At 41.9% G+C, this 54,362-nt stretch overlaps 3 protein-coding genes, 1 long non-coding RNA gene and 1 pseudogene across 4 annotated transcripts; 3 read left to right on the top strand and 2 right to left on the bottom strand.

Moving 5' to 3' along the window:
• Positions 1-17,465: 17,465 nt before the first annotated feature.
• LOC133737742 (putative glucose-6-phosphate 1-epimerase) lies at positions 17,466-27,480 on the top strand (annotated as a pseudogene).
• A 2,096-nt stretch (positions 27,481-29,576) lies between these two features.
• LOC133724947 (uncharacterized) lies at positions 29,577-32,670 on the bottom strand. The gene is made up of 2 exons (XR_009854133.1): positions 32,097-32,670; positions 29,577-30,122 (listed from the first exon to the last, which is right to left on the bottom strand). It is a non-coding gene; the product is annotated as an uncharacterized LOC133724947 (long non-coding RNA).
• A 2,941-nt stretch (positions 32,671-35,611) lies between these two features.
• Positions 35,612-35,989, bottom strand: LOC133728326 (uncharacterized). Its single transcript, XM_062155741.1, has one exon. It carries the CDS (start codon positions 35,987-35,989, stop codon positions 35,612-35,614), a length of 378 nt encoding a protein of 125 aa, XP_062011725.1.
• Positions 35,990-49,713: 13,724 nt separating this feature from the next.
• LOC133728318 (uncharacterized) lies at positions 49,714-50,313 on the top strand. The gene has a single exon (XM_062155733.1). It carries the CDS (start codon positions 49,714-49,716, stop codon positions 50,311-50,313), a length of 600 nt encoding a protein of 199 aa, XP_062011717.1.
• A 120-nt stretch (positions 50,314-50,433) lies between these two features.
• On the top strand, positions 50,434-51,051 carry LOC133728311 (uncharacterized). The gene has a single exon (XM_062155722.1). The coding sequence runs from the start codon at positions 50,434-50,436 to the stop codon at positions 51,049-51,051; it is 618 nt and encodes a 205-aa protein (XP_062011706.1).
• The last annotated feature ends 3,311 nt before the right edge of the window (positions 51,052-54,362 follow it).

Raw genomic sequence — 54,362 nt, 5'->3', positions numbered from 1 at the left:
CACATTTACATTGAGTACGCCTACTTTGAAGAAAGACTAAACCATAGGCATCTACTACAAAAATAATATGGCAATTGCCTACATCTCTTGGAAAATAAAAACTTAAACAGAATTGGCGATCTATTGATCCCAGCCAGATTCGTAGTCTTCAACCCTTCACTCTAGATCATCTTCTTGATCTTCTTGTTCTACATAGTGAGCTTCTCTTGCTTCACAATATGTTTTGTAGGCGGTGACAATTTCTTCACGAGCTCTACAAATGTGTGCCCAATGATCAGACACTCAACATTGAGAACATACATCTCTTTGCTCAAACTCCATTGATTGAGGCGCTTTGAAAGCGTCATTAGGATGGCTCTTAGTGTTGGTGGAGCCACCAACATGGCCAGAGGCGTTGCCTCCCTCTCTCTTTCCACGTTGACCTCTTCGGTTCCGCGTTCGCCTATTTTGGCGATTACCTTCCCAAGTAGAGCGATTATATGGACCAGAAAGTCCAGAAGTATCCCTAATGTTAGGGTTTTGCTCTTGACGCCTTCTCTTAGGGGCACGACTATAATTGGATTCCGAAATATTCTCTATTTCCACTGATCTCGAATTATAGTTCTTCACAAGGATGTTGTCATGCTTTTCAGCGACATTCATAGCTCCAATGAGCTCATGAAACCTTGTGATTCGTCTTGCATTAACATCGATTCGATAGTTCTTAGCAACCATCAATGCAGAGACGGGGAAAGTGGAGAGAGTCTTCTCAATCAACATCGCATGTGTGATCTCTTTACCACAGAATTCCATTAAGAATTTAATGCGAAGTACTTCCGAGTTGTAGTCAAGAATTGACTTGAAATCACAGAGGTGGAGGCTATGCCATCTCACTTCTAGGTCAGGAAGCAGGGAGTCACGGACGTTGCCAAATCTATCTTCGAGTGAGGCCCACAGCTTTCTGGGGTCTTCTTCATTCATACACTCGTACTGGAGCGAATCATCCATATGACGAGTCATTAGGATGATGGCTTTCGCCTTATTTGCCTCTAAGGCTGCTCTATTTGCTTCCAAAGCTTGAGCTTGCTCAACAGTTAGCACGTCCTGGCTAGGCTCGAGAATCGTATCCAGGATTCCATCGGCCTTGAGATGCTGGCGGACATCACGAACCCACCTGTGATATTCAGAGCCAGTTGTTCCCAATGGATCAAAGTCCAATTTGTTCAGGTTACTCATCCTGAAAGAGAACAAGGAATTAGGGTTAGTTTCGGAGCGTGTACCACGAAAACATATAAAATTTCTGAGCGGAGTCGCTTCCAAGAAATTAGGGATTTCCGAGCGTAGTCGCTTCCAAGAAATTCGATTCCAAGAGGGATTGGATTAGATCGAAACAATGATGCAAGTGGTCGATCATAAATTCTCTACAAACTCTAAGTTTGGAGGACTCTACAAGCTCCAAGCTTGGAGTGAGCACGAACCCCCACAGTTCGGCTTAATTCGGTCTCCCCTATGAAGAAGAAAAGGGGGGGGGGGGGGGGTAGAAGAGGGGAGGTTGCAAGTCCCCGAGAAAAGAAGAAAAGAATGAAAAACTTCAAAAACAGGAACTTTTAGAAAAGTTTACCTCTTAGGATTGCAGAACACATATGGTCCTTGTCGTAGGATTGGAGACGAGCTTCAGTCCTAGTTCAAGTAAGCAGACTTGTAGGATTGCAGCGTGGTAGCGAAGACGCGAGGGTCGCGGAATCGCGGAGTCGCGAGGGCACGAGGTCGCGGTGTCGCGGGGGTCGCGGTATAATGGGCGTGTCGCGGGGTTGCGAATGTGGACTGTGTCGCAGGGTCGCGGTGTTGCGAGAATGCAGGGTCGCGAGGATGCTGCAGGGATGCCGCGAGGTCGCTGCAGGGATGCCGCGATGCCGCGAGGATGTTGCGGGGATGCCGCGAGGTCGCTGCAGGGATGCCGCGATGCCGCTGCGGAGATGTCGCGGGGCAGCGAGGATGCTGCGGGGCTGTAGCGGGGCCGCGAGGAAACTTCAGAGATGCAGCGGGGCTGCGAGGACGCTGCGGAGATGCCGCGGGGTAGCGAGGAAGCTGCGGGGTCGCTGGTGAGTCGCGGTCGCATGGGCAGGCGAGTGCGCGCGAGGTGGAAGGCAAGCAGGGCTTGCGGGTGCTACAGGGGCAGCGAGGCTAACCTGGTAGGGTTAGCGTTGAGTTACGACGCGGGGGCAGTAGTAGCGCAGGCAAGGCTAATCCGGTGGAGCTTGATCAATTTCTGGGGTTTTGGTTTCTAAAGCTAGGGTTAGGGCTCGTGCTGATAACGTGTTGTAGAGAAACTGAAATTGAGAGTAATTTGCTGTGCATTCTCATTGATAATAGGGGCCTCTTTATATAGAGGATTACAATGCATAGAATCTCAATCATACAAGGAAAGGAATTCTACATTGATTAGGATTCTAGATCCTTCTAATTAAATCCTATTACCACTAGGTCAAGTAACCTAGAGTTTGGGCCAAACACATAAAAGAGAGATTTCCTTAAACAGGTACGTCTTTCTTTCCTTTTTTTTTTTTTTCTTATAATCATGCTTCTATTCGTACCTCCACAATTGGTATGTGGACCTCCTTGAATTTTAAACAAATTTATATCCAATTCTACCCCTTTAAAATATTGAAAAGAAAATATACATTCTCCCTCAATTTTTCTCTTTCTTTTTTTCTTTTCCTATTTCTTTCTTTTGCTCATGAGGAGATCACAAATTCTATCCTGACATTTTACAAGCGGATCTGAGGAACAGGAAAGAGAGCAGGCAAAAGTTTTTCTGTATCCTTTGCTTCAAATGATATGAATAAGGGTATTTAAAACACATTAGATATGGTGTAGCCATGGAATGAAAAAGGGTATTCTCTATAGCAGGTTTCACTAACCAAAAGCCACGCTTATGACTTAAGTATCTCTCTTTTTTTCTATTTTAATATTTTGCATAAATTTCTTTTTCTCACTCCTAATTTGTATTTTTTTAAGAATGTTTTTATTCTTTATTTGTATATTTATCAAAATATAAAATATTTTTTATTATCTATATATTTTCATTTATAGAGTATTGTTTAAGGAAATCGATATTTAGGAGAGAATTTGCTGTGCTTTCATTGATAATAGGGGCCTCCATATATAGAGGATTACAAGTATAGAATCAGAGTTGTACATGAAAACATAATCGTACAATGATTGGATATCTACGAATATCTCTGAGAATATCTCTAACGTAAACCATATTACAACTATAGCAAGTAACCTAGAGTTTGGGTCAAACACATATTCTGGATTTACTTGAACACTCCCCCTTGTGTCGCCCAAATGTGGTACTCCTCTCATTGCCTCATCAAAAACTTGTCGAGTAACAAAAACCCAGTGGGACAAAAATAACCTCGGTCGAAGGAGAAAAAGAGTACAACACACCCTTCACGTTTCGAGACCATACATGTAGATATCTCCCCCTGATGTCTGCATCTCCCCCTAATGACAACGGTCATGGGAGTTTGGAACTTCCGCAAATGATGCTACCAACATGTTTCTCGAAAGTGGAATTTAGGCAATGACTTAGTGAACAAGTCTACCACAATGTCCTCAGATCGAATCTAGTTCACTTTGATCTTGAGGAAAGTCTGTGATTGTTGATGATGGTGTTGTTGCCGATGTAGCCATGCTTCGTTTGTTCAATACAAGTAGCATTATCCTCATAAATGCTCGTAGGCTCATTTGTGGTAGACTTCAAACCACAATTGCTTCGAACATGCGTAATTATGGATCCAATCCACATACATTCACGAACCGCTTCGTGAAGAGCAATAATCTCTGCATGGTTCGAAGATATAGCGACTAGGGTCTGTTCTGTAGACCTCCAAGATATCGCGGTCTTACCCATGGTGAACACTTAACCATCTTGGGATTGACCTTTGTGTGGGTCAGAGAGATACCCAGCATTAGCAAAACCTTCCAAAACGCCAATGTTGTTTTGTGATGGGGATAGAGGACGCAGGCCAGTGTTGGCGGCGTTCCTGGTGTGTGATGGGTCCGAATCCTTCATCTTTTTGTAGAGATAGAACAAGCCTATATCACCAGTCCAATGGCGTCGCATTGGCGTAGATCTATGTATAGCTAACAAGTTCACTACAAATGAGATGTCTGGTCTTGTGCATTGAGCTAAGTACAATAATGCGCCTATTGTACTCAAGTAGGGCACCTTCGCCTCTAGCACATCTTCGTCATCATCCTTCAAACGAAGAGGATCCTTTTCAGGATCAAGACTACGGACGATCATGGGGTGTTTGAAGGCTTGACCTTGTCAAAACGCCTAAACATCTATCAACACGATGCTCAAGTTCCAAACCGAGACATAATCATGTTCTCCCAAGATCCTTCATCTCATACTCGGATTTCAAGTGTTCAACGGTTTCCCTTAACTCTTTAAGGGCTTCCAATGAAGATCATGTCCAACATGAATCGCGATAGAATCCGAAACTTGTCTTAGAGACGCGAGGGCATTCACATATCCCTTCCCAATCAAGTAGTCACTTTAGTGAGCGTTTCAACCTCATTGCAAACGCGCTCTGTGGTCTAGCGTGACTTGACTTGGGTAAATGAAGTTCACCATGAACCTTCATGTATATTCCATATCTAGATCCCCATAGAGATACGTAGTGACCACATTCGTAAGCTGCATGTTCAGTTATTCAGAAACTACCAAACTGACAGGGTAGTGGAGTGCAATGACATCCATTACGAGAGAATATGTCTCATCGTAGTCGATTCCAGGGCGTTTTATGAAAAGCCTTGAGCCATAAAGCGAGATTACCATCTCCTTTTCTCATCACGCTTTCTAACGAAGACCCATTAGTCAACAAGTTTTATGTAGGAGGTGTTGGCATCAGTGGCTCGAAAAACCTTCATCTTCGTTAGAGGATCCAACTTAACCTGGATCGCATCTTTCCATTTAGGCTAAATTTATCTACGTTAGAATCCATTCATCAACGGAGCGCGGTTCGATATCATCGGACTCAAAAAACTCATGCGCAACGAAATACGCAACTACATCATCAATTATGATGGAGTTTCTTTCCCACATCTCATGTACACTACTGTAATTTTCATAGACCTCTATATTCTCAGGAATAGGTTCTGACGTTGAGGCATCCCCCAACGATAACCATAATCCGGAAGATTCTCATGAGACATATTTTGAGTGTCGATGATCCAAGGATTGAGTTGTGCCAAAGTATCCTTCGAACTCATGGGCCTCCCACGCATCCTAGCTGGGGCCATGGCCTGTAACTCCAGAGTGCCACTCTCTATGGCGTTGGCGCCATGCCTACCTCCGTGTAGGGTGGCACTACGTCCTCTCGTAGCGACGTCCATCCTTGCATGCATTTTTGCAGTAGATATGTTTGATCCCGACACTTTAGTGGGGATCGGGATGAGACATAGTGGGGACAGACCACGACAATTCCTGTCGTTTCTACTGAACATCTGTGTTCTTGTCTCCCCCTAACGACGGGAAGACTGTCTCATCAAAGTGACAATCCGCAAATCTAGCGGTAAGGAGATCGCCTAGCAAGGGCATTAAGTGGCGGACGATTGTTGGAGTCTCAAATCCAACTTAGTTGCCCATTCATCTGCAAGGACCCATCGTAGTGAGCTGTGGCAGCGCAATTGGCACATAAATGGCACACTCAAATATACGTAAGTACGAGATACTGGTACCCAGTCACTAGCTATAACTTTGAGGTAGATTGAGTGGCGGTGGGTCGTAGACGAATTAGCATAGTTGCATGCGATATTGCATCACCCCAAGCAAATATAAGGAGGTTGGTGTACATGGGAATATGATGTCCAACATCAATTCCATTGCAATAACCATCGAAAGTCTTCAATGTAAACTCTCTAGCATTGTCAAGTCCAATTGACTGAATAGGATGATCCGGGGAGTGAGCTTGTTGTCATATGATATGTGCTAGGAGTGTAGTATAAGCAGCATTTACAGGTGGACAATGGCACACCATGTCACCAGCATTTTTGTGTGTCAACCAACATCATGAAATATTTAAACGTCCGCAAGTTGGTTGAATCAGTCCACAGAATCCCCACGGATTCTATGTAAGAACAGAATGGGTATTTTTATATCCTCTGCATAGGACGGTCTCAGTCCTAATTTCCCTAAGAAACGGGTTTGGTAAAATGAGTGAGAGGCCTTAGAAGCAACCAATGAGGATTTTGGTTGGGCCTGAGCATCTAAAGCACTATTCAAAGCAAAATTTGTGACTACATCATCCATCATGGCGTTACCATGGGAAGTGGCATCCATGGCGCCATGGCCATGGGGATTGACATCCATGGCGTCATGACCATGGGTGACGCCTTCTATGGCGTTGTCAAGGGGGACAGTGGCGGCACCAGAGGCGGCGGCGGCCACACTTAGTCCGGGAATCAATCTTTGATTTTTACTTCATTTCGCTAGAAAGAATGGATTTCCGTGTGATGTCTTTAGTAGACGGATCATCATATCATGACTAAGATGACCTATCATGTCATGACAAAGCCAATATGTGTCTAAATCCAAGAGATCTTCTCTCATAACTTTATTGGATTTAATAGCTCGAATAGTGGTGACATAAATCCACTAGAGAGACACATACATTTCTCTAAGATGCGTCTTTATACATAATCATTAGAGGTAGTTCAAAGGAACTCTTTTCCATTCTCTACATGCATTTCTGCATGGAATCCGTTGGCTATTCATAGGGTGCGATTTGCCCTAGGAGCGTAGAGAGTTTCTGTGACAGTAATCAAGGGGCCATTTGGCAAGGGGAACTTGGGCTATTCCATGTCCTTGAACTAATACTGATGGCCCAACCATCGTAGTCACAAAGTAATACGCTCAGAATCAAAATGGAGTCATGAAAATATTTCAAAATTTTACTCATAAGCCAACGGAGTACATAATAGTTTCTTAACCATTAAGAGAATCTAATTCAAATTCTAGCTAATGCAAAATAATAGTAGTCGTTTGACTTCTTTCGGTAACTCCAAAATAAATATGACCAGGTGAGTAGAGAGATGTCGGTGGAGCAAAACTCACATAAGTACCACTTATCTCAAAACCTTCCTAGACATCATACTCACTTTGGATGAGCCTAGTGGAAGAAAAACTAAACCAGTGACATTTACTACAAAATATATATATGGCAATTGCCTATTACATCTCTTGGAAAAATAAAGACTTAAACAGAATTGGCGATCTATTGATCCCAGCCAGATTTGAAGTCTTCAACCCTTCACTCTAGATCACCTTCTTGATCTTCTTGTTCCACATAGTGAGCTTCTCTTGCTTCACAATGTGCTTTGTAGGCGGTGAAAATACCTTCACGAGCTCTACAAATGTGTGCCCAATGACCGGATACTCCACATCGGGAACATACATCTCTGTCCTCAGACTCCATTGATTGAGGCGCTTTGAAAGCATCATTTAGATGGCTCTTAATGTTGGTAGCGCCACCAACATGGCCAGAGGCGTTGCCTCGCTTTCTCTTCCCACGTTGACCTCTTCAGTTTCATGTTCGCCTATTTCTAGCGGTTACCTTCCTCATTAGAGCGAGAATCTGGACCTAAACATCCAGAAATGTCCCTAGATTTAGGGTTTCGCTCTTGGCACCCTCATTTAGGGGCGCGACTATAATTGGACTCCGGAATATGCTCTGTTCCCATGGGTCTTCAATTATAGTTCTTCACAAGGATGTTGTCATGTTTTTTAGCAACATTCATAGCTCCAATGAGCTCATGAAACCTTGTGATCGATCATGCTGTTTGGACCCAAAATAAACATTTTGGCCTGACAAGGCGTGTCTTGGAGAAATTGAGCCAATGTCAGTGGCTCAAGCTATATATTGTCGACAAGTTCGAAATATATATTTAGAGGCTAAATAAAGCCTACTATGGAAGCATGGAAACATGAAAAGTCAACTTTAGCACATTTTCCTACTTCGGCTAGGAGAAACCGAGCTAAACAAGGAAGGAGGGGCGGCAGACTGACCAAATGAACTTGAAATGAGCTGAAACTCTGTAGATCCATTCTAGACAGCCCAAGTATCATTTCTTATGAAGAGTGACAGAGCTATTTTTGAGTGGAAGACCTTCAAACAATCAGTCCAATTTTCTACAGAAGCAAAACTGGAAAACTGGACCTGTAAGAGGTCCAGCAGCATTTCCAGCCCAACCGCATGGAATAAAGCTCTGAAAATTTGTCAGGATGATCTACACTCATAGTGGAACATTTTTTATGAAGAAGTCGAAGGCTCATTCTGAAGGCTTGTTGGAGAAATAATTGAAGGAATAAAGGGGCAGAAACTGACCTAAAACCAGCTCAATATTCACATGTTCATGTTTCCTACCCACATGAAGAAAGCTAGATGCTTTTCTCTTTTTCCTTGGATATATTTTTCTTCTACAATCTCTTTAATAGATCATCACCACTTCCATGTTGCTGCACCTTCATGCTTTGCTTTCATTTCATCTTTTCTCTATCTTTTCCATATTTTACAAGTGAACTTAGATCTACTTTCATTATTTTTCTTCCACTCATCATTTCACTCTTCTTTTTCTTCCCTATATAAACACATTCTCCTCTCATTCTAAGATACACATTCACAACACAACATCAAAACATCTCTAAGATGATCTAAGTTCTCTCTAGAGCAACCTCTCTAAGAGCAACTCCTCTCCTTCTCTTTCTCTTACCGGTGATCACACTCCTAGTCCTAGTCTTCTCAGAAGCCGACTTTCAGTGCCACCAAACCCTCTGTCAACGTGCTTCGGTCCTAGTCTCCTCGGGAGCCGACGGTAGTGTCGCGACCACAACGGTTACAGAACCAGCCAAGCAAGGGTAACGCCCTAGCAACCCAGCCAAGCTAAAGTCACGCTTTAGCAAGATCTCAATACTTCCTGGTGATTTCGCTCTGCTCAATCTGCAATATTGAGTATCGACTTGTGAACAAGAAGAAACTTCAGCAAAGTCCTCACCACGAGGCACAAAGAATCCCACGACGAGGTTGGTGCTCTCCTCGTCTACAACCGCTTGATAGAAGTCAGGTCAAGGGACACCCCCGACGACCGCACCCGAACGGTGCTGGCACACCCGCGCAAGAAAAGAGACTGTTGACCAGCTGCAGCAAAACTAGAGCCAAACATTTTGGCACGCCCAGTGGGACCACATCAGAGTCTTTTCTCTTGAAGCACATTCAACCACCGGGCTTCAAAACAAACATTTTGGCACGCCCAGTGGGACAAGGTTAGAAATTTTTTTTTTCTCTTGAAGACATTCAACCACCGGGCTTCAAAACAAACATTTTGGCACGCCCAGTGGGACTACACCAGAGTCTTTTTGTGTTCACCATCATTGGGATGCCAGAGGAAAATCTTTACCAAAAGAAATTCCTAAAGTAAATAGATGGTCAATGTTGCCACCACTGGCGATACTGCCATTAATGATGAGTTTATGCCTATTCCCATCCCAGAGGGGGCAAGCATTGAGGAACAGCTGGCGATCATCATGGCCAACGTCGAGAGGCATAAAGAAAAGCGAGCCAGGGACATGGCCAGTTTGATCGCAAAAACAAAGCAGAGGTTTCGCGATTGGGACCATGAAATTGAGCAGAACGCTCGAGAAACTAGAGAACAATTCTATAAGCCTTTCTTGAGCAGCGACAAACAGACCACTCAACATGCCGCGAACATCACATCTGAGTTCACAACCTTACGCGAGGAAGGTTCCAGCTTGGCTAATTCGCAGCAAGGCGAATTGGGACGTCAAAAACCTGCTCGCGAAGAGGTCATTTTTGAGACTAACTTGCCTATAGGTGGCAATCAACCTAAGGGTCTCACTGGTGAGTCACAGCCTTACACAGAGGCTGTGCATGGAAAAGGTCATCAACAAGATTGTTCTTCTGACAATACAATTGTCTCTGAACAAATATCTAATTTCTCCACTGATCAAGCCAAATACGTGGCTACTGATCAGATGCATGGGGGGCAAGATCTGACCCATGATCATCCCTTTGATCAAGAGAAGTTGGCGACAGTTGGCGACAAAGCCGATCTTGGGACACCGTCATCTCCCAAATTACAATTGAAGATCATGCCTCGTCAACCAACAAAGATACTTGGGGGGCAAGATGACTCCTCTCACGAGCCAAATTCCTCCAAATTCTTCAACGAGAAGTATCTTTGTTCTTTTCCTACAAGCTCTCACAGGAGGGATTTTTACCCTACCAATTTTGATATATCGGAGCTTGGAATGAAGCATAGATGGCCTCCCCCGTGGTCTTCTAGAGGTTAGCCAAACATGGTGCTGCTAGCTTCTTTCTTTCTTTGCTTTTAATTTTCTGTTAATTTTTTCGTTTCTAGTTTTCTTTTCATTAAAAAAAAAATCAGTTAAAAAAAAAAAAAAAAATTGAATTTGGTAAGGGGTTGTGAATCATAACGGAATAGGTGAAGTCTCTTTTGTTAATATTGACCTAAACTCCTTATTGGTGCCTAGTTCAGGTCCCTTAAGGTTAAGGGCGGCTTTTATTAACACTTGTTGAACTGTCTTCACACTTATGACCTTTCTCATCTTAGTAAGTATAGCCTATGTGAAATGGTGTCTAGAAAAGGGACAACGTTCATGACAGGTTCTTGAATCCAGAAGTGCGTGCAAATGGGCCTAAACCACTATGTAGGAGTAGCTCATGCCAAAATGGATTCTGCCTCTCTTGTTCGCCCTCCCCCACCTGGCCATTTCAGTAAGGTTGCCCAAAGGATTTGAAAGAAAATTTGTGTCTAGACGACTATACTTGGGCCGCATGTCTAAACCTTGATTCACAATGTCTTATTAAAATTTAAAAAAAAAAAAAAATACAAAAATACAAAAATACAAAAAGAGTTTCAAATTTGTGCGTCGCAGAGGATGCAAAAAATTGTGTTCTTGCCTAATAGTGGCTGGAACTTGCTAATATACTTAAGAGGCCATTGGTATTGGTCTGGGCACATATACAAGAGGCATTTAATATGCCTAGTATGGTATTAGCAGTGGAGGAGGTCAAATCAATATTTTTGCCAATAATTGTGGCGAAAGCTGGGTTGCGAATTGTTGGCAGTGAAGTGGTTTTAATTACATGGCCTCGCAAAGGATGGTTCGCGAAGGAAGACTGGCGATTAATATATGTATGCTCACTATGTATAATTAAGAGGGAGAGAGGCTACTGTTCAAGTAATTTTAGTCAAGCCAATACAAGTGGCTTTGGAGCAACGACATTATAAGAGGAGTGCTGATTCAAGACCTCTTCAGTCAAGACGAAGACCTTTGACTTCGAGGTCTGGGGGGCAATGTTTGGACCCAAAATAAACATTTTGGCCTGACAAGGCGTGTCTTGGAGAAATTGAGCCAATGTCAGTGGCTCAAGCTATATATTGTCGACAAGTTCGAAATATATATTTAGAGGCTAAATAAAGCCTACTATGGAAGCATGGAAACATGAAAAGTCAACTTTAGCACATTTTCCTACTTCGGCTAGGAGAAACCGAGCTAAACAAGGAAGGAGGGGCGGCAGACTGACCAAATGAACTTGAAATGAGCTGAAACTCTGTAGATCCATTCTAGACAGCCCAAGTATCATTTCTTATGAAGAGTGACAGAGCTATTTTTGAGTGGAAGGCCTTCAAACAATCAGTCCAATTTTCTACAGAAGCAAAACTGGAAAACTGGACCTGTAAGAGGTCCAGCAGCATTTCCAGCCCAACCGCATGGAATAAAGCTCTGAAAATTTGTCAGGATGATCTACACTCATAGTGGAACATTTTTTATGAAGAAGTCGAAGGCTCATTCTGAAGGCTTGTTGGAGAAATAATTGAAGGAATAAAGGGACAGAAACTGACCTAAAACCAGCTCAATATTCACATGTTCATGTTTCCTACCCACATGAAGAAAGCTAGATGCTTTTCTCTTTTTCCTTGGATATATTTTTCTTCTACAATCTCTTTAATAGATCATCACCACTTCCATGTTGCTGCACCTTCATGCTTTGCTTTCATTTCATCTTTTCTCTATCTTTTCCATATTTTACAAGTGAACTTAGATCTACTTTCATTATTTTTCTTCCACTCATCATTTCACTCTTCTTTTTCTTCCCTATATAAACACCTTCTCCTCTCATTCTAAGATACACATTCACAACACAACATCAAAACATCTCTAAGATGATCTAAGTTCTCTCTAGAGCAACCTCTCTAAGAGAAACTCCTCTCCTTCTCTTTCTCTTACCGGTGATCACACTCCTAGTCCTAGTCTTCTCAGAAGCCGACTTTCAGTGCCACCAAACCCTTTGTCAACGTGCTTCGGTCCTAGTCTCCTCAGGAGCCGACGGTAGTGCCGCGACCACAACGGTTACAGAACCAGCCAAGCAAGGGTAACGCCCTAGCAACCCAGCCAAGTTAAAGTCACGCTTTAGCAAGATCTCAATACTTCCTGGTGATTTCGCTCTGCTCAATCTGCAATATTGAGTATCGACTTGTGAACAAGAAGAAACTTCAGCAAAGTCCTCACCACGAGGCACAAAGAATCCCACGACGAGGTTGGTGCTCTCCTCGTCTACAACCGCTTGATAGAAGTCAGGTCAAGGGACACCCCCGACGACCGCACCCGAACGGTGCTGGCACGCCCGCGCAAGAAAAGAGACTGTTGACCAGCTGCAGCAAAATTGGAGCCAAACACATGCAGTAACATCGATTCGATAGTTCTTAGCAACTATGAAAGTAGAGATGGGGAAGGTAGAGAGAGTCCTCTGAATCAACATCGCATCTGTGACATCTTTTCCACAGAATTCCATTAAGGATTTAATGCGAAGTGTTTCCGAGTTGTAGTCAAGAACTCACTTGAAATCACAGAAGCGGAGGCAATGCCATCTCAGTTCTAGGTCAGGAAGCAGGGAGTCACGGACATTGCCAAATCTTTCTTCGAGTGAGACCCACAGCCTTATTCATATACTCGGACTGGAGCGAATCATCCATATGAAGAGTCATTCGGATGATGCCTTTCGCCTTATTTGCCACCAAGGCTGCCCTATTAGCTTCCAAAGCTTGAGCTTGCTCAACAGTTAGCACGTCCTGTCTAGGCTCAAGAATCATATCCAAGATTCCTTCGGCTTTGAGATGCTGGCGAAAATCACATGCCCACTTGTGATATCCAGAGCCAGTTGTTCCCAATAGAGCAAAGTTTAGTTTGTTCAAGTTACTCATCCTGAAAAGAGAACAAGAAAAAGGTTAGTTTCGGAGCGGAAAAAGCTATCACGAAAACAACAGAAATTTCTGAGCATAATCGCTCCCAAGTAATTCGATTCCAAGAGTTATTAGATTAGATCGGAACAATGATGTGTGTAGTCGATCGTATCTTCTCAACAAACCCTAAGTTCGGAGGTCTCAACAAGCTCCAAGCTTGGAGATAGCACGAACCCCCACAGTTCGGCTTAGGTCTCCCCATGAAAGAACAAATGTGGGTAGAAGAAGGGAGGTTGCAAGTCCCCAAGAAAAAGAAGGGAAAAAGAATAAAAACTTCAAAAACGTGAACTTTTAAAACATACCTCTAAAATTGCCGAAAAGTCACCAGAAAAATCATAAGAAAGTTGTCGGAGGGTCGTCGGAAAATTGGGATGGCCGGCGGTGGTTGCCGCTGGTTGGAGGGGGTCGGAACTAGTTGGTGGTGGCCGGAATTAAACGATGGTGGTCGAAATTACCCTAAAAAAGTTTCTGTCCCGTTTTCTGCCTGCGGACCAGTCAATCAGGCGCCTGGTTCAGCAAGTTTTAGACTGGTTCTCGGAATGACCTGACTGGTTCTGGAATCGTGAGATCGAGGCGCTGCTGCTGACAAAATTTGGTGGCAATCGGAGGTCCGAAAGGTGGTGAACCGGCAGAGGTTTTGCTATAGGCAGTTTGGAGCTTCCGGTGGTCAGTTAGGTAGGTTTCCGGCCGATTCTGGTGGTTCTGCTACAAGTTCTGGATTCCTGGGGTGTAGGGCTTCAAGGTGTGCGGCAGAGGCAGAAAAGGCTTCAAGGTTTTGCATTCGGATTTAGGGTTTTAGCTTCTTGAATCAGGGTTTGGCTATTTGTTTCAGGGTTAGGGCTTCGTGCTGATAACGTGTTTAAGGAAATCGATATTTGGGAGAGAATTTGCTGTGCTTTCATCGATAATATGGGCCTCTATATATAGAGGATTACAAGCATAGAATCAGAGTTGTACATGGAAACATAATCGTACAATAATTGGATATCTTCAAATATCTCAGAGAATATCTCTAACATAAACCCTATTACAACTAGAGTAAGTAACGTAGAGATTGGGTCAGACACATGTTCTGGATTTACTTGAACAAGTATTTATTTTTTATTTATATTTTCTTTTTTCCGAAGTCAATTATTTCTTTTTCACTTAATTATGGTCATATTCAACTGCCCGATTCGGCGACGAAGTGTCTTTCTCCATCTATCTTTGCATCTCTCTTTCTCTTTTTCTAGTCATTTTCTTGCTTAACTATCCACCCATCGTCATGGCCTATAGAAATAGATCAAAATGAGAAAGAAGTTAACCAACTCATAAGGTCACAGAGTACGAAATAGAAAAGGAAGTAGGAAATCATAATCACAAAGAAGCCAACGAACCATAGATGACCATGCATGCCGGTTTGATGCCGGTAAAGCTCAGTCTAATCTGTAGAAAATAATTCGATCCAGTTCAATTATGAGTATTGCTTATATCTCAAAAGAATCAAGATTGGATTTAAATGGTTCTACTACTTGGTGATGAAGAAGATTGCAGCAAATTAGACTTTCCAATTCAACTTGAAGAGTGATCGCAAATAGCTCCTTCAGTGCTTGAGAGAGAAGAACTTTAATTGTAGAGAGAAGAACTCGTGCAAAAGAAAGAGATTAAATAACCAACTATCCTTATCTAGAGTTAAGAAACCTAAAACTCACTATCCTTATCTAGAGTTAGGAAACCTAAAGCAATTCTACATCTTTTCTCTTCGTTTTTTTTCATTTATAGAGATATTCTATGTCTTTTCTCTTCTTTTTTTTTCATTTATAAAGAAAATATCTCTGATAAATATTTCTGATAAATATCTTTTGGGTTTAGATAAATTATATTTATCTATTTAAAGTAAATAACAACATATTAAATATGTTTCTATATAAAAAAAAAAGTATATTAGATAAAAATATTAATACGGATTTCAGTAGGAGAAATTGAAGGTTACGGTTATAATAATAGTGTGCAAACAAAACATACGGATAAGGGTGTGATCTATTAGTTTTATATATTTTTATTTTATTTACTATTATCTGTTCTTAGATATTTCTTAGATACATACTGATATTGGTATCTAATAAGTCCCAATATTTGGATTTGTTACGGTTACGTGTATCTATTAAACAAATGAAACAGAAAATAATAAAGGGTGTCATTTGCTCTATCAAACGATACTGTTACAAAAGTGTGTCTAATAAGGGGGTGGCTAGTTGCCAATTTTCTAGTAGTGCTTGTAGGCCCCGAACAATGGGATCCTTAAGCTCAATACTGATGGTGCTTGTCTGCCATCAGTTGATACTAGAGTTGCAGGAGGTGTTATCAGGGATGGACAGGGAGGTTTTGTTGCTGCAGTGGCGCATCAAGTTGCACATGTAGAATCAGCTTTACAAGTTGAGTTGCTAGCGTTAAGGGCTGGTATGGATTTATGTCAAGTTTTAAATATTGATAGTTAGTCATTGAAAGTGATTGTTTAGTTGCGGTTCAAGCAATGAATTCAACTTCACCGGATATGTCTAGGTATAGTGCTATAGTAGAAGATATACAGCTAGGTGCAAAAAACTTTAGAGGGGTCTTTTTTGTTCATGCTCCTCGTTTTGCAAACCATGTAGCTCATAGATTAGCTAGTCATACTTAAGCTCCAATTAGGCCTCATCATTTGGCCCGCGGATCAAGTAGGCTTATGGAGGCCCGCGGGCTCAAAGCCTGGCCCGACCCACATAAAAGCCCGCAATACCCACCGGGCTTGGTTTAGGCGTTTGAAACCCGGCCCGACCCATAGGCCCGGTCCGCCAAAAGCCCGTGAAAGCCTGCCAGGCCCGGCCCGGAAAAGCCCGTAAATTAATTTAATTAACTTAATTTTATTTACTTTACACTTTCATAAATTGTTAAAAATAGCTTGGGTGTCCAAAATAATCAAAGAAAAATTTCACGAACTCGTCATGTAGTGCATGTTATTATTGTATCTAAAGCCTCGTATCCGCGGTCGTCACGCCATCGGTCAACCAAGAAGACATATAAGTGACGACGGTTGACCAATTCGATCAAATTCAAAAATATGGTGAAATTGGCAAAAAATTTTACCACTCATAATTTATTGTAATAATCTCATCCAACGGTCGGTTTTCTCATTTTCTTTGAATTGATAGAGGTTGTCATTTGGAGTGTATGATATATAAATATAAATTTATAAAAGTAACCAAGTTTGACCTAATTGATCGAATTCGAAACGAGAACCAAACTAGCTGGATTTTTTACAACCACCATAAAACATTTCAATCTCTCCATTGAGCAGTTGGTTTCTCCAAATTCATTTTCCACATCATGGTTGCTTTGGAATGAACCTCAACAATTTAAATGCAATGTATAAGTCATACAACTTTAGGAGGCAAATTGGTATAGGGCAGCATCTTTGTAATTAAAATTGAAATTCTTATCTTATGTCCATGCACAACCATCAATGGAATATTTACAAACGTGATGTGAAAAAATAAGCACGTTTCGCGGTCGTTACGTCATCGGTCAACCAAGTAGACATACAAGTGACGACGGTTGACCAATTCGATCAAATTCAAAAATATGGTGAAATTGGCTAAATTTTTTACCACACTCATAATTTATTGTAATAATCTCATCCAACGGTCGGTTTTCTCATCTTCTTTGAATTGATAGAGGTTGCTCTTTGGAGTGTATGATATATAAATATAGATTTATAAAAAATTAGTATCTTTAAAGATTTATTTGTAAATAAAGCCCGCAAGGCCCGGCCCGAAAAAGCCCGCGAGACCCACTTTATATGGACGGGCTTGGATCTTGCGATTTACAATAAAGCCCGGCCCATTGACGAGGCCTAGCTCCAACTTTAGTCTTTAGATGCCATTATATACGATTGTGAATTTGTAATCATTGTAATTGATTAAATCTCGGATGTTTCCTTAAAAAAAAAAAGTCTTAGTTAATTTTATGTGTGATTACCATTGCCATATTATTATTTTTTTTTTTCTCGCTACATTTTGGGTCTCTGTTTACCGGGAAAATATAGAAGGTGACGTAAGAAAATTGGTGGTTCGAATTGAATCATCCCAAATGTGAAATCTGTCACATAAAATCATATGATAAAATTCGCCAATTCACCTTGAAAATGCCAAAACGTATATAAGAGAAGAGAAGAGGCATAGTGTAGGGATCGTGATGTGTTCTGGTGTTCAGGAGAAGGAGAAGGTGTTGGTGGAGTATCGTAAGGCCGCCAATGGCCTCGAGAAGGTCGTTCTCAAAGAGCTCCGTGGCTCTTCCGCTGAGGTTTCTCCGATCTTAATTCTCATTCTAATCCCTAAACCGCATTCTTGATTAATTGGCTTAGTCCCTCTCATGCATTGTGCCTTCTTTAGAGACTGGTATACATTCTAGAAACTAAATTGAATCTCAATCTAAATCGTTTACCATGTAAAGTTCTACTTGATCTATTAATTTTCTTGGATATTGAATAACCTTGGGCCTTGGTGTGTAATTATGGAATGACAATGTGAAAGGTTCTTAAGTGAACAGTAGTTATATACTGTTTTTGGGGACGCAATGTATGTGCAGAGTTTTAGTGCTTACGATTTTCGGTAGCTGCTTTCTTGTGACATGCCCTCAATGCTTGACATTGTTTTGCTTAGTACAGCTGTGTGCCATTTTAACGTTATGCTACTCTGCCAGGAGTAGATTGCTATATGTATTGCTTCACTGTGCAATTGTTCATCTGTGACAGTTACATGATTTTGTAGAATGTCGGCATTACTTGGAATACAGTGTTCGGTGTAAAATAGTATGAGTTTGAGTTGTGAATTACTTAATTTTCTAGTTATATCTCGTCTCATCTCATAGTAGTAACAGATCTTCACAAGTTAATACGCCTTTTTTCTATGCGAATTACATAACGTTTGTTGGGCATGCATGTCCATGTGACTGTATGTGTGGCATGTTCTGTGTTAACATTGATTAACTAATGTGTTGTAATACAGTCTGAGAGAAAGCATCAGTAATTTGTATGACAATGTTGGCTTCTCTAATTACATCCTCCTTTGTTTAAAAGAAACAATCTGTATTGTCTTCCCTTGGACTAGTTCTGCGTGAAACGATTGTGTTTTTGCTACTAACAAATTGTTTGTGCTTTTGTGCAGGTGTATTTATATGGGGCCCCAAGTTTCATCGTGGAAAAATGAACATGGGGAGGAATTGCTTTTCGTGAGCAGTAAGGTATCTGATCTGAATAGAGATGTTGCATAGCAGCTGTTTCATAGGTTCTATGTGGATTGAGAAATTTCCTTGAAGTTGCTTCAAGTTACTCATGCAGTGGGTAATGCAGATTTGCAATGCTAAATGCTGTATACTCAAGCACAACTTAGCTTTCAGTTATACTTAAGAAAGAAAAGATATATATGCCTGGGATAAGTGTAACGTCATTGGCCTTGTCATTCGTTAAATCATTTTCCAGAAGGCAACCCCATATTTGAGTAGCTTCTGCAGAAAAGGATACCTTTCGGAGAGTTAGATACCATATTATGGCCTCCCACAATTAGAAAGAAAATGGGTCTAATTTTTGTGTTTACAGACAGCTGTTGCACTTCTTTTGTACTGCTTGAAATCTGAACTTTTTGATGATTTTTTTTTGTTAGATTGGATGTTTTTTATGTGGAAGTCAACAGATTGCTTGAATGCAATCTTCCAGTTTACCAAGTAATTTTTAATGTGGCTTCTTCTTCTAACTGTTGATGTAAAATATAAAGTTTACCATCTGATCTGTTCATCGAAGTTTCCATCTGATTTGTTTACAGACTTCTGTTGCTGTCTTTCTGTACGGCTTGAAATCTGAACTTTTTGTTGATTTTTTTGTTGGATTAGATGATTTTTATGTGGAAGTCTGAACTTTGGGTGGCTTCAATGCAGTCTTTCAGTTTACCACCGAATTTTCAATGTGGCTTCTTTTTCTACCTGTTTATGTAAAAATATAAATTCCACCATCTGATTTGTTCATCAAAGTTTCAGTTTCTTGTTGCTTATCAAGGAAGTTAAGTACTCAAACTCTTTATCTCTTGCCCTTTCCTCTCTTTATGTCAAGCTCTAAATATTGGAAAAAGGGTATTTGAATTGGGACAGAGTTTGGAGAAAGAAGTGGACAAATGTAACAGAAAACTATTATGTGGGGAAGTTTGTATTGTTCTTCTTCTTCTTCTTTTTTTTTTTTTTTGGTTGAAAGAACATATGGAAACTTAGATAGCTACCCTTTTGCGGCCAAAGTACAGTGCTCCTGGATAATTATGAGAAGGGAGATCTTTAAATCTTATGGTGCAAAAAGGAATTCAGATTCTGTGAATTGGGAGACAGGTGTTGAGAAATTTATGAATGAGAGAGTTTGATCTTGTCTAATTAATTCTCCACTTCTTTTTGTAATGAATCTTTTGCATATGTGTACATACCTCCAACAATATGGAGTATTTACTATATCACCAAGCATAAGTAACACCCACTTTGGGACATCCACAAGACATGGCAAGGCCCAACCGAGACATGCATCGTGTAGCCCTATGTTCAGGCTACGCGGCGGTATCCGGAAGTCGCAAATCCGCCACCGGGAAGCCACCTTCCAGCCCTTGCCAAGATGCCTCCACAACATGGCTTTCTACATGCTTCTTGAACTAGCTAGAATTGTATGGTTGCTTGTCCCACATCGAAGAACAAGTAAATGAGATGGCTTCCTTGACTTATAAAATGAATGCCTCCTCCCACAACTCAAGACATCCCATTACATCTCTTGTAATCTTGTTAGGCCGCAAGGCTCAACACACTAGTACAACATTCAAGTGGACGTAGTCTCCCGCTCATGCGGAGGCGAACCACTATACATCTCGTGTCAACTCTCTCTCTCTCACTCTTTTACTTATCGTTAATTAGATCCCCACGGATCAAAGTATTAACATTGGCGACGTCTGTGGGAAGCCAACACAATGGCTTCGTCACCTACCGTGAGCTAAGTCTGCTTAGCGGAACTCAAAGAAAGTTTTCCCTCCTTCTTTGAGCTACTTCAAATCATTGGTTTAATCATCATTCTTGAGTCATCATTGGCTCCCAGTGAATGCATGTTTGAATTGATGTTTCCTGGCGGCAACTTTTGCCAAGGCATGATCAACATTACTCCAGCGGTACAACTATAGCAGGAATGTGCAGAAATTTGCACTTTGTGGGCCGGTCAACACTGGTCAACGCCGGTCAACACTGGTCAACGCCCATCGAGGGTCGGTCAGCGCCCATTAGGGCAAGTCAACGCTGACCATGGTTGGTCAACGCCAGCCACCAAAAAAAAAAAAAAAAACAAATCTCGGTGCCAATTTTCTCTGGACACCCAGAGATCTCCTCTGGACACCATCCTACCTTCACTTATCATCATCCGCTAGCAATCACAGCTTGTTGCCATCACAGCAAGGCTAACTAGCGCTGTCAGCATCAGCTCCGAGCATCAATCGGCGGCTCCGTCGAGCTCCATGAGCGGCATCGCTAAGTACCATCAACGGAATCTCCCTTCCGCTAGGCAAGCTTCTGAGCTTCAGTCGGCGGAGCACCATTCTTCCGCCTATCTCCATCAGCGGCACATTCTTCCGCCCACATCCGTCAGCGGCAAAGCTCCAGGTCAGCGGAAAAGCAAGCTCCGAGCATCCATCGGCGGCTCCGTCGAGCTCCATTAGCGGCATCACTAAGTAGCATCAGCGGCGAGCTTCGGCAGCCAATGCTAACTCCAGCGGCAATCACCAACAAACCTGCACTGATTAGCATCAGTCACCACCATCATCCGCTGACCGCTAGCCACTACCGCCGGACTGTACACCGCCAGCCACAGAATACCAAACCTGCAATTGATTTGGGCACCCAATCTTCTGTACAAACTATCACCAAGATGCACCGCCGGTGTGAGGCTGCTGCTACTCATCTCATCTCCGCCAGAGCCACCATTAGAACTTAGCGGAAGGCTAACCCATTGCCAGCGGTAACAATCAGCGAGCAGCTCCAGCGGCACCGCTCACCTGCATCAGCGGCAAAGGCTAGCGGACAACTTCCAACCGCCAGCTGCTAGCAAGCTAAACCTCCTCCGATACCGCTAAACAAACCCCGCTATCGCTAAGCAACTCTCTCCACCGCTAAGCACCAACAGCGACCACCCTCCGCTGATCTTCACCCCCTAGTTCACCGCTAGCCAAAGCTCCGCTCCGCCGAGCTTCACCGCTGGCCAAGGCTCCGCCGAGCTTCCACCGCTAGCATCCTCCGCTACCCGCCATCGACGGCCACAGCTCCGCTGAGTAGCACCCTCACCCTCCGCCAATCTGCAATCTGCAGTTGCAGCTGTCACCGGCGTAAAGCAACATCCAAATTTGATTTGGACCCCCAACTGACCGCACATCCTCCCGCCTCTGGTCACCTGTCGCACCCAACGCTCACTTCTTCTGGTCATTCTGTATTTATAAGAACAAGGAGAAATCACTTGCAGCTCTCGCTCTGAGTGCTGGGTTCTTCGTCGATTCCACTTGCAGCAGAAGCCAACGAAATAAGATAAGTCTTGTGTTATTCGATATGCACGACACGTGCCTACTACTTGCATATAATTGAAGTAGAAGCCAACAGAGACACCTAAAATTCAATCTCACGCATATCCTTGTCTGCTATGCACATCACTACACACTCTTTATACATTGATATGATGCGCCACAGAGTTTAAAATGACTCATGGTAATAATATATATATATATATATGCTGCTTTATCAAACAAAGTTATATATTATATTCAATACCATGTATATCTCCATACATAATCATCTTAGTCCATCTAATTATATGTCGGTAGCTACTTTGTGGCAAATTAATTAGCTCATTGACACACAAACATACATGGATGTCCTTAATGCATGTGTAGCTCGCTTGGCTTATCTTGAGGTGCCACCTAGGTGCTATGCAAACAATGATGTCCCAACTACAGTAACTTTGCTGCACATGCCTTTCTAGTACTTGTAACTATATTCATAGGCATCTGTACGTATGTCTACACAACGTCCCTTATCTCAAAAGCATGTTTAAAACTTCATGGTATATATGCTCTCATCATCCATTAATGCTGAGATAACATACTCTTTGACTAGCACATGTCATGCCGCAATACCTTCTGAATAGTGACGTTCTAAAACATATACATGTGTGCACTTTTAAAACTGCCTGGAACAAACCGGCCCATCCGGCTCGGTTAGCTAAATATGTTGCAAATTCGTACATATTTAACTGGGGCATGTGTACAAAGTAAGTGAACTCATTTTATACATGGTGTGACCACACTTGGCATCTTACAATATATATTAATTACTAATTATTTATTTCATCTTATGTTAAAGGGGCATAATCACCGATCACCACCTCAAGTGATGAAATCATCAACCCCCTATTAAGATGCTTTGCCGGAGCATTGGACCGTCATGCTCGGCCAACTCCGCTAGCCTCCAAATCGGCATAAGATAAGTCACTATATCTTATCTCTTACGCTCTTACAATTTGAGCTATTGTCGATGCCATGACTATACATGTCTCCATAACCCTTAAGCATGCCCACAACATGTTATTAGCAACTTTCCTACAAGTACATGCTATACACATATGCCATGCTTCTATTTTAATTGCCACTCAATTAGATAAACATGGGGCGCTCATACAAAATATTATTACTTGCTCTGTGTTTATCATTTTTCATTCAACCGCCAAGCGGTAAGGCAACGCCTCATAATGACAATGACCGCTACGCGGCATTGCAGTCAAGTTTCTCCTCTGAGAAATAGCAAAGGGACTAGTTAACACAGCCCACGGCAGCCATTGATCCGGCAGTTAACCCCGACGCTTGGGTACCAAAGATTGGGCTCGCTACCCAACACCCTCTGCTCCGCGCAGCTCCCCTCATCAAACAATTTTCTGACCATCCGGAGGTTTATAGCCAGGAGTGGGGGACTCCTCGCAGGGCCTAGCAGGGGCCCACCCGAAAGGGCAAAAGCGTTCGCTCCAACCTATTCTAGATGGACGACGCACTCGCACTAATTATGCTTGATATACGGCACAAAGCTACGCTTTGGTATCAGCCCGAACACCCTCCTTGACTGGGGACTTCGGGGACTTGTACATACAGCCCACGAGCTACCCGTTAAATGCCTCATGGCAACACCGAGCTCCGCGCTCATGCCTTCCCGGCACCCCGAGCTTCCCGCTCATGCCTTCCCGGCACCCCGAGCTTCCCGCTCATGCCTTCCCGGCACCCCGAGCTTCCGCTCATGCCTTCCCGGCAACCCTTGAGCTTCCCGCTCATGCCTTCCCGGCAATCCTCGAGCTTTACGCTCATGTCTACTCGACACACCACACGTTAATGGAACATTGAATTTTTCTACCATTTGTCGTTTACCGACCGCGACAAATCAAATTCTTTTCGCGTTCCATTAATACGAGCGAAAACCAAACAGACACAAACCGTACGCGCGGTCATCGTTCATGAGTCACACGCGCTTACCTTCGCACCGCTCATGCAACTTACATTTATCATATGCAATCCATACGCTCACACGACCATACGCGTTCTCGAGTTTGTACGCCATAATCGATCGTACTCGTTACCATTCGCGTATATGCATCAACATGTATCACGCACCTCATACGTTTATATATGCCAACGCATATCCATACAACTCACATTTGTTGCCCAATGCAACGAGCATTCTACGTATGCCTGTTTTTTGTCTTTGTTGTGCAGGTTAACGAGTCCCTTCTTGCTTACGGAGTTCGGGGACTTGTAGGGGCTCCGTACCGCCCGGTTACTTATGCTTGATGACTTCATGATTTGAACTCCCCAACCAAGAAGCTCCTCTTACTTGGGGACTTCGGGGACTTGTACATACCTCCAACAATATGGAGTATTTACTATATCACCAAGCATAAGTAACACCCACTTTGGGACATCCACAAGACATGGCAAGGCCCAACCGAGACATGCATCGTGTAGCCCTATGTTCAGGCTACGCGGCGGTATCCGGAAGTCGCAAATCCGCCACCGGGAAGCCACCTTCCCACCCTTGCCAAGATGCCTCCACAACATGGCTTTCTACATGCTTCTTGAACTAGCTAGAATTGTATGGTTGCTTGTCCCACATCGAAGAACAAGTAAAGGAGATGGCTTCCTTGACTTATAAAAGGAATGCCTCCTCCCACAACTCAAGACATCCCATTACATCTCTTGTAATCTTGTTAGGCCGCAAGGCTCAACACACTAGTACAACATTCAAGTGGACGTAGTCTCCCGCTCATGCGGAGGCGAACCACTATACATCTCGTGTCAACTCTCTCTCTCTCTCTCTTTTACTTATCGTTAATTAGATCCCCACGGATCAAAGCATTAACAATATGTAATGGTTACTGATCTAGCATATCTGTGGTTTATCTTCCCTTCTCTAAATATATAACGCACCTCGCAGGCTACATTTAAGTCTCCTAAAGCAATCAGTGGAGGAATTCCGATCTGTTTTCCGCAAGTACGAGTCTCTCATCTTTTACCATCTCTTTTATTTTGTTTTGGTTATATATGTTTTTTATTTATTTTCTGATATAATTAGTCGGCATATGCAGTTTGGAAATCTTGGTTCTCTTGAACAACATGGATTTGCAAGGAATATGTTTTGGAGTATTGATCAAGATCCACCCCCTCATCCAACAAATAGTGGCAACAAGGCTTTTATTGATCTAATCCTGAAGCCCTCTGAAGAAGATTCAAAGATATGGCCTCACAAGTATGGGACTCGGATTTTATAGTGGCATATTGTGTAATTGCTTTCAAGATGTCTGGAACAAACAAATTCCAGCATTCTCTCCTACACAACCTTTCATACATATTTCATATTTTTATGTGAAAAATTGCATGGTGTTCTGTTTTCCATCTTAAATCAAGTGATGATGTAATGATTATTATTGGCAGATATGAATTTCGACTTAGGGTAACCCTGGGACCTGGAGGAGATTTGATGTTGAATTCCCGCATTCGAAATACAAACACTGATGGAAAGTCGTTTACATTCACATTCGCTTATCACACACATTTGTCTGTAATTGATATCAGGTATGCTCATGCAATTTTTAGCTGTTTGAATTTTTAGTCTATAGTTCAGCTTTCCTATTACTGTGAGGCATCATTCATATATTTTCGTAATGTTACCCTTGCAGTTATATGTTATATCACTGTCATAAGGCTATATATTAGAACTAAAAGGTTGTGTTTCTCTTTTCAATGGGGGTTCTAAAAATAGAGTAGATGAAATGATATGGTAGGGTAATGCTGAGGTAACAATCATCAGATAGTTTTGATATTCGTAGTGCATACTATACTAACATTATAAGATATTTTTCTTGTGGCGAATTAAAGTAAATAAAGTTTGTAGTAATATTTAGTATCAACTAGGATAGTAAAATGTGAGCACACATGGCTAATACATGGTGGAAATCCCTGGTTGATGCATTCTATATAGAAATAAATGACATCAAGCGTCAGAAAGCTCTGCTGAGAATTGCTTGGACAATGGTGATAGTAGATATTTTGGAGGTCCATTGCTTGCTTATGAATTTCGTGGGTCAAGTCTTCTACATGTCAACAAGTTGCTGCTATGTCATGGATGCTAAGCCCATTACGAAATTATTTGTCCCTTTTTCTTAGTTAGGAGTGAAGTTGGTAGCTGGAAAAACTTAGTTACAAAATTTTAGAAATGTTATTTCTAATTATATATGCTAGCTGTGGATAACAATTTCATAGCATCTTTGCATCTTCAGTATAGAATATTTTAGAATTTTAATAATGTAAGCAAGTATGCGGTTCACCATACAGATAACTCTTGGCATCTGTTCTTTTGTGTACCAACTACTAATTACTAACTGTTATGCTGCCTTTGTTCAGTGAAGTGCGAGTAGAAGGATTAGAGACACTAGATTATCTGGATAACTTGAAGGATAGAGAGCGGTTTACTGAACAAGGCATAACGTTCGAATCAGAGGTTAGTTTTGTCTTCATCAGATATGCGTTGGATTTTCACAGTTTCTTTTCTTCTGTTCTAATATGTCTACATCTTGGCTTATAATACTTTTGGTTGTCAAGGTGGACAAAGTTTATCTTGGTACACCTACAAAAATAGCTATTCTGGACCATGAAAGAATGAGAACATTTGTCTTGCGCAAGGATGGACTTCCAGATGCTGGTTAGTTTTACATCACTAGTTTTCTTTCTTAGCAACTTATGTTATGGTGGGGAGGAACTCTTGGGGAAAAAGAATAAGGGATGTAATATGATGACCGATTACAGTACATGGAGTTCTTTCTTGTGACAGATTTTGTTGAAATTTTCTTATTAGACATGCTGTTGTGAGCTTGTTTTCAAATTAAAAGAACTAACATTTCTGGTTATGTTTTTTTTCTTTCTTGTTATTTGTCTGATTTTCTATTTTACTGTTTTGAGTATATATATACTACTGTATTTTTAAAACTTAAAAGACTCGGCAAAGTACTATCTATCTTTTATTATTTGTTGAATGAATGCTACCCATCACTTTAGTAACTGTAGAAGGCTCTGCGTCACATTTAAGCATTACACATGGTTTACCAATTAAAAGCTGTGCCCTTGGTGTTTATCATTTTCTTTACAGTTGTTTGGAATCCATGGGAGAAGAAAGCAAAGGCAATTCCTGATTTTGGGGATGATGAATACAAGCATATGCTGTGTGTACAGGCTGCTTGTGTGGAGACGCCTATTACTTTGAAACCCGGTGAAGAATGGAGAGGAAGGCAAGAACTGTCTGCTGTTCCTTCCAGTTATTGCAGTGGAACAACTTGACCCACAGAAGGTACCGCATAGCGGTTATGTGATTTGCCTTCTGATGTATACCTTGTACAAGTAGTTTATTGAAGTACAATCATAAAGCTGCAAACAAATTGGTACCTCCATTTTTTGTTTGCGGGTCAGCATGGTTAAATATAACATGCATGATGAGTGAATTTGCTCAAGTTTCAAACTTATTACATAGTTAACTATGGACTATAGGAGGAAGAGTTTTGAACATTTACGTGATCTCTTTTATATGTTTATGTATTAATTTAATGTTAGTATGGAATAAAAGTTTAGGAAGATTGTTGACCTTAACCTGCATTTAAGGGTACAATCAGTAGGGCTCATTGGTGGTCTCCATAGGATCTTACTTCTTCACCATGTTAGTTCGTTCCTTCCATGGTAGTCATGCCTTGCATCAAAACTCATGCCATGTTGTATGAATGGGATTCAGCTTTCTTTAATTCATGATGTAGTATCATTTTATGAATTTTGATTTTGGCTTGCAAGTTTTTCAATTGTCTACTATCATATACATGTGTGTGTGTGTCTATTTTGATTCTTCTGTCTCATTTCTTTATCAGGTGGTGAACTGATGACTATGAATGCATATCAGGCACGATATGGATTCTAGATTTAGCAGTTGTTTTTGTTGGAGGACAAATTCATCATCAGCAGAATTGTCTATTGCGACATCAATGGATATTTGATTAGGAACATGAAGAAGGCAGTTAAAGAAATGTTAGTTGATATCTTGTACATCTATAATGGACTTACTATTGAAGAAATGAAGAGAAGAAAACAAAAGGCCTTTTGGCCCCTTCATCCTCGTGCTCCTTTTATTCTTCCCTTTCTTAACCTTCCTCAAGACAATTGTAGTCTTTCCTGATTTCGTTGTTATTCTCTTGCAGTAATATTTAGCATAGCACCCGATAGTTGAAATAAAAAGTTCATTTTCTAGGAAAGTTGTTTCATGAGTCATGACATCCTTTTATCGGAAAATGAAACTTGCTAGCAATTTTTGTTTTGTTATTCCTGGTTTGATTCTTTGGAATATTTGTAACTAACCAAAATGGTTTGGTATTTTCTTAATTATCTTGGAGTGTTTAGTGAAATGAGGAAAAAAACAAAAAGAGAAAAGGATGACTTAGTTTCAACTTTCAAAGCTTCTTTTTCTCAGTATTTCAATTTGTTTTGATACATGAAAGGCCATAACCTTAGATCAACGACTTATTACTTTAAGGTCTCGTTTGGTTCGTGGAAATGAAAATAATTCTTTGTCTTTCCCATGAGATGTAAAAGTAAAATATCTCACAACTTTCCATTATGGTGTGTTTGGTAATATATGAAAAGTTGTTAAAAAGCTTGTAATTAATAATAATAAAAAAGTGAAGAATAAATGCAAGGAAAATAGGGGGAAATTGAATCCCTTAGGGCTTTGTTTGGTTCGCGGAAAAGAAATAGATTCCCACTAATTTCCCTACCAATGTTTGGGCACCAGGAAACTAATCAGAAAATGTATTTTACTTTCCTTTCCTATGTTTGGTTTGTGCATGAACATAAAAGTAGATAACATCAAAATTTCAATTGTATCCTTATTATCAAAATATAAGCAATTCAAGATTCAAAAATTTCTTGGATAAATTGGTTATAATAACATTTAACATTTAAAATGGTCTTTAGTGTAGCATTAATTGAATTAATGCAAGGAAAGTATGAAGGAAAATGAATCTCATGGGGTGTTGGGAGGATCCACTTTCCCCCTATTTTCCCTTTATGCAGGAAAATTTTTCCTTTCCTTGGTGGTGGTGAACACAAGAAATGAGAAAATTTCCCTTCCTAATCTTTTCATTCTGCGAACCAAATGAGGCCTAAGGGTATGGAATGAACCACCTTCGTGAAAGTGTTTCTTTCATTTTGCATACCAAACACAATAAATTATTGAGTTTCCTTTGCCAATGCTCCAATTCTGCGAACCAAACGAGACCTAAGAGAAACTCCTATCAAGGTTCACCATCAATCTTTGGCATTCTTCAATCGGGGTTTCATGGGCCAGAAAGATGCAATGCTCTCAGACCAAACAATGCACCCCAGAGACAATCGGCTTCTATTTGATAGAGCATGTATGTCACTTTGTGCGATTGTCATGCTCTTTGAAACTTCACAGTGGTCTCCGGGAAAACTAAACAATGTATTGGACTCCAGGGTCAGTGAATGTTCTATATCTAACCATTCAGTACATAGCTAATGCAAGTGAAAGACTCAAACTCGATTGAGAACTTTAGAGCCATGATCTTGGCACAAGTACACTAAGAGGAAAAATGAGCTCTCTGCGATGAGGGCTCTCTTTTGAATTATCTGCTGTTTTCTGGGTTTTAGAAAAACTATTATTATATTTACAAATGACCATGTCAGCTCTAATAGTAGTACTCATGACGTTTACTCAGAATAGAGGTAACAACTTGACACATAATTGACATTTCATCATCTTGTACTGTGTTTGACACCTGCAACAGTTCTGTACCATGCCGCTGTTGTAATCTTGGCAATTCGACTGTAAAACTATGATGCCAATTCGGACAGCAGCAACGCATTATTATTATTATTCTTATTATTATTATGATGTCTAACCGGCTTTGGTCGATGGATCTCATTTTCAAGCATGATTTGCAGAGAAGGACGAGGCTTTACTATGGTTGTTGGACCATTCAAAAACTCTCCAGAAGGGTCGCTGTTTACGTTTGGCGTGGTGGTGATTTATCAGCTCAGCTTCTCTGCTCAGCATCTGCCACATCACTTGCACATCTTGATAGCCACAAGTTTGTACATCGTCGTGAAGCTTCAACAGACCAGCACCTGTTCAAAAACATCACCGACGACACACTTGTGAGTAATCGCTTTTATATTATGCAAAGTTAACATCCAGATTCTATATCAGCAACTTACTTATTCATCAAAATGAAAGAAATATAATCACATTTATAATCTGATGTCCCGAATAGTTGGGATTTATGTCATCATACGTCGATATAAGATGCTCTCTGGGTGGTGAAGATGTTAGTGGTTTAAACAAGATCAACTGTGGACCAGGCCATTACTTGTGATTAAGACTTCATGTTGCATCAATAAAGCTATAGTTTCTAATATCTTTGGGCCTCAGCTTTCGGCTAAAATCGAAACATTGCTGACTGTAAGAGTTGGGAACTAGACACAGGATAGTGAGATGGTCCCTAAAGTAGTAATTGGCCTGTCACTTTGAATGGCAGGAGTTGCTCTAATTTGGATATTCCGTACGATCCAATACTTTCTTGCGTCTTTTTTTTTTTTTTTTTCTTGGTCAGGAATGAAATGAAAAACTTTGTGAAAAGTATTGTTGTGATGATGGAAGGAACTTCGCAATGGTAGTTTATTCCTAAGAAATGCTAATGGGTGACTATGCGACTAATAGCCGTTGAGACATGGTCACACAATTGGGCCCACGCTAATCAACGGCTGACACGTGTTGAAATTTCGCTTTGTGGAATTGGAAATTTGAGTAGATATATATAAATTTCAAGAAGGTAGCTAGTTGAGGATGAGTCTGCATCTAGAATTCACTGCACCCGTCCACCTAAACACTAGCAACAAAACTTGATGACCCCAACTTTACCCTTAAAGAAGGTCACCATAAAATTGTGAAAATTAGGTAAGCAACAATTTGCTGAGTGGGAAAGGCGTCATGGCCTCTTTAACAGATGGGGACTTAAATAGAAAAGGCAGCGGCTCACAAGAGAACACCTTTTGTTTGGCTAAATCTAAATGGTAAATCTAAATGGACTACCACTAAGCTCTGAATACCACTCCTTGTTTAAATCTTTACAAAATAAACAACCCACCAATCGCATTCTTTATATGTCAATTTAGGCACTAGACACCTCTCATGTAGCTAGAGTAATCAAATTAATTGTTGAAAGTAGAGTCATCAAATTGATTACTGAGTTTGACAGATTCATTTGCTAAGATAATATGGTAAATAGATCCACAGAGAGAGACTGATATATAAATATGAAACAGAAAAAGTTAAGTTATAACATGGCGGTTTGTAGGGTAAATTAAGCTGATATTTAATTTATCCTAGCTTTAATGTAAGATAGAGAATTTATTAGTTTTTTTTTTTTTTTTCATTAACAATTGATTTTGTCTCTTATGGATTTCTTCTATAGACTCTCTTCTTGTAGATATTAAAGAACTCTAAGATATAAAACATCAGGGAGAGACAAATGGTGGGGAGGGAAGAACACCAGCTAGCTTTATCAATAGGGAATTAAATATTCAACTGAAAACTCTCATCCTACAAAATAATTCTAAGAATTTACTGATAGAGAAGGGACCACACCTACAGAAAGACTTTGAATCACACAAAGAAATAAAACTCAGTTGACACAAATGAAATAATGATGATAGCATGCTTGTTAATTATGAACTCCATAAAAAGAAAGAAAGCAAGAGTCTAGAACATATAAAAAAAGTGAAAGGACAGAGAATAATACAATACATATTGGAGGAGCATATAGCTTATATACTAGGCTTTGACAGTTTTTAATCATTCATACTCAGTTTCTCCAACTGAAAAATACTTTTTATGTGGATAGAGGATAATGATCCATCCTATCAAGAACTGTTGAGATCATCCAGATAAAAAAAATGGAAATGAATTGGGTTGTGCTTGTGGGTTGATGAGATTTAATTACATATATATCCAGAAACATGGCACCAGAACTAATATGATCATAAGCTAAAGAAGATGGTACATGGAATTGTGGATATGATTCATATGAAGATGGAACTGACCATTTTTGCGAGCCTTAACACGAGTAGAGACAGCAAGCCAGACACGGCGGACTGGGAAGATCATCTTGTCCCAAAACTCCATCAACCTCTCTTTTATAACCTTCACTGCTTTCTTTCTGCCTTTCTTTCTCTTATTCTTAAACCCTCTACTCACTCTAATAGCTATGCTCCTTAACCCGGCCAGACCTGCAATTTTATTTCATTTGCTCATCACATGCACCACCAACACCACCACCTATCTCTCTCTAACTTCCTATATATTATGTGCTTAATCTTCCGCAGACGATTCTATTTGTGAGGGAGAAGTAAGATATTTGAGGTGTTTGAACAGGTAGAGAGAGAGAGAGAGAGAGAGAGAGAGAGAGGAGACTTGTTTGGCAGCTTAATTGGTAGAGCTACCCACCGGTTTGTCCGTTATAAAGCTCTCTAATAAGTGCTGCACCGACACTGCTTTGAGGCCTCTGTTTGTTATTCTTTATTCATCCCTCTACTTTATATATAAAGAGGACTTATATAAATATGTATAAATCTATGTTACTGTTTGTTTACTTGTATTCTACGTAAAGTCTTGTTTATGTGGAAGATTAAAATGACCTTATCCACAAAGAAATGGATCAACTTAATAATGACAATGTATTAGGATTCTTTCTGGGCAGAAACAGGTAAGAGTAAGAATAATAATGATGATTTAGAGACATTATTATGAATAGTTCTGCATACAGTGTGCATACATTCTTGTAGAATCTAATTAAGAGCCCCATGAAACTTTGTTAAAGAAAGTTACATCTATGATCTATGTCGATAATCAATAATTAGTGGGAAATTTAGCATCAAAGTACTGTTTGTGTAGATCATAGTGAATAATTTGACTTTGGCTCAGTGGCTGCAGACAAAGGCTTAATGAGAATAATTGGAGCCACTACCTCCAATAATGCCTGAACTATACTTCTTGCAGGACAGGGTTGAACTTGTCCAAAATTCATCAAGAAATATTGTTGTCTAGTCAGATTCTTCGATGGTTGCTTATAAGTTTATGTATTGAGGTCATGGCCTGGCAGGTTAATTTTAATGTAGGGGACTAATGAGGAGGTCATTACCTTGCTAAAATAATTTTCACCACAAACATCATATTTTTGTTGGAGTTGGAGATTTTTTTTTTCTTTTGTCTTTTTTTTAACCATTACCTTAAAATGTTGACTACTGAATTGGTTCAACCAATCATGCCTAGATCGAAGATTGATAAAGACAATACGAAAATTAAAACAAATTTGTTTTAATTTTCGAACAACGGCCATAGTTGTGACCCCGTGACCGCAAAGAGGCCAACATTGGCCTTGGCCTTCCTCTCAGTGACTTATCAAGAGCACATGATCAAAGGCCAACATTGGACCTAATTTTTTGGGTTTTGTTGGATTCAGTACTTTGAGTTCGTATCTTGGAATATTAATTGTTCGTAAAAATTCTAAATGATCGATTTTTTCCACCAATTGCCTGAGACTAATTTATCTTTTTAAATTTTTTTTTTTTTAAACGGGCAGGTGTGATTGCCCTCAAATCTTAATTAATGAAACTATAGAATACAAATGGGAGACATAGAGCCTTAACCTCAAATTACAATAGACATCAATATCCTCAATAATACTAGAAGTCTATGCTAAATCTATGTATTCTAACATGCACTAATTAACAAAGATGGCGCTGATTAATTTATCTTTTTCAAGTCAAGTTTGCGGTTAGAGTCAAGCCCTTCTTAGATAAGTACTAGCCTAGTTGACGACGTTTCAACCCTAAAATTGTAATTGGGGATAAGGTATTCTCTCTTATTCGCTTTGATCCGACAAGAAGATCACAAAACTTTCCCTTTGAGGTTTCATACTTAACAGTTTACTCCAATTTTAAAAGGAAATACACATGAAATGTATTTCTCCACAGATCATTAACAGATACTCATATTTTTTTCTAAAGTTGTGAGAGTCTCTCTACACATGAAATGGAATAGAAATCCAACACGTGTTGGCAAATTTACATCATTGTCTTTGGTATGTTCCATCATTTTGCTTTTGTCGGTTCCTTAATCTTTGGTATTGATTTTTAAAATTAGCGTTAGACCGTGAGAAAACTCAGAAAAGTCCAATGGAATGATCGAAGGGGGCGGTTTGATGGTTTGAAATTAACTAACAAGTTAAAAGTTGCATGAGAAATTTGTCCCTCAAATTCGTAATCAATAGGCTCCAAGAATTAGTGTCGGCAAAGTTCTCGTCCACGCGTTCCATATTCTATGGTTCAAAAACATTGGTTATCAAACAAGTTCACGCTTTTGACCAAAGGACGTGTACCACTCAAAATGTTACACACACACCATAACAAGCAGAGATAATATGAAATTTTCATCCAAGTAATTAATAACCCATGTATCGATGCGTATATACAACACTCACAGATAAATTTTCGTACCTATAAATATAATCATTTAATGTAGTGATATAAATTTTATTTTTTAACGCAAAGTTGTGTGATTTACCATACTCACCTCCATTAGAGTCAAAATAATTTATCTATACTATTATTAAGAGAATAGAGTTTGTCAACTAAAATAACATTTTTTTATTAAAATATCTCTCAAATACTAAAAAAACCTTTGAACTGAAATATTCAAAAAGTACAAAAAGATCAATTCACAAAATAAAAGAAAAAGAAAAGAAATTTAACAAAAAATAAAAATATAAAACAAAAAATGTGAACCAGTTTTCTCCATATTCTGTTAAATAACTGTCCACATAGTTATCCACACCCATAGAGTGTGTTTGACATCTAGGTAATTATAAATCCGAGTGGAAAATCAATTAATCAATTGATTTGTGATATAATAAGTTCTACGTGAGTGCAAATAACCACACACATTGTCATATATTTAATGTATTCTTGATATTTACACTTCAATTCTGGTTTTGATTTCACAAATATTTAAGCAAATATTCAATTTTTCTCCGAATCTAACTTTTACGTAACAAGATTTGCCGATATTCTTCAATAATTTAATCAGTATAGAAATTTTCAGAAGTCTAAAGTATCAATTTGTACTATGACCCATCTATCTAGGTTTTGACATATATATAGAAAACCATTCTCAACGGAATTGTGGGTTTGCGGACTTCGAAGAAATTGTTACATCATTTGAGCAGTGTAATTATCAAAATATCTGTTGCATTTTAGTCAAGGGTTTAATAAAGTTCTTCAAATTAACTATTGAAAATTTTATTGAAAATTTAATTTTTTTTTTTTTGTCAACTGAAGTTCATTCACGCCAAATGAAGGATACAAGAGGGAAAGCAAAAGAAGACAAAACAAACTAGGAAACAAAAAACAAGCTAAGGTACAACTGAAGTAACATCAGAAAGCAAAATAAGTTGCACGGAGGGAGGCGGTTGCGACACCCACGTGGATGGGCACACCCTCCTGTATGCCAACACAGCAACGTGATCTACCGCAACATTGGCTTTTCTGCTGGTCCAAGACTAGCTGAGGCTGCTAAAAGAAGCAGCCAGAATTCGGATATCAGAGACGATATGAGCTAGCGACAAATGAGAATGATGAGATGAGTATGAAAGGGCGTGAATAAGATCTTGAGAGTCTGAAGCGATCATGATATTGGTCAGAGAGAGATCATGAGCATGGAGTAAAGCCTCTCTACAAGCCAAGGCTTCCTCAAGTAGTGGAGAAGAGGTACAAACATACTTGGACACACCATGGAGGAGCAAACCAGAGGAGTCTCGAAAGAAAGCAGCAATTCCACCTCCAAGTGATTCTAAGTGCCAGGAAGCATCTACATTTATCTTGATGATACAAGGGAGAGGTGGCTCCCAACGCTGTAAGGACAGCGATGAAGTGGTCATATTGGCAATGCGACTCAACTTGTGGTTAGCTTCAGAGAATTCGTAGGCTGCCGCAGTCGCCCACGAGACCACAACAAAGGGGTCGGGTGGTTTGCGATGAAAAATACAATCACAACGATGCTTCCATAGCTACCAGAGTAGGTAAGCCACCTCGATAAATTTCGGGGAATTAAAAGGTTCAGATTGCCAGTCTGTGATAAGTTGATGAATCCAAGCTGATAATGTGGAGATGTGAGTAGTAGGAACCCTATAGCTTAAGGGATGTATGAACCATGTTTTCGTGGCTGTAGAGCAGGTGAAGACAATATGTTCCACAGTCTCCGGTTGTGAGTCACATAAAGGGAAAATGGGGGAAGTTGCAAGATGACGCCGATGACGATTATCGCTGGTAGCTAATGCATTTGAGACGGCTCTCCATATGTGTTTGGACCCAAAATGAGCATTTTGGTTTGACAAAGCGTGTCTTGGAGAAATTGAGCCAATATCAGTGGCTCACATATATATTTTCGATAAGTTCAAAAATATATTATTAAGAGGCTAAATAAGGCCTACCAAACATGGAAATGAAAAATCAACTTTAGCACATTTTCCTACTTCGGCTAGGAGAAAGCGAGCTAGACAAGAAATGAGGGATGGCGGACTAACCATCCGAACTCCAAATGAGTTGAAACTTTTCAGATTAATTCTAGACATCCCATTGATCATTTCTTATGAAGAGTGCCAAAGCTCGTTCGGAGTGGAAAATCTTCAAACAAACAGTCCAATTTTCTGCAGAAGCAAAACTTGGAAACTGGACCTGTAAGAGGTCCAGCAGCATTTCTGGCCCAACCACATGGAAATAAATTCTGAAATTTTACCACAATAATCTACATTCATGGTGGATCATTTCATATGAAGAAATCGAAGGTTGAATCTGAGTTCTTAGTGGAGATAAAAATTGAGGGATAAGGGAGCAGAAAATGACTTAAACCTAACATTCCATTAGTGTTTAAGTGCTTGAACCTAACAATTCCATAAACTCATAAGTGCTCCATAAACTCATAAGTGCTCCATTATGATTTGTTTAAATGCCAAATAGTGTTGTTTGGTAGCCTATAAATAGAGGCTACAACATAGAACAATTCACTCATTCATACATCAAAACATCTCTAAGATGATCTAAGTTCTCTCTAGAGCAAACCTCTCTAAGAGCAACTCCTTTCCTTCTCTTTCTCTTATAGGTGATCACACTCTAAGTCCTAGTCTCCTCAGGAGCCGACTATCAGTGCCACTAAACCCTCTGTCAAAATGCTTCGGTCCTAGTCTCCTCGGGAGCCGACTGTAGTACCGCGACCACAAAGGTTACGGAACCAGCCAAGCAAGGGTAACGCCCTAGCAACCCAGCCAAGCTAAAGTCACGCTTTAGCAAGTACTTCTCTCTACTTCCCGGTGATTTCGCTCTGCTTAACCTACAACGTTAAGTATCGACTTGGTGACACAAGACAAAGTCCTCCAGCACGAGGCACAAAGAATCCTGCGACGAGGTTGGTGCTCTCCTCGTCTACAGTCGCTCAAAAGAAGTCAGGTCAAGGGACACCCCCAACGACCGCACCCGACGGTGCTGGCACGCCCGCGCATAAAAGAGACTGTTGACCAGCAGCAAAAAAAAGTGGAGCCAAACATTTTGGCACGCCCAGTGGGACATCAGATACAGCATACGGCCAGATATTCACCATTGGGAAGTCAGACGATAACCCTTACCAAAGGGTTTACGTCAACTGCCTGAAACACAAGACCTCCAGTTACAGCCCGCACTCTCGTGTAGACTGTCGTGGTCTTTCTGAAGAACAAGTAACTCAAAGATTTTCTCTCAACTTGCAATCACCAGACATGTCAACTGAGCAGGGAGGAAGTCAGCCGCCCGCTACTGAGGACAAGAATTCTGTTACTAGCAAGGTGGCCAATGTCCCCGTTACCACAGTAGTTGCTGCGGTTAGCGAAACAATTGAGAGCGATGAGTTCACCCCCCTCGTCATCCCAGAGGATGCTAGCATCGATGAACGACTCCGCATCCTTACGGTCAACAGCGACAACTATAGGAGGCACCTGGCCACGTCGATTGCGAGGACTGAGCAGCGGCTTCGCGATTTCGATCGGCGAATGAACGAGAATGCCCAGAAGGCTGAGGAGCATGCACAAAATCTTGCCAATGAAGCCAGGATTCACGCAGATAAGATTGCTGACACAAATCTCACGCAATATAAGGAGCTTCTGAGTGCTGTTAACACCTTTAACACACAAAGCAAAGGTACTGCAGCTGACATCGCGGCAGTGCGCAAAGAGGGGTCCAATCTCGCAACCCAAGTTGCCATGCAGCAAGCCGAATTGGGACATGCCAAGGAGGTTCTGAATAAAGCATTGGGAGATCCCAACGCCATCCTCGGTTCCCTTGGCCAACTCTCTGCATCCGGCAAATACATTCCGCCTAATGCCCGCGAGAAGGCTAGCAGCAGTATTGTCACACCCTCTGCAGCTGCCACCGCAATGTCTACCAAAACCAAGGACAAAGCGTTGTTGATTGGTGGCAAAGACAAAGCAACACCATCGACTGGGCAAAAGAGCAAAACTCTAAAATTCGGTGACGGTACCCTGGCTGATCCTGTTGTTTTTGCTCAGTATGATAGTGATGGGGCAGAGAATGTCTACCAAGAGCTCCCAGGGAATTATTATGGGATTGATAAAACGGGCACTCCAATCAAAATCACTGCTTTGGCCAAGGATGTGTCCGCACCAGCGATTACTCTTCAACAGCCCAGTATTCCCCGGGTCGTTCGCCTGGAAGATGGAACAGCAACTACTAGCCACGCAGTGCCTCATGTGCAAACGGCCCATCAGACAGTGGCTGCACCTCATCCTCCTGGCCCAGGTTATGTGCGACGAGAAGAGGTAGAGGAGATGATTAGGGCCGCGAACCAGAGGCCTAACTTGGAGGAGGCCTATCACGGGCCTTTCCCACCGCACATTATGAACTCACCTTATCCTAGGGGATATAAGAACATCACGTTCTCTACTTTCTCGGGAGAGGAAGTCGAAAGTGCCGCGGCCCATTTGGTCAGGTTTCGAGTACAGTGTGGCCAGTACCAGAACGATGACAACCTGAAGTGTAATATCTTCGCCACTTCTTTGTCAGGGTCTGCCTTCACCTGGTTCACTAAGCTACAACCAGGATCTGTCGCGAGTTGGCCCGCGATGGAAAAGTTGTTTAAAGAAACCTTCGGGACTATCGAGCCGGAAGTAGATCTGGCTTCACTTACTCAGATGGCTCAGCAGCCAACTGAATCCGCTGTTGCATACCTTCAGCGTTTCCAGATCCAAAAAGGGAAGCTGAACGTGATTCTTCCGGAGAAAGAGCTGGTAAAGTTGGCAATCAAAGGCTTAGAGCCTCGCCAACGCAAGAAGCAGCATGGAAGCATGTTCAATTCTATGGGGGAACTGATCACAGAAGTAGGAAGCTTTGAGCATTTGCTTAGAGAAATGGACGCTGTGAAGAACTCCTCCAAAGGGACATACATTCCGGGGAAACGGAGGACTGTGGCAGCAGTGAACCACTACTCAGGTTCCTTTGATCCTTACTATAGGTGTGAGGAATCCGGACTGGCAGAAGCTAAAGAGTCCGAAGAGGACGAGGTAGCAGCGCTTGAGCTCACTGGGAAAAAGGCGTCAACGCTAAAGCAGCTGAAGCTGTGTAAAGAGCCAATAAAACTCAAGTCGGTGGTCTTCACCAAACCTGAATTCGCAAGTTACACTTATGATGCGAATAAAGCTCATGAGATCTTAGAAGAGATGATCACTGCGAAGATGGTGAAGACCGACTTCGGACCATTCCCCAAACCGGAGCAATTAAGGGGGAAAAAATACTGTAAGCTCCACAATTTGTGGAATCACAACACAGCCGACTGTGTCAGGTTGAAAGATCAGATTCAGATCTGGTTGAATAATGGTAGCTTACAGGTAGAAGCGCCAGCAACAGCTGCGGCGCTGGTAGATTTGGATCCTTTCCCAGACACTGGAATCAACATGGTTGACGTAGTTTGGGACATAAAGGATCAACAGAGGCTGAGCCCAAATCGTACCACTGGGGGCTTAGAAAAGGTGATGGAGCAGTCCGTGAAGCGGAGATCAAAGCCGGCTCCACCTGTCGTGCTATGTTCAAGGTGCAAGGATGAATGTGATATCCAGGCGTTGCACGAAGAGGAAGGACATACCGTTCGCTTTGGTACTTTACCACCAATAAAGTTACCAGCACATTCTAGAAGCTTCCAACCAGGTAGTCCGAGAATGCACGCTGGGTCAGGAACTTCTTCTCCAAGGGACTCTAATTTGTTCAAGAAATTGAAGGTTGGGAGGGAAGAAGAAAGAGCAAACGAGCGGTCAGACGTTATGACCAGACCGTATATTCCTCCGGTGCCGACGTCCACTATCAAGGAAGGGAGATGGTATACCCAGAAGAAGGGCAAGGCAGTGGAAATGAGCTCTTCAAGGAAGAGAAAACTCCAGCGGAGGTTTGGAGAAGCAAAGCGAACCTTGGAAGCGCTGGATCAGGGGTTGATTAAACCATCGCAGTTGTTGAGATCTCCAGAAGAATACCAGAGACAGGTGGAGGCACTGACCTCCAAAAGGTTCATCGCCCCGCGGGTTCTCCAGCGGCTTCCTAAGATGTCGCAACGAGCTTCAAACACCAGCGCTCGCCAGAAGGAAAGTCAGGAGAAGTCCCTAGCTCCCGCGAAGCGAGAATCACCACCAACCCGCAAACCTAGCGTTTGGCGGAGAATATCTCTCGAAGGAAGAGATAGCGAGCCTTCAATATTTGACAGGCTGGGGAGCAAAGACAATCGGTCCGCGACTGTGCAGTGGAGGCCTAAGAAAGTTCAAAGTTTGTTGGTCGCTCTCCCAAAGGAAGTGCCAGCGGCGAAACAAATTTCAGAGTCGCTGAACCAGGTTCCCATAGTACAGGAGCACGAACAAGCCAAGGCGGTAATCCCCGCAGAGGAATCATGGGATGCTTTCATAGCTAAACTGTTCAACACCGAAATCCCAGCGGATGAACCCAAGCTCAATCTTGATGATGACATGGACGAAACAGAAATGGTGGATACCTATTGCAATATGGTTTATGTGCTCCCTGCTAAGTATGCCTTACCAGTTGCTGCACAGGAATGCGTAGAAGCTGACGCGATTGGAGAACAACAGTTGCAGATCACTTCAGCCGCAACAACGCAGTTGAAAGAAGCAGTGTTCCTTGAGACTGAAGATGCTAACAGCAAGGGTTTCTTCATGAGCTTCACAAGACCCACACCCGCCATGGTGCAACACATGCGACCTTTGTATATCACAGCAGAAATGAATGGGACTAAGGTCAGTAAGATAATGGTTGATACCGGCGCGGCTGTGAATGTCATTACTACCAGAACCATGCATCTACTAGGGATCAAGAAAGAGAAGATCCAATCCACTTCCATTACGCTAAAGAACTTCGCGGGGACTGTGACCAAAACATTGGGTTTGATTTTCCTACGAGTCAAGGTGGGTCCAGCAGAAGGGGTTTACGCTTTCTTTGTTACAGATTGCTATGCGGCATATAGCGCAATTATGGGCCGCGACTGGATCCACAGGAGTTATTGTGTCCCATCTACCCTTCATCAGGAGCTGATCATATGGGACAGAGTCGCGGACAAGGCAGAAATTGTTAAAGCAGACCCGCGACCTTTTTCGGTATCCGCCAACTACTTGGACGCAAGGTATTACCTAGAACCAATCTCTCCTTTACAAGTCGTTGGTATTGATGATAAGGGCCGCCCCACAGGGGTGACGACCTCTGAATTGGCACAATGGGGGCTCGCGGTCGCAAAAAACGACCTCGAAAGGCCTGGATATGCGGTGCCATCTCCAAGTGCTAATTAATGGATCACGAACTCATGGAGGAAGAGGTGGAGGCCGTTCATTCCTTGTATGAGAGGCTATCCTCATACTTGTTGGAAAAAGAGGCCTATGATCGAGTCGCGACTTTAGAAATTGTTAATGAAGAGTTCACGGACCAAGAAGAGGAGGAAGAAGAGATTCAGCTTGCTCCAGCGGCATTGGATGACACACCTCCGAAGGTTAGGGACCCTACTGAAAAAGTCAATCTGGGAACAACTGATGAGCCTATAGAAGTGGCTATCAGCACTTACTTAGAGCCTAGCGAAAAACAGAGGCTCGTCGAATTATTGCTGGAATTCAAGGACTGCTTCGCGGAAAAATACGAGGACATGCCAGGCCTATCACCAGACTTGGTATGCCACCAACTACCAACGCTGCCTGATCAGAGGCCTGTGAAGCAAGAGCCGCGAAGAATGAACTCGGAGACCCAAGTTCTGGTCAAAGAGGAAGTCGAAAAGATGTACAAGTCGGGCATTATCAGGGTAGCTAAGTACAATAAGTGGCTGTCCAATATAGTGCCTGTTCGCAAGAAGAATGGCAAGATGAGGATCTGCGTAGATTACAGAGACCTTAATTTGGCTACACCTAAAGACGTCTACCCCATGCCTGTTGCGGACATGTTGGTAGATGCAGTTGCAGGGCATGAACTGTTGTCTTTCATGGATGGTACAGCGGGATATCACCAGATTCCGGTCACGGAAGAAGATAGACACAAGACCGCATTCCGCTGCCCTGGGTTTACAGGAGTTTTTGAATATGTGGTCATGCCTTTTGGACTGAAGAATGCGGGAGCAACATATCAGAGAGCCATGAACCTGATCTTCCACGACATACTTGGGAAGATCTTAGAGGTTTACATTGATGACGTTGTCGTGAAGTCTAAGAAAAGTGGAGATCACTTCACAGATCTCAGAAAAGTTTTCAAGCGCATGCAGCTACACAAGCTCAAGATGAATCCCGCCAAGTGCGTTTTTGGAGTTCAGGCAGGAGATTTCCTGGGATTCATTGTCCATCAAAGAGGCATTGAGGTCCCTGAGGATAAAGCAAACGCGGTCATCAATGCATCTCCCCCGCGAACGAAGAAAGAGTTACAGCGACTACTGGGTAGGATCAACTTTTTGCGACGATTCATTTCTAACTCTTCAGGCAAAATCCATCCGTTTTCACCACTATTGAAGTTGCAAGGACAGAATGAGTTTGTGTGGGAACCTAAACATCAAGAGGCTTTCGACAAAATCAAGGCCTATCTGGTGAGCCCGCCAGTGCTTGTTCCTCCTAGAGCGGGATTTCCATTAAAATTGTATGTTTCAGCAGCTGAGGCTTCTATTGGCAGCCTCCTCGCTCAGGATGATGCAAATGGTGTTGAACATGCCATCTTTTACCTCAGTAGGACACTCACAGATTGCGAAACAAGGTACACTCCAATGGAAAAGCTGTGTCTTACATTATACTTCTCAGCATGCAAGTTGCGGCATTACATGTTGTCCTTTACTACTTGCATCATTGCTCAAACCGATCTAGTCAAATATATGCTATCGCGACCTATCTTGAGAGGCCGTATTGGCAAGTGGGTGCTCGCCTTATCAGAATTCTCACTACAGTATGTCCCACAGAAAGCAGTAAAGGGGCAAGCCATCGCGGACTTTCTGGCACATCACCCTATGCTGGATGTCCCCGCGGTTAGAGATTTAGAGGTCGCTGCCACAACTTTAGATCGCCCAGATTTGGCGTGCGTACCAGAGTACGCTATACTGCATCAAGACACAGTCTCACTCCAGCCCTGGGTGTTATATTTTGACGGGTCAAGAACAGATACGCTAGCAGGAGCAGGGGTTGTCTTGGAAAACCCGGCCGGCGATCGATTTTCCTACTCTTTCCAGTTGGAGTTCCAGTGTACCAATAACCAAGCAGAGTATGAGGCCCTCATTATAGGCCTAGAAGTACTACTGGAAATGGGAATCGGAGATGTACAAATACTTGGCGATTCTCTCTTGGTTATCAATCAGTTGTGTAACGAGTTCAGATGCAATAGCTTCACGTTGGTTCCTTATTGGAACAGGGCATTAGACCTGTTGGACCAGTTTGATAACATACATCTTGAGCACATTCCTCGCGAGCGAAATTTTGCAGCGAACGAGTTGGCCCAGCTGGCAACAGGGGTAACATTGAGATATGGCGTGCGGGAGAGAATCCTTAAAGTCGAGCGTCGCACGCTTCCTTCATGGATGACGAGAAGAGATCCTCCAGATCGTACCTCAGTCGCGACCTTGGAACCCATTGACGTGGATTGGCGCATCCCTTTGATCAATTATCTCAAGCATCCTGATCAGGCCACGGATAGAAGGATTCGCTATCTTGCCCACAACTACTTCCTCAGAGGTGATGAACTTCGCAGACGAGGAGAAGATAGCGTGGATTTCAGATGTGTTTATGGCCACGAAGCGAAACAACTCATGCGCGAAGTTCATTCTGGCATTTGTGGCGCCCACCAAGCAGGTCCAAAGATGCGATGGTTGCTCAGACGACATGGATATTTTTGGCCCAGTATCTTGAAGGATTGTATCGCGTTCGCTAAAGGTTGTTTGGACTGCCAAGCTCATGGGCCGGTCCAGCATGTTCCTAATATTCCAATGCAGCCCATTATACAGCCTTGGCCCGCAAGAGGATGGGCGCTGGATTTAATTGGGATGATTCACCCACATTCATCACTTCAACACAAGTTCATCATCGTCGCGACTGATTTCTTTACAAAGTGGGTTGAAGCAGAACCTTTGAAGGAAGCATCTGGTGGCACGTTGCGACAATTCCTATTCAGAAACATCATCTGCAGATTTGGGATCCCAGAAGTTTTTGTTTCGGACCGGGGGGCAGCTTTCATGGGTGGTGAAGTTGATAAACTGGCAAGAGAATGGGGAATACAGTTCATCCATTCCAGTCCATATTATGCTCAGTCTAACGGTCAAGCAGAGGCCAGCAACAAGATCATTATCAATTTGCTGAAGAAAATGTTGGAAGTTAATCCACGACAGTGGCATGAGACACTTTATGAAACTCTTTGGGCCTACCGCACCTCTAAGCGGAATCCCACCGCGACAACACCTTATGCTTTGATGTTTGGCCATGATGCGGTTCTGCCGTTGGAAGTCAACGTCCAATCATTACGAGTTCAAGAGCAACATCATCTCATTGGAGAAGACTACGTTCAGGCTATGTGGCAGGAACATGAAGACCTTAGCGACAAGCGCTTGGAGGCTTTAGATAATTTGGTCATGGAAAAGCAACGAGTCGCTCGCGTCTATGACAAGCGGACGCGGGGAAGGAGTTACAGCGAAGGAGAGTTGGTTTGGAAAGCAGTTCTCCCGCTTGGCGAAAAATTAGATGGTCGCGGCAAATGGACTCCAAGATGGGAAGGCCCGTACATCATCTATAAAATCTTAGAGAAAGGAGCTTTTCATCTCAAGGACCTGGATGGAGATGTCCATCATAACCCTATCAATGGGAGATACTTGAAGAAATACTTTCCTAATGTCTGGGACTCGGAGGAGTCGTAGACAGTTTATTCGCATAAGACATGGGGGACAATTCTAGTGTTCCTACACTCGTAAAGCCCATTCATGAAGGCCTGTTTTTGAGGCCCATAATCATTTCTTCACTATGCCTAGCAACACTAGGGGGCAACACTATACAATACTAAGCCCATTTAGCCTAAAAAAAAAAAAAAAAATTCAAATTTGTGCGTCGCGGAGGATGCAAAAAATTGTGTTCTTGCCTAATAGTGGCTGGAACTTGCTAATATACTTAAGAGGCCATTGGTTTTGGCCTGGGCACATATACAAGAGGCATTTAATATGCCTAGTATGGTATCAGCAGTAATTTCAATCAAGCCAATACAAGTGGCTTTGGAGCAACAACATTATAAGAGTAGTGCTGATTCAAGACCTCTTCAGTCAAGACGAAGACCTTTGACTTCGAGGTCTGGGGGGCAATGTTTGGACCCAAAATGAGCATTTTGGTTTGACAAAGCGTGTCTTGGAGAAATTGAGCCAATATCAGTGGCTCACATATATATTTTCGATAAGTTCAAAAATATATTATTAAGAGGCTAAATAAGGCCTACCAAACATGGAAATGAAAAATCAACTTTAGCACATTTTCCTACTTCGGCTAGGAGAAAGCGAGCTAGACAAGAAATGAGGGATGGCGGACTAACCATCCGAACTCCAAATGAGTTGAAACTTTCCAGATTAATTCTAGACATCCCATTGATCATTTCTTATGAAGAGTGCCAAAGCTCGTTCGGAGTGGAAAATCTTCAAACAAACAGTCCAATTTTCTGCAGAAGCAAAACTTGGAAACTGGACCTGTAAGAGGTCCAGCAGCATTTCTGGCCCAACCACATGGAAATAAATTCTGAAATTTTACCACAATAATCTATATTCATGGTGGATCATTTCATATGAAGAAATCGAAGGTTGAATCTGAGTTCTTAGTGGAGATAAAAATTGAGGGATAAGGGAGCAGAAAATGACTTAAACCTAACATTCCATTAGTGTTTAAGTGCTTGAACCTAACAATTCCATAAACTCATAAGTGCTCCATAAACTCATAAGTGCTCCATTATGATTTGTTTAAATGCCAAATAGTGTTGCTTGGTAGCCTATAAATAGAGGCTACAACATAGAACAATTCACTCATTCATACATCAAAACATCTCTAAGATGATCTAAGTTCTCTCTAGAGCAAACCTCTCTAAGAGCAACTCCTTTCCTTCTCTTTCTCTTATAGGTGATCACACTCTAAGTCCTAGTCTCCTCAGGAGCCGACTATCAGTGCCACCAAACCCTCTGTCAAAATGCTTCGGTCCTAGTCTCCTCGGGAGCCGACTGTAGTACCGCGACCACAACGGTTACGGAACCAGCCAAGCAAGAGTAACGCCCTAGCAACCCAGCCAAGCTAAAGTCACGCTTTAGCAAGTACTTCTCTCTACTTCCCGGTGATTTCGCTCTGCTTAACCTACAACGTTAAGTATCGACTTGGTGACACAAGACAAAGTCCTCCAGCACGAGGCACAAAGAATCCTGCGACGAGGTTGGTGCTCTCCTCGTCTACAATCGCTCAAAAGAAGTCAGGTCAAGGGACACCCCCAACGACCGCACCCGACGGTGCTGGCACGCCCGCGCATAAAAGAGACTGTTGACCAGCAGCAAAAAAAAGTGGAGCCAAACAATATGAAGTGCTTCACCTTGGGAGTCGCACAGAGACCCCATATCCATTTCCAAACAGTAGAATCTACTTGGAAAGAGGTGTGAGGATGTACTGATTAAAGAGGGTTACCGGTGAGATGACAAAGGTGATATCCGGACTTGACAAAGTAGCATCCGTTGGTCGTGTAAGGCCATACTTGTCGATCAACAGATACATGGTGGGAGAGTGGAATGGCCATAATAGCATTGGCTTCAGCTGCCGTGATAGAGCTGCATATCAATCGAAGATCCCACTGCTGGTTGATAGGATATATAATGGAGGAAACTCGAAGATGCGGGTCCATATTGGGGGAGGAGAGTCTATGATCTGGAAAAGTAGAAATCCATTTGTCACACCAAATAGAGACATCATGACCCCCACCGATTTGCCATAGCAGACCTTGTTTCAATAAGTCACGACCAACTAAGAGGCTAGACCAAATACAAGAAGGGTTTGTACCTCTTGGGGCATTTAAAAAAGAAGAATGAGGGAAATACCTTTATTTGAGAGCTCGGACCCAAAGAGATTGGGGGTTTTGTAGAATTCGCCATCCTTGCTTCGCTAAAAGCGCATTGTTCAAATTTTCCAAACTTCGAAATCCCATCCCACCTTGAGATTTAGGGAGTCCCAAAGTCTCCCAACTCTTCCAATGAATGGACTTGTGATCAGAATTGTCCCACCAGAAGTTCGCAAGGGCAGAGTCGATTTGATGACAGATAGTCTTTGGAAATTTGAAACAGGCCATGGGGTAGGCAGGAATGGCTGCGGCTATTGCTTTGATCAAAATTTCTCTGCTTGCGTGATTGAGTAGAGATTTCTGCCAGCCTTGTATTTTCTGTTTGACTTGTTCCCGGACATAACTTAGGGCTGCGACCTTGGACCTCCCCCAAATAATTGGAAGCCCCAGGTATTTACCCGGATCGAGCACGTGCGTCATATTGAGAATGTTATTGTAGTTCACCATTGTTGAAGCCGGAGTATTTGGACTATAAAAAAGTGAAGATTTGGCAAAGTTGATTATCTATCCCGAGGCTGTGCAGTGTCCCGATAGAAGGGCGGAGAGAGCTATACAGTTATCTGTCGTTGCCTTGAAAAAGAAGAGAGAGTCGTCGGCGAAGAAGAGATGACTAATTTGGGGGCCCCTGTTGTCTAACCGTAAAGGATGTAGATGATTATAAATACATGCTTTTTGAACCAAACGAGAGAGAACATCTGAGACAAAAAAGAACAGAAAAGGGGATAGTGGATCACCTTGTCGAAGTCCTCGTGAAGGTTTGAAAGAGCAAGAGGGTTTCCCATTAACCACCACTGATAATGTAACCAAGCGAACACAGTTCATGAGCAGCCGCACCCAGCGATCATGAAAACCCTATTTAGAAAGCAATGCCTCTAGGAAATCCCATTCGACGCGATCATAAGCCTTATTCATATCAAGCTTTAACCCAAACTCTCCATCTTCACCATAGCGCAATAGCTTCAAATGATGAAACATCTCATGAGCTAAGATGACATTGTCTTGGATTTGTCTGCCAGAGCAACAAACGCTGCTTGGTTGTTCGTGATAAGAGAAGGCATCAAAGGGCACATACGTGTGACTAATATTTTTGATAAAATTTTGTAAGAAAATTTGGATAATCCGATTGGTCGAAATTGGTCAGCTGATTCCAGAGCCGCAACTTTTGGGAGGAGGACAATATGAGTCTGATTGATAGCTGACAGAAGCAGTTGGCCTGACGAGAATTGAACCGAGGACTGGTGTACCACTGTGTTGACAATGCTCCAAAAGGTTTGATAAAAGATACCAGAATACCCATCAGGTCCCAGTGTTTTCGTGGCTCCCATACTGAAAACCACATTGTGAACTTCCTCCATGGTGATAGGTAAGAGCAAGTTCACCCGTTGGGTCACCAGGGCAGGAAACTATTCACTGCCACTGGATCTTTGCTTCCACCCGTTGGGTCAGGGTCACCAGTTAGTTACTGTTCATCGAATATTTTATTAATTTTTTTTTGGAAAATGAGAAATGTATGATGTAAATAAATAGTATTGATAAACAATTTGAAAATGCAACCAAAGAAAATTTTATTGGTAGACAAATTATATGTCCACCGACACTTTTTTTTTTTTTTTTTATCACATATACACCACCGACAAAGTTTTTGAAAAGTGTGAAAATATTTAAAACTCCACCGACACTTTTATCATGTACACTACCGACAAAGTTTTTGAAAAGTGTGAAATTTTTTTTAACTCCACCGACACTTTTATCACATGCACACCACCGACAAGTTTTTTGAAAAGTGTGAAAAAATTTAAAAATCCACCGACACTTTTATCACATGCACACCACCGACAAATTTTTTGAAATGAGTGAGTACTAACCCACCGACACTTTTATGTGTGAAAAAATTCAATAAATAGACATGATGTTTTCACTACATACACACACCATTCGAGCTTAACAAACCTTCACCCTTTTCATATCTCTAGCATTACATATTTCCTAAATTTCCCTCGTTGCAATGAACAATTTGTGGGATCAAATTCGACGGTCTCAGGATGAAGATGATGAAGAGATGATGGCCACCAACGCCATTGTCATCGCTGCAGTCGCAGAAGAATCTGGAAACCAACACCGAGGGCGCGGTTCTCATCCAGGTCGTGCACCAAATGAGGAACGACTTAGAGAAGAAAGGGGCAAAGGTATGTTGGCCGACTACTTTGTCGACCGGCCAGTGTTCAAAGATCCGGTGTTCCAAACACGTTACAGGATGAGTCTCAATCTCTTCAAGCGTATATCTACTGACCTTTGCCAGTATGATCATTACTTTGTTCAAAGGTCAGATGCTACCGGCAAAGTCGGACTGCTTCCGGAGCAGAAGATGACAGCTGCCTTGCGAATGGTTGCTTACGGTGCAGGGGCAGATCAATGTGCTGAGTATTATCGGATGGCGAAATCCACCTCCGTCGCAGCCCTTCAGCACTTTACACGAGGAATTGTTGATCTTTACTCAGCAGAATACCTCCGCGCTCCTACTGCAGCCGACCTCAGACGACTTCTTGCCAAAGCTGAGAGGAGAGGTTTTCCAGGAATTAGTGGGAGCATCGACTGTATGCATTAGCAATGGAAGAATTGTCCGACAGGTTGGGCTGGAGAATATAGTGGTAGGAAACAGATCCCCACTATCATCCTGGAAGTAGTCGCATCTTACGACACCTGGATTTGGCACGCATTCTTTGGAATGCCCGGGGCATGCAACGACCTGAACGTCTTGGCAAAGTCTCCGTTGTTTGATGAGCTTGTCGCCGGTAGAGCACCTCTGATCCAATTCCAAGTTAACAACAGAGCTCACAGTCTAGGGTACTATCTCGCCGACAGTATTTATTCTCGATGGGCGACTTTCTTGAAAACTGTTCGAAATCCTACACGCCCCAAGGAAATCGAGTTTGCAAAGGCTCAAGAGGGGTATAGGAAGGATGTAGAGAGATGTTTTGGTATATTACAGTCACGGTTTGGTATTGTTAGAGGAGCTGCTCGTGGGTGGCATAAAGAGGACCTTCGATACATTATGTTGACGTGTATTATATTACACAACATGATTGTCGAAAATGAACGACCTGAAGACAGCGATGATGAGTTGGAGTCCGATGATGAGGAGGATAACAATATGAGGCCCAGGATTGCTGAGGTATGGGAGGGACCAACCGGTAGAGACTTTGATCCTGTTGGTAGAGATGCTCAGCATATGAACGGATTCATGGACCGCTACCAACAAATTAGATCTGAGCACAGTCACTCCAACCTTCAGGAAGACCTCATTCAACACTTTTGGAAATTTCAAGGCAATAGGAGTATCTAGATCTGCTATTTGTGTGTGTTTTCTATTAGTTTTTATGTTTTTAATTATGTTTGTGTGGTTTCTACTTTAGTTTTTATGTTTTTAATTATGTTTGTGTGGTTTCATTTAGCTTTTCATTTGTAAGGGTATTATTCAAATAAATTTTCATTTCATCAATCTAATATTACATAAGTGAAAAACCAAGCATTGGAATCATAACAATACAATTATTTAAAATATATAACTCCCTAATTTTCCTAATCCTCATCTTCATTAGGAATCCAATTTGTGTTTGTGGGGTCATCCATATGGTTGGGGTTGGTGGATTCACCCGAAGAGAAAGGTGGGGAAGGGACACCACCGGTGAATGGTGGTTGTGGGAAGCCACCGGGGAAAGGAGATTGTGGATAATACCCACCGGGGAATGGTGGTTGTGGATAGCCACCAGGGAAAGGAGGTTGTGGATAGCCACCGACAAAAGGAGGTTGTGGATAATATCCACCGGTGAATGGTGGTTGTGGGAAGCCAGATCCACGGGTTGCATCTTCAGCTTCTTTCTCCGCAATTTTTTTTTGTTTTCTTTGCCAGTAATTCTTTTTGGTTGGCGTCATCTTACTTGTGTCCATCTTTATAATACGCTCTTCCCTCTCTTGATTTTTGAATTCCCTCTCTTGAATATCCAATTGCAAGCGTATATAATCTCGTTGTTGTTGGTCACGGAGATGTCGAGCATATTCCTCATCACGTTTCTCCTTGGCAGACAACATTGATGTTTGGTTGGTTGCTATAGTCTCCACAGCGGCTGTCAGAGGACTGGAATCATTAGATGCTTTCTTTCCTTTCCGAAGAGCTTCTTTGGCAGCCTTCTTTCCTTGAGGCCTCACCGAATGATTGGGAGTTGCATCGGCGTTTACCTCATCTGCATCTATGTCCAACTGGACATGAGAATCAGGAACGGATTGTTGTGTGTGCATCCGTTCAGTTCTTCCCCTGGAGGTTCCTCCAGCCGAAGAGGAATGGTTTGGAATGTCATCAAATTGTTGAAACCCCTTAACAATCTCGTAACATTCTAAACTAATGAAATCACCTTTTTTTGGTTTTCCTTTCGATTTGGTCATCGCAGCTTTCCACAAATCTTGTGCTTGACGTAGCTATTTAATTTAAACAAAAAAGTATAAATCTATTAGTACAAATATAAACGAGGTACAATGTATCAACTATTTAAATATAAGGTGAGTATAATGTATAATTTAAATAAAATGAAGTCTAAAGTGTGATTATGAAGTACTAATTTGAAGTATAATTATCAACTAAATTTTAATATATCAACTAATAATTTAAAGTATAATTATCAACAAAATATTTCAACTAATAATTTAAAGTAAGATGTATCAACTAATTAAATTTTAATATACACTAAAAGAATCATAAAAATTAATATTCGTGTTACACTACAAATTCATACCTCATCAATCATATTCGCACCACTCTTGTACCAACTTTTCGCTTGCCTTAACGCACAATGCCAAGCATAAAGTTCGACTTTCAAGGTTTTCCACCTCCCTTGAAAAGCTTGCAATGATCGGACATATCCATCCCAATGTTCGGCATAGTGTTGGCGTACCTCTATCCATAGATCATCTTTTCTTCGTTCCGTACCCTTTGCCGGATCTTGGCTAACAGCCCTCCGAGACTTGCACAATTGAATGTCTTCAATAGTCTGCTAACGTGTCCCGTCAATACTTGGATCTCCTACGGGTTGGACAATCGTATTGCCTCGTACACTCATATTATTGGAATCAAAAAATTGTAGAGTATGAAAGCTATGAGGAGAAGGAACAAAAAATTTTGAGGAAGAAAGATGATTTTTTTGGTGTGAGAAGTAAAATAGGAGGTGAGGTATTTATAGGAAATTGTGGTTATATTTTTTTTGTTACCGTTGTAATCTAACGGTTATTATTATTTTATTTTTTTTAAACCTCTTCTACCAGAATAGAAGCCGTCAGATCCAAATCAGGCTCAAAATCAACAGTCCAGATCTGTGGACCGTTGCATTCAAACTGCAAAGTAGCCCAACGGCTACACGCCACGTCGCACCCCCACTACACCCCCACGCCACTAGACGACAAAATCGTGGCACCCAACGCGCCTGCTGTCCCGTCGCCGCTAGAAGACAAGCGGTTGGGCTTCACGTCTTCGGCTACACGCGTCTCCCCTCTTCTCTTCTTCTTGGGCCAACCTGGCAGCCTGGGTCACGGGCTCAGTCACCATGGTGCCCGAGATGGTGCCCTGGGCCTCCCCCTGTAGTCTTGCCCCAAATCCGGTGGAAGGATGAACAGTGGCGAAATCCTCCCCCCCCCCCAGCCTCCTTTTGACGTGGTGCCCGGGCAAGAACAAGCCCGGTGAACTTGCTCTAATAGCAAAGCTTCATTCATTTGGGTTGTTACAATAGGGTCAATGAGGTTGAGTATACCATTCCAATCACGGGACCGATGTAGTGAAAAGAGATTGGTAGTATTGTTGTAATGAATTTGAGAATTTCTGATCTCAGTCTCTTGGGAAAGCCATTTGCCAGTCGCATTACGCATTCTCAAAATGGTATTGATATGTCTTCTTCGAATAGCATATTGATGGAAGAATTTGGTGTTATGATCATTCTTCAAAATTATTTTACATAACAAAGTTTCCTGATCTTATCAATATTTTAATCAACAGCAATTTTTTTTTTTTGAAGGGATTTAGAACTTAGCCAAGCTGGGAGGCTCATCCCCACGCCTCGATTATAGTTACAAGAGTCCTCATAGAAATTTTTATTGATATGTAATTTTCGTTAGTCTAAGGTTTTACATTTTCTATCGAAATTAGCATCCTAGCTCGATTTCGGCTAAACTTTGCAAGTCGGCAAGTCGATCTTGCTGTGATAGACTTAATTCTACCCAACGTCATTTCTCTCTCGTGTAGTGAGATCGACCACACATTCACTTTTGAATATTTGGATCATGTGATATAATTAGGTAGTTAGTCATAAGTGTTGTCCCTATTGAAAAATTTGAACCACATCGAGCAATTCTCCATTTTCATTCATAACAATATCAGCAACTTGTTGAAGAAGACGTTAGGCACTGTTGCTATATCAGCCAGTCATTGTTTATGTGCATGGTTGGGTTTTGGAAAGTATACTTGATAGGGATCTGAATTGGATATATGGACCTCTTGAGAGATTATAGTTGAATTAATTAACTTGAATGAATCCCAAATTTCAAAATGGCCTGCAGGTCGAAGATTGTATTAAACAGACACTGCACTTGTTGTCTTGTTGATTATATTTGCAT

This window comes from Rosa rugosa, chromosome 1 (assembly GCF_958449725.1).
Source record: "Rosa rugosa chromosome 1, drRosRugo1.1, whole genome shotgun sequence".
Classification (NCBI taxonomy): Eukaryota; Viridiplantae; Streptophyta; class Magnoliopsida; order Rosales; family Rosaceae; genus Rosa; species Rosa rugosa.
The sequence above is the reverse complement of the archived record's forward strand: the minus strand, read 5'-3'. Positions and strand labels throughout refer to the sequence as shown.

Excerpts from the sequence above, each read along its gene's own strand:
- LOC133728326 (XM_062155741.1), bottom strand. The coding sequence starts at position 35,989 with ATGACCACTTCATCGCTGTCCTTACAGCGTTGGGAGCCACCTCTCCCT.
- LOC133728318 (XM_062155733.1), top strand. The coding sequence starts at position 49,714 with ATGAACAATTTGTGGGATCAAATTCGACGGTCTCAGGATGAAGATGAT.
- LOC133728311 (XM_062155722.1), top strand. The coding sequence starts at position 50,434 with ATGCCCGGGGCATGCAACGACCTGAACGTCTTGGCAAAGTCTCCGTTG.